General features: G+C 43.5%; 2 protein-coding genes across 3 annotated transcripts; one reads left to right on the top strand and one right to left on the bottom strand.

Moving 5' to 3' along the window:
* The first annotated feature begins 12,856 nt into the window (after positions 1-12,856).
* On the top strand, positions 12,857-17,468 carry LOC125546584 (jasmonate-induced oxygenase 1). 2 transcript variants are annotated; one of them, XR_007300655.2, is made up of 4 exons: positions 12,857-13,440; positions 13,547-13,883; positions 16,549-16,920; positions 17,069-17,204. XR_007300655.2 is itself a non-coding variant. In XM_048710795.2 (3 exons), the coding sequence occupies exons 1-3, from the start codon at positions 12,956-12,958 to the stop codon at positions 17,321-17,323; spliced, it is 1,077 nt and encodes a 358-aa protein (XP_048566752.2). In that variant the 5' UTR covers positions 12,874-12,955; the 3' UTR covers positions 17,324-17,468. The 2 variants fall into 2 exon arrangements, 1 of the variants encoding a protein (XP_048566752.2); XM_048710795.2 differs by lacking the exon at positions 16,549-16,920 and having other exon boundaries at positions 12,874-13,440; positions 17,069-17,468.
* Positions 17,469-22,615: 5,147 nt separating this feature from the next.
* On the bottom strand, positions 22,616-27,810 carry LOC125546597 (uncharacterized). Its single transcript, XM_048710797.2, has 3 exons — positions 27,513-27,810; positions 26,998-27,422; positions 22,616-23,192 (listed from the first exon to the last, which is right to left on the bottom strand). Exons 1-3 carry the CDS (start codon positions 27,669-27,671, stop codon positions 22,757-22,759), a joined length of 1,020 nt encoding a protein of 339 aa, XP_048566754.1. The 5' UTR covers positions 27,672-27,810; the 3' UTR covers positions 22,616-22,756.
* Between the last annotated feature and the right edge of the window lie 44,279 nt (positions 27,811-72,089).

Genomic DNA, 72,089 nt, shown 5'->3' on the forward strand with positions numbered 1-72,089 from the left:
CAAGGGAGTTGCCGCGCCCGGTAAGCAAGCTGCCGGGAAGAAGCCAAAGAATGGACCCAAGCCCGAGACTGAGTGTTTTTATTGCAAGGGAAGTGGTCACTGGAAGCGGAACTGCCCCAAATACTTAGCGGACAAGAAGGCCGGCAACACTAAAGGTATATGTGATATACATGTAATTGATGTGTACCTTACCAGTACTCGTAATAGCTCCTGGGTATTTGATACTGGTGCGGTTGCTCACATTTGTAACTCAAAGCAGGAGCTGCGGAATAAGCGGAGACTGGCGAAGGACGAGGTGATGATGCGCGTCGGGAATGGTTCCAAGGTCGATGTGATCGCCGTCGGCACGCTGCCTCTACATTTACCTACGGGATTAGTTTTAAACCTCAATAATTGTTATTTAGTGCTAGCTTTGAGCATGAACATTGTATCAGGATCTCGTTTAATTCGAGATGGCTACTCATTTAAATCCGAGAATAATGGTTGTTCTATTTATATGAGAGATATGTTTTATGGTCATGCTCCATTGGTGAATGGTTTATTCTTAATGAATATCGAGTGTAATGTTACACATATTCATAGTGTGAATACCAAAATATGTAAGGTTGATAATGATAGTCCCACATACTTGTGGCACTACTTCCTTGGTCACATAGGTGTCAAACGCATGAAGAAACTCCATGCAGATGGACTTTTGGAGTCTCTTGATTACGAATCATTTGACACGTGCGAACCATGCCTCATGGGTAAAATGACAAAGACTCCATTCTCAGGAACAATGGAGCGAGCAACCAACTTATTGGAAATCATACATACTGATGTGTGCGGTCCAATGAGTGTTGAGGCTCGCGGTGGCTATCGTTATGTTCTCACCCTCACTGATGACTTGAGTAGATATGGGTATGTCTACTTAATGAAACACAAGTCTGAGACCTTTGAAAAGTTCAAGGAATTTCAGAGCGAGGTTGAGAATCAACATGACAGAAAAATCAAGTTCTTGCGATCAGATCGTGGGGGAGAATACTTGAGTCACGAATTTGTCACACACTTAAGGAAATGTGGAATAGTTTCACAACTCACGCCGCCTGGAACACCTCAGCGTAATGGTGTGTCCGAACGTCGTAATCGCACTCTATTGGATATGGTGCGATCTATGATGTCTCTTACCGATTTACCGCTGTCATTTTGGGGCTATGCTTTAGAGACTGCCGCATTCACTTTAAATAGGGCTCCGTCGAAATCCATTGAGATGACACCGTATGAATTATGGTTTGGGAAGAAACCTAAGATGTCGTTTCTAAAAGTTTGGGGATGCGATGCTTATGTCAAGAAACTTCAACCTGAAAAGCTCGAACCCAAATCGGAAAAATGCGTCTTCATAGGATACCCTAAAGAAACTATCGGGTATACCTTCTACCTTAGATCCGAAGGCAAGATCTTTGTTGCCAAGAATGGGTCCTTTCTAGAGAAAGAGTTTCTCTCGAAAGAAATAAGTGGGAGGAAAGTAGAAGTTGATGAAGTATTACCTCTTGAACTGGTAAGTGGCGCAGCTCAAGAAAATGTTCCTGAGGTGCCTGCACCGACTAGAGAGGAAGTTAATGATGATGATCATGAAACTTCAGATCAAGTTGCTACTGAACTTCGTAGGTCCACGAGGACACGTTCCTCACCAGAGTGGTATGGCAACCCTGTCTTGGAAATCATATTGTTAGACAATGGTGAACCTTCGAACTATGAAGAAGGGATGGCGGGCCCGGATTCCGACAAATGGCTGGAAGCCATGAAATCCAAGATAGGATCCATGTATGAAAACGAAGTATGGACTTTGACTGACTTGCCTGATGATCGGCGAGCCATAGAAAATAAATGGATCTTTAAGAAGAAGACAGACGCAGATGGTAATGTGACCATCTATAAAGCTTGGCTTGTCGCTAAGGGTTATCGACAAGTTCAAGGGGTTGACTACGATGAGACTTTCTCACCTGTAGCGAAGCTGAAGTCCGTCCGAATCATGTTAGCAATTGCCGCATTCTATGATTATGAGATATGGCAAATGGACGTCAAAATGGCATTCCTTAATGGTTTCCTTAAGGAAGAATTGTATATGATGCAGCCGGAAGGTTTTGTCGATCCTAAGAATGCTGACAAGGTGTGCAAGCTCCAACGCTCAATTTATGGGCTGGTGCAAGCATATCGGAGTTGGAACATTCGTTTTGATGAGATGATCAAAGCGTTTGGGTTTACGCAGACTTATGGAGAAGCCTGCTTTTACAAGAAAGTGAGTGGGAGCTCTGTAGCATTTCTCATATTGTATGTGGATGACATACTGTTGATGGGAAATGATATAGAATTCTTGGAAAGCATAAAGGCCTACTTGAACAAGTGTTTTTCAATGAAGGATCTTGGAGAAGCTGCTTATATATTAGGCATCAAGATATATAGAGATAGATCGAGACGCCTCATTGGTCTTTCACAGAGTACGTACCTTGACAAGATATTGAAGAAGTTCAAAATGGATCAGTCAAAGAGGGGGTTCTTGCCTGTATTGCAAGGTACGAGATTGAGCACGGCTCAATGCCCGACCATGGCAGAAGATAGAGAAAATATGAGTGCCATCCCCTATGCCTCGGCCATAGGGTCTATCATGTATGCTATGTTGTGTACCAGACCTGATGTAAACCTTGCCGTAAGTTTGGTAGGAAGGTACCAAAGTAATCCCGGCATGGAACACTGGACATCGGTCAAGAATATCCTGAAGTACCTGAAGAGGACTAAGGATATGTTTCTCGTTTATGGAGGTGACGAAGAGCTTGTCGTAAAGGGTTACGTCGATGCTAGCTTCGACGCAGATCTGGATGACTCTAAATCACAAACCAGATATGTGTATATTTTGAATGGTGGGGCAGTAAGCTGGTGCAGTTGCAAGCAAAGCGTTGTGGCAGGATCTACATGTGAAGCGGAGTACATGGCAGCCTCGGAGGCAGCACAAGAGGCAATCTGGGTGAAGGAGTTCATTACCGACCTAGGAGTCATAACCAATGCGTCGGTCCCGATGACTCTCTTCTGTGACAACACTGGAGCTATTGCCCTTGCCAAGGAGCCCAGGTTTCACAGGAAGACCAGGCATATCAAGCGTCGCTTCAACTCCATTCGTGAAAGTGTTCAAAATGGAGGCATAGATATTTGTAAAGTACATACGGACCTGAATGTGGCAGATCCGTTGACTAAACCTCTCCCTAGAGCAAAACATGATCAACACCAGAACTGCATGGGTCTTCGATTCATCACAATGTAACTAGACTATTGACTCTAGTGCAAGTGGGAGACTGTTGGAAATATGCCCTAGAGGCAATAATAAAATGGTTATTATTATATTTCTTTGTTCATGATAATTGTCTATTGCTCATGCTATAATTGTGTTATCCGGAAATCGTAATACATGTGTGAATACATAGACCACAACACGTCCCTAGTGAGCCTCTAGTTGACTAGCTCGTTGATCAAAAGATGGTCATGGTTTCTTGACTATGGACATTGGATGTCATTGATAACAGGATCACATCATTAGAAGAATGATGTGATGGACAAGACCCAATCCTAAGCATAGCTCAAAGATCGTGTAGTTCGTTTGCTATAGCTTTTCCGAATGTCAAGTATCATTTCCTTAGACCATGAGATTGTGCAACTCCCGGATACCGTAAGAGTGCTTTGGGTGTGCCAAATGTCACAACGTAACTGGGTGACTATAAAGGTACACTACAGGTATCTCCAAAAGTGTCTGTTGGGTTGGCACGAATCGAGACTAGGATTTGTCACTCCGTATGACGGAGAGGTATCTCTGGGCCCACTCGGTAATGCATCATCATAATGAGCTCAATGTGACCAAGTGGTTGATCACGGGATCATGCATTACGGTACGAGTAAAGTGACTTGCCGGTAACGAGATTGAACGAGGTATTGGGATACCGACGATCGAGTCTCGGGCAAGTAATGTACCGATTGACAAAGGGAATTGTATACGGATTGATTGAATCCTCGACATCGTGGTTCATCCGATGAGATCATCGAGGAGCATGTGGGAGCCAACATGGTTATCCAGATCCTGATGTTGGTTATTAACCGGAGAGTCGTCTCGGTCATGTCTGCGTGTCTCCCGAACCCGTGGGGTCTAGACACTTAAGGTTCGGTGACGCTAGGGATGTTGAGATATTAGTATACGGTAACCCGAAAGTTGTTCAGAGTCCCGGATGAGATCCCGGACGTCACGAGGAGTTCCGAAATGGTCCGGAGGTGAAGATTTATATATAGGAAGTCAAGTTTCGGCCATCGGGAAAGTTTCGGGGGTAATCGGTATTGTACCGGGACCACCGGAAGGGTCCCGGGGGTCCACCGGGTGGGGCCACCTATCCCGGAGGGCCCCATGGGCTGAAGTGGGAGGGGAACCAGCCCCAGATGGGCTGGTGCACCCCCCCATGGGCCTCCCCTAGGCCTAGGGATGGAAACCCTAGGGGTGGGGGCGCCCCACTTGGCTTGGGAGGCACTCCACCCCCCTTGGCCGCCGCCTCCCTTGGAGATTCAATCTCCTAGGGCTGGCGCCCCCCTAGGGGTCCTATAAATAGTGGGGGGAGGGAGGGCAGCCGCACCCTAGCCCCTGGCCTCTCCCTCTCCCTCCCGTGACACTCCTCCCTCTCCATGTGCTTGGCGAAGCCCTGCCGAGATCACCGTTGCTTCCACCACCACGCCGTCATGCTGCTGGATCTTCATCAACCTCTCCTTCCCCCTTGCTGGATCAAGTTGGAGGAGACATCTTCCCAACCGTACGTGTGTTGAACGCGGAGGTGCCGTCCGTTCGGCGCTAGGTCATCGGTGATTTGGATCACGACGAGTACGACTCCATCAACCCCGTTCTCTTGAACGCTTCCGCGCGCGATCTACAAGGGTATGTAGATGCACTCCTCTCTCCCTCATTGCTAGATGACTCCATAGATTGATCTTGGTGATGCGTAGAAAATTTTAAAATTCTGCTACGTTCCCCAACAGTGAACACACGGTGGGAGACTGGATCATAGCACTGATAGCCCTTGGAGTTAGAGGGGTAGCCGATGAAGATGCAAGCGACAGAATGGGGTGCAAGTTTGTGAGGAGCGGTGTCGGCAGTGCTAGGATAGCAAAGACACCCGAAAATACGCAAGCCAACATAGGACGGGGGCGTACCAAAGAGAAGATGGTGAGGTTCATAGTTCCACCATGGGCGGCAGGGTTGAAGGTTAAGGAGAAGTGAAGCAGTAGCAAGTGCGTCCGGCCAGAAGCGAGGCGGCACGTTAGCATGGAACAGGAGCGTGCGAACACAGTCGTTCAGAGTGCGAAGGACGTGTTCGGCTTGATCGTTCTGCTGTGAAGTATATGGGCATGTGAGATGAAAAACTGTGCCGTGGTGCGACAGAAAAGTGCGGAAAGCAAGATTATTGAACTCTTTCCCATTATCAGTCTGAAGAGCAAGAATGGGAAGCCCAAACTCTGTGCTGACATAAGAGTAAAAGGCTGTCAAAGTGGAGAGTGCATCCGACTTTCGTCGCAAAGGAAAAGTCCACACATAGTGAGAATAATCATCAAGGATAACCAGATAATATAAACAGCCCGAATTACTAGGAACCGGAGAGGTCCACACATCGCTATGAATCAACTGAAAAGGAAAAAAGCTATGGTGGTGGAGTTATTAAACGGAAGGCGAACATGTTTGTCGACCCGACAGGCATGATAGGTGTGATCCTCTATCTTATTACATCTGAAAGTGAAACTCCTAAGAATATGACGAAGTGTGACAGGGTTGGGATGACCCAAACTAGCGTGCCAGAGATCGACTCCAGCGGAGAGGGCAACCGGTGCAGTGGTGGAAGTGGACGACGAATGCACCGGATAGAGCTCGTCGGGGTTGTCACATCGGTGAAGTACCATCCTGGTTCGAGCGTCCTTGACACAAAAACCAAGTTCGTCAAATTCAATAGTAACAGGATTTTCATGAGTTAAACAATAAACGGAAATAAGATTCTTAATAAGATGAGGTGACACAAGTATGTTAGACAAAGTTAAAGGCATGGAATTAGAAGGAAAATAAGTGTGCCCGACATGTGTGATAGGGAGTGTGGAACCGTCACCGACAATGATGCGGCGGTCGGTGGTGACGGGAGTGAAGGAGGCAAGATTACCAGGATGAGCAAACATGTGAGCCGTAGCCCCGGTGTCCATGTACCAATCACCGCATCCAGTGTAGGTGTTCGGCGTAGGCGCAGTGTGCAGCGCAGCGAGGAGCGCCGGATCCCAAGGCGCCAGCGGCAGGGCCGGCGAGGGCGGCGGTGGGGCTGCAGGGAGACCATAGCTGTCGCTCAGCTGCGGCGGTGGGTATCCTCCATACGGCTGGAGTCGTGTATTACGCTTGGTGCGCCGGCGGGCGCGGCACGGGAAAGGTCAGTGCAGGGGCCCATGGAACCGGCATGGTGTAGGCATGAACAACACCGGTCCACGGGTTGTAGTCGGAGGCCCACGGAGGGGGCACCTGGAACTATTGATGTTGTTGCTGGCGGGGCGGGCCAGTGCCCTGCGGCTGCGACGGGAGCGCGACCGGGGCAGCGGGAGGCGCCGGGGACCCGCTGCGGGTGGTGCCGGCGACGAGGGCGGTGTGGATGGCCCGAGCCTTCACCTGCTTCATCCGTCGCTCCTCCAAGCGAAGGTACACAGCGAACTTGGCAAAGGACGGGTTGGGGATGAGGCTGAGGTTCGCCATGGCGTTGCCGAAGTCCTCATTGAGTCCGGCGGTGAGCGTGCTGAGGAGGAGGTCATCATCAGTCTTCGTGCCAATATCGCGGAGCTCATCAGCGAGAGTCTTCAGGCGGCGACAATAGTCGTCGACGGAGGTGTTGTCCTAGTGACACCCAAAAACTCTTGCTGCAAAAAAACACAACGCCGGAGCTGGTTGTCGGTGAAGAGCCCATTCAGCTTGGTCCACACGGCGCAGGCATCAACACCGTCCTGCACGACCGTCTGGAAGAGGTCCGGCGAGATGGTGAGGAAGAACCAGCGGATGATCGTGGTGTCGATGGTGGACCAGTCATGGAACTCGGAGACGAGGCTGGAGTCGACGGTGCCGTCCATGTGGTCGATGAGATGATACTCTCAGAACACGAGGAAAAAAATACGCCTTCCACGTGTAGTAGGACTCCATCTGGGAGAGACGAACCGGCACCCGCTCGAAGATGTTGAGATTGCGGATGCCGTTCACGTCGGGAGGGTTGGCGTCGACGAACGGGTTGAAGTTGGTGGACACGGAGGAGGTGACAGACGACATGACGACGAGGGCGGCTCGGGGTGGCGCGTGGGTGTAGCGGGTTAGGGTTTCGGATGGGCGGCGGCGACGGGACTCGTTGGCGGGTAGTGTGGTGCGGGCGGCTCGGGTCGAAGGTGTGGCGGCGGCTGGGGGAAGTAGCAGCGGCGGGTGGAGCAGCGGCGCAACGACTAGGGCTAGGGTTGGTGGCGGCGGGTGAGGCAGCGGTGGCTGGCGCGACGTGAGGGGCGTGAGCGGCGGCGGCTAGAGGTGAGGAGCGGCGGCGGGGGCGCGATGGGAGGCGCGGGTGGCGGCGGCGGCGGAGCGGAAGCAGGGAAAGAAATCTAAAAAGTTGATATCATGTATGTTGTAGGAATTGCACGATGTATTGCTCATGTGCAAAAGCACGTATATATGATGTACAAGAGGTGGGCCATGACCTCAACTGTACAAGGAACTAGAAGATGGACCCAATACACAGATATGCATAATATATATACTCAACACACTATAGAGGTAGTAACATAGACAAGTAACATATGCATGTTACTAGTCTATGTTATTGTGGGAGTTAATTACGTCCGTAGTACATAAATTTGCCGCGCGGTAACAAAATCATACATAAACTTTAAAACCCCATAAAACAAATTTGATTGACGCCGTTTGTCGTCAGTTATTTCTACCTAGGTGGCAACGTTGGCTGGCAGCAGCCCGTGCTCTATCTCCATTTGTGTGTGTGAGACCCACCTGTCAGTCCTGTCAGTGCGACGGAGAAATACAATGGTCTGCATTGAGCGAATTCGAAACGGCGACCTTGGACCAAATAGTCTCAGCCGCGCGCGCGTACCAACTACACGAACCAACAATGCCTGACGTTTTTGAGTAAGTACATTGAGGTTTTATTAGTAGTCCCATATGAAACAAAGGTGCTAATTCTTTTTTTCTTTTCGTGTTAATGAGTGCTGATTCGAACCAAAGAGCTCTGTTTTGTTCGCACGATAGCCCCCCCCCCCCCCCCCCCCCCCCGCGGAACTTTTTGTCTAATGTAGGGATGCATTTCTTTTGCCCTTGTACCACATTACATACGTGTAATTCTTTTCTTATTTTAAAAAAAAATCTCTTTTCTTATTCAGAACTGATTTTTTGAACTTTGAAACATGAATGTATAAAAACATAACTTGTAATAGTTTGAGCAAGAAAAACTTACTGCTATGATGAGGTCAAAGTTCATCTATTGAGCTATGTAATCCAGTACAAATTACTCATCTTCTACTTTTTCCATGACGTGGATGATCATATTTTGTATGAAAAATCCATACCAATGTTTGCATTTTTTTGCTTTCGAAGTTTTTCCAATGTACTCCCTCCGTCCGGTGAAGAGTGTACATTTAGAAATTTTAAGACAAATTATAAAGTTGAGTAAAAAATGCATTGGAAAGGTGCAAGTCACCATCTCTTTCCTTTTAATTACCCAACCCCCAATGAGCTAAGTGCATGTAAAAATTAAAAAGACCATGTCTAGATTGCTATTGGTCTTGATTACTATGTGATGAGAGAAAAGTATTTCTCCCCTCTTCAAAGTGCATTGAGAAGATAGAAGTACACTCTTTTGTAAACAAATTTTGAAGCTAGATGTACACTCTTCACCAGACGGAAGGAGTATATAGTAAATGTGTATAAAAGATTCACATATGTAACAAAGGGGTAAGAACTCAAAGCAAATCCAACACGTCAACCAAAACGAAGAAGCAGTTTGTTCACTTTCGTCCGTTTGGGTCAGCTATTGGCATTTTGGCCCGTGCGTCTGACCGGTGTGCCCAACCGGCCGACCCATTTTTTATCCGTGTCCAAAAGTAGAAGTAATAAAAAAATACCAACGGCCTATAATTCATGCCAGCACCGATACCAGCGCCCCCACGTCATGTCGGCAGCCATGCCAGCCTACAAAAAACTCACAGTTTATGTTGGCGCACTTGCCAGCAGTCAGCACACTTGCTAGCAGACAAAAAAAGATGATAGTTTTGATCGATGCGTTGGAGTTGCTCTTATAACCTCATAAATCTCACATGAGAAAAAGACAATGTAAAATAAGTGCAAGGATCTGAATTATTTTATGTCCCATTTTGGTACAAATTATCCTATAGTAACTCATTTTTTGAAACTTTTTTCCATGTCATAGATGGTGATCGTTACCACATGGCCATGTGGTAAGCAATCTGAAAAAAAAGGTGATCGTTAATAGATCTTGAGTCCATTTCAGAAAAAAAAATGATGATCTTTTTTTGTCAGTCTAGTTGTTGCATGCGAGCAAACAATGGTTTCCGTATTTGAATCCCGCACCGTTTTAATCAACTGTTATTTTTGTTATCTCTAAATTACATGCAAAATTTAAGATAAAACTATCTTATTAACCATTGTACATGCCCTGATTTATGTTATCCGTTCTATTTCTTTGTTTCGGAACCAGTAACATATGGGTTATCTCAAAGCAAAGCCAGCAACGTTGGCTCCTCTGGTCAGTGCGCGTGAGTTGTTGTCGTACCTGCTTCACAGGTCGCGGGTCCGATTCCCTTCCGATGCATGCCTCTCTTTTAATTATTTCTTTATCCGTACCATTGGCACATGGGTCCCACACGCATACACAGCCGCTGCCCGCTGCCATGCTAATGTTGCCAACGTATGTAGAAAGAACGGAAAACAAGCGGGCGTCCGTCAAATTTGACGGAAATGTATTAAAATGTGTTGTTACTTAAGTTGTTGTACTAGTTTTATGGGGTTTTTCAGTTTATGTATGATTCCGTTAGAGGTAAATACACTAGAAGTCTTAGAACTTGTGTACAACGGTCAATTTGGTGCATAAACTTGTAAAATACATGTTTCTAGTCATCTAACTTGTGCGGGCGTGTAAATACGGTCAAATTTTCCGTACGCAGGTGTATTCGCTGCCTACATGGCACACCAATGGCCGGCGTTTTTTCAATAAATACCCTCATTCTTTTTACTTTTTATAAAAGCAATCCAACAATAGTTGTCCGCTGGGTCCGACCGTCAGTGTACGTTGTAAATATATTGGGCCCATTGTTAGTGGCTAGTACACGTGATGATTTTTCCGGAAACACGCTCGTTCTTTTTTACGTTTTGCAAAAGCACTCCAACAATAATTGTCCGCTGGGTGCCTGGGTCCTACGGTCAGTGTAAGTTGTAAATATATTGGGCTGGAAAAAATGGGACGAGCGAGTTCTAACCAAGGACCAATTGGAATGGAGCTAGCGACCTATCCACCGCAATTGATCGTATTTGGTATTTCATTTGGACTACTAAGGTATATCACCTCTAAAATAAAAGGTGCACATTCTGAATATATTTTCATTTCTCTAGATTTTCAAATTTAAAATTATTCGGATTGAAACAATTTTTCTGATAATTTGTTCGAAAAATAATTAGGTACATTCATTCTGCACTATATATTCTTTTGTCTAGCTATATTTCTTTTCGTTGATTTCTTTGAAAGAAATTTCCGTACATTCATTGTTAACTATGTTTCTTTTATATAGATTATTCAAATTCAAATAAAAATTAGTTGATTTGTCCCCCAAAAAATATGTACATTCATTCTGACCCATATTTTCTTTTATCTAGATTTTCAAATTTAAAATTATTTGAATTCAAACAAAATTTTGCTGATTTGCCCCAAAAAAATATGTACATTCATTGGGCACTAGATTTACTTTTATCTTATTTTCAATTTTAAATTATTTGAATTCAAACAAAAAATTAGATGATTTGTCCAAAAAAAGATGTACATTCTTCTTCACATATAATTTCTTTCAGCTAGATTTTTGAATTCATAATAAATTACGTTTATTTGTATGAAAGAAATTTACGTATATTCATTATGAACTTTATTTTATTTTATCTAGATTATTCAAATTCAATCAAAAAATGAGTTGTTTTGTCCGAAAATTTACATACATTCATTTTCACCTATGATTTCTTTAATATAGATTTTGAAATTTAAAATTATTTGAGTTAAAAAATTACATTCATTTTGCACTATATTTTGTTTTATCTACATTTTTAATTTAAAATTACTTGAATTCATACAAAATGTTTGTTGGTTTGTGCAAAAAATATGTACACTCATTCTGCACTATATTTTGTTTTATCTACATTTTTAATTTAAAATTACTCGAATTCATACAAAATGTTTGTTGGTTTGTGCAAAAAATACGTACACTCATTCTGCACTATACTTTGTTTTATCTACATTTTTAAATTAACATTACTCGAATTCATACAAAATGTTTGTTGGTTTGTCCAAAAAATATGTACACTCAGTCTGCACTATATTTCCTATCTAGATTTTTAAATTTAAAATTACTTGAATTCAAACAAAATCTAGTTGATTTGTCCAAAAAGTTTATGGAGAATATAAGTAATTTTCTTAAATAGAAAGAAATAATACATAAGAGAAATTGTGTTTATCTATTTAAATGTCAATGTGGCCAGATGGTTGGCGCTCGCACACGTGGCGAGCTTATGTGGTCATAGGTTAGAACCGGTGCTTTGCCCTTTTCTCGTTTGGTTTCTACTTTAACTCGTACGGTTTATCTTATATAAAGCTAATTGTGCTCTATAAACGTCAATAGTAAGGAGGTCAAGTGGCTATCTAAGTTAGCGGGGCGTGTATTTGAATCCTGCTGCTGCTCTAGCACTTTTCATTTTATTTGAGGATTTTGTGCATAAATAAATAAAATGCAAGGGTGCTTTAGAAAAATAACAGTGCACGCGGATTACCCATTGCCTCATCCCCTGATAGTGGGGCCCTGCCATGTTTTTTTTTTGCGTGCACATGGTACGGTAGAAAGCATCATATATGAACGGAAAGACAAGTTAGATGACCAAAAACATGTATTTTACAAGTTTATGCATCAAACTGATCGTCGCGTGCAAGTTCTATGACTTGCGGTGTATTTACCTCATTCTGTTACCGCACTGTAACTTTATGTATTACGGATGTAATTAACTCTTATTGTGGCTAGTCTAATACATAATATCATATATTAGTATCATGTAGTTCTCCCTTCGTTTCATAATATAAGAGCGTTTTACACCGTACTAGTGTAAAAAACGCTTTTATATTATAAGACGGAGGGAGTACTTTATTTATTGCTATGCACGACACGTACTAGCATGTTATTTATTATGATACGGTATCATGATATGATATTTTACTCCCTCTTTCTTCATTTAATTCTACGACATCTCATCAAAATTGCCAGTTAGAATGCATGATACTACCATCACGACCAGCCTTACTCCCCGGCTTCCACGCCGATCAGCAACACTTGCATAAACTATGTACTCCTGGTTTTTTTTTTCTTTGCGAGGTGCATAAACTATGTAACTAACCCAACGGATTAACGAACTGATTGATCTCAACTGCCATCTAACGAATTTGTAGTTGAAACATGTAAGTATACACTACCGCCCCAAGCACACACGAAGACAAACCGGAGAAAAAGGCAGAGCTGGCGACCGATCCTATATATACAAGCGAACCCGGGTGCCACGAGTACGACGAGAAGGCCGAGCGGCATTGCGGCAACGATCGAGCTTATTAGCCGGTGGCGCCCCATGGAAGCCGCAGGCTGGCCGGAGCCGGTGGTGCGGGTGCAGTCGCTGTCGGAGAGCGGCGCAGCCACCATCCCGGACCGCTACGTGAAGCCGGCGCACGACCGCCCGTCCGTCAACGACGGTACCACCAGCGGCAGCGTGAGCATCCCCGTGGTGGACCTCTCGTCGCCGGACGGGAGCGCGGCGACGGCGCGGGCGGTGTCGGAGGCTTGCCGTGAGTGGGGCTTCTTCCAGGCGGTGAACCACGGCGTGCCGCGCGACCTCCTCCGCCGCGCGCGCGCCGCGTGGCGCGGGTTCTTCCGCCTCCCCGTGGAGGCCAAGCAGCGGTACGCCAACTCGCCGGCGACGTACGAAGGGTACGGCAGCCGGCTCGGCGTGGAGAGGGGCGCCGTCCTGGACTGGGGCGACTACTACTTCCTCCACCTCCGCCCGCCCGGCAGCCTCTCCGCCGCCGACAAGTGGCCCCACCTCCCTCCCGACCTCCGGTAATCCACGCCCGTCCGTACATACATCCGTACCGTCACACTCTAGTCAGCCAAGCCCGCCGGTGCAACTGTGTGCCTAACCTCCATTATTCTGGCGGGTCGTCAGGGACGCGACGGAGGAGTACGGGAGGGAGGTGGCCTCGCTGTGCGAGCGGCTGATGGCGGCGATGTCGGCTGGTCTGGGCGTCAATCCGGGGAGGCTGCAGGAGGAGTTCGGCGGGGCGGAGGGCGCCGGGGTGTGCGTGCGGGTGAACTACTACCCGCGGTGCCCGCAGCCGGAGCTGACGCTGGGCCTCTCCTCGCACTCGGACCCCGGCGGCATGACGGTGCTCCTCGCCGACGAGCGCGTGAGGGGCCTCCAGGTGCGCGGCCGCGGCGGCGAGTGGGTCACCGTCGACCCCATCGCCGACGCCTTCATCGTCAACGTCGGGGACCAGATCCAGGTACCAACAGCTAAAAACCGAGCACGCGCGCGCGCGCGCGCACACACACATGCACAACCACCATGCATGTTGCACACATGCACGCCGCTTTTCTTTTACTTTACTTGTTTTCTCTGCCATTTTTGCGGCCGGTAGTTAGGCACGTGTGGTGGCCACGAACCTGCGGGCGCTCATCCCAGCCGGAAAAACGGACGAGCGGCCATGGGCTATACGTGACGGCACCCATCGATCGCCATTAGAGCGCTATACGTTACGACTCCAACGGCCGTGATCTGCTTTGATCTGTGCTATTCCGTTTGCTGAAACGAAGTGTGATGCCGACGTCGTGGTAGCGGCGCTGCCATCACTGTGCCCGAGCCTCTCGCTAGGCTAGCTAGGGGTAGGGGTGGTAGGTCAGGGATGCGTCACGTGTCCATTTCAAGCACGTGCCCGTTTTGCCGTTATCCTCCCATATCTATATCGCCGTGCGTGGCGAAAGGGAGATATCGTCGCCACGTACGTATACGGCAGCCCCTCGACGCCGCTGGCCGGGCTCTCCCGCTGACCCGCGGGCCCTATCACCCACCTGTCAGCCAGCGGCATGACGTGTCCCTATGTACTATTACGTACGAGAAACTAATACGTACGTACGTACCAACATGGTATTATATAGAAAGCTAACTAAAGCAGTGATGAGAGCGGCGGCGTCAGGTGTGAGAGGTATTACTTTCCGGGGTCAACTTGCCGCGTCGGTTTGCATAGCTATATGCCTATATTACACTGTGTTCTCGGACGCGAGCTTCCACGTGCTCTGCGGAGGTATGCATGACGACATACGGGACGATGCTTCGATGTCTTAAGGCATCTACAAACCTTTGTGTCTATGACATGTGGATCCAATAGATAGCTAGTCCACATATCAGTGATCCAAAGGCATATGTCTTTAAGGCACCGAAGCTGTATCCCGACGTACGTGGATTGGATCCCTCCGACGGTCACGCGCCGCACGACGTCGTACGTTAGTTAGCCGTCGGTTGGAGACTTGGAGCCATCCGACGGTCAGGCGTCACCTGCACCGGCTAGCTGTGCTATCCGGTCGGCTTATTACATAGTAATATGCACGTGGGAGCCATGCAGTAGTAGAAAGTACAGTAGTTTTTTTTTCGCGAGTGAGGAGTAGAAAGTAGTTGCAGTAATTTGGAATGAACAGTCGTGCTAAAGCGATGAAGCAGTTTTTAGGTTAATGAGTCAAGCCGTTAGGTGAGATTAGTGGAAATGACAGGGTGTGGTGCGATCGGTGGAAATGAATGCGTCGATTCCCGTCCCCCACCGATCGGGGGATTGGCTACGTAGGGTACCGATCACGAGGCGGAGTCAGCACAGTATGGGACGGGTATTCCTGATTAGGCATGCGCCAACGTGCAGCCGTGCAGTCATGTCATGTGGGCGGCAACGTGCTACGTACGTTCGCAATTATTTATCGAGTCCGTATAATATTTAGCCAGATCTTGACGTGCCGGCTCACTCACGGCTGATTCGGTTCTCCCATGCTTTCCTGCCGTAATTTCATCTTGACATGACATGAAATGACACGTCGGGGTATATCACTTTTCTCCATGTCGCCTACTTTATTTTCTTTGAAAGCCCATGCCTGATTCTCAGTTAAGAAAAAAGAGCTACCCCTAAAAAAAAGTTGAGAAAAAAGAGCTCATGCTCGATTAGCTGATACGGCGTTGCTAAAACCGGACGGATGGCCCGACCGACCGACCGGCCGGCCGTGTTGGCTGGCTGGCTGGCTGGTCCAAGGCGTGGATACAGCACGTAGTGGTACGACACATCTCGTCTGGTTGTGGTTGTGCATGTAGCACGAACACGGTCGCGTGCGTTTTTACTGGCTTGTGTTGGACGATGGTGCCGTACCCGTACCATGCACAGTCGAGCCACGCGCTACGTAGGAGTACTACCGTGGTCCATCGCTACGCGAGGAGGCATGAAACGGCACTCTCGCTCGGCGTAGAGGCAGGCATATGTAGTACTGTATTCAAGAAAACGAATCTGAAGGAACCGGGCTGGATGTGGCCGAAATCTTGCCTACACATCGAGCTCCGTGCATGCCGGTGAAACTCAGACAATCCATGCTAGTTTCATTTAAGCTCCGTGGATCTAACTTATACTCCCTCTGTTTCTAAATATATCTCTTTGTAGAGATCCCATTATAGACCACATACGGATGTATATAGATGTATTTTAGAGTGTACATTCACTTATTTTGCTCCGTATGTGGTCTATAGTGGAATCTCTCCAAAGATTTATATTTAGGAACGGAGGAAGTAGCTGTGGTGTGCTGTGTCTTGAGCTCGTCAAATAGTACAAGGTTGTGGAAATCAGAAGTTAGATATGGTCGGATCACATTCGCAGTTTGATTTGGATAAAATATAATGTTGTTTTTAGAGAAAAAATCCAGGGTATAGAAACGGTCGATATATTGCGAAAGTACTCATGTGATCCCGCATAAACAGTAAACTTCAAAAAAATACTAGGGCAAGATTATATTTTTGAATTTTACTGTTCATCCGAGGTCACCGGAGCTCGGGATCACATACTCACGTCCAAGATATATTGTCATAATAAACGAAACATCTCTCACATGGGTGAGGACCGATCGATGACATCTACTCGTATCAAGGTGGCGGCAATGAAGGCCGGGCGGATCTTGCATGGAACGATACAGCATGAGAATACTAGGGCAAAGTGATAAATGCAAAACCACGTGCCATTTGTCCCCTCAGATCTGACCTTGACCCACTGGCCACCAGCGCGCCATATGGCGGGGTCCAACCAGCCAGACAGCCTCGCTAGCTGTCCGAGGATCCCTGCAATCTGCATGCTCTGCTGGTGCAGCACACGGACGCCACCGCCCATCTGCTGCCCTCTGCTGATTTATTTTGGTCAGCAGAAGAAAGAACTGCACGTTTGGCACATGCCGCTGCCCGCTGGCTCGACCGACCAGCCAGCCCGGCCCAAGGACCACGGCGCTTACTGTTCCATTGCCAGGCCGGTACGTGCACGGATCATCATTCCCGTCTTGAAAGCTTTGAAAAGTAGGCTACGTTTTTCGGTGGTTTTTTGTCACGTCCACTGCATCTATTTATGCTTTTTTGTTGATTTATTTATGGTTTGGACGTGTGATATGCAATGCAACGCAGGTGCTGACGAACACGACGTACCGGAGCGTGGAGCACCGGGTGATGGTGAACGCGGACGCGGAGCGGCTGTCGGTGGCCATGTTCTACAACCCAAGGAGCGACCTGCCGCTGGCGCCCATGGCGGAGCTGGTGTCACCGGGGACGCCGGCGCTGTACAAGCCCATGACCTTCGACGAGTACCGCCTCTACATCCGGCGGAACGGCCCCCGCGGGAAGAGCCAGGTCGAGTCGCTCAAGGCCCATGAAGACAGATGATGATGATGGTACCTCCACCAGTTAATCGGCATCATAGAGCCTCCAATAAAAATGGCTTACTGGTGGTGAGTGTTTAATTAGAACGGTGTACATCTCCAAACGAGGAGATGCCATGTTTGTACTACTAGCAGTTTTTAAAAACGCAGACGCCGGTGGCACTTTCTCCTTTTTGAAATAAATAAATAATATAAAAAGGAGAAACAAAAAGTCCAAAAGATGATGGATAGCGACGAGGAAAAAAGTGTGGCCTGAATTTGCCAAGATAAAGGGGCGGTTTGGTTTCCAGCCACACCTAATTTTAGAAAAATTTGATCAAGTTAGGTAGGTGTTTGGTTCTAGCCATACCTAAGGCACGGATTTTTTTTATGAACAGTAAACCCCATATGTCATAGACACAAAAAGTATGGCAAGATTCATTTAGTCAAGCCAAAGTGTGGCTAACAATTTAAGCAACTTAACTAAGGCAAGTGTGACAAGTGTAGCAAAAATCATGTGGCAATATTTGGCAAAAATAGTCACAATCCAAACAGCCTCAAAGATGCATCGACCCGTCCAGTTGATTGAAGAAACAAAAATGCCCGATCTCTGTCGCATGCATGTGAACAAGATAGATCGCCCATCGCTCCGTCCCAGCGTTTGTCAAAGACATGTGTGACAGCAGTCACATCTTTTTTTCCCACTCCTTCAAATTTCATGTCTCTTGATTTTTGTTGGGGCGTAATCCACCCAGCGACGCGCCACATCGGAATCCAGGTATGGTGGCAAATGGGTAAGGGTCGGGTCGTCACCCCCTTGTGATGCGCCGTATCTTGATCTGGATACAGTGGCAAGTGAGCAAGGATCGGGTCGGCGCATCCTGAGTGTAGTGAAAATGAGTAAGGATTTTTCGCATTTGACTCGATGAGCACCAAGCGTTAAGGAAGCTAGCCGAGCCTAGGAGGATCCGCTTAGGTAGCTGGAACGTAGGGCCCTAACAGGTAAGCTTCGGGAGATAGTTGATACATCGGTGAGGAGAGGAGTTGATATCCTTTGCGTCCAAGAAACCAAATGAAGGGGACAAAAGGCGAAGGAGGTGGAGGATATCGGCTTCAAGCTGTGGTACACGGGGACATCCGCGGACAGAAATGGAGTAGGCATCTCGATCAGTAAGAGTCTCAAGTATGGAGTGGTAGACATCAAGAGACATGGGGACCGGATTATCCTGTTCAAGCTCGTAGTTGGGGACTTAGTTCTCAATGTTACCGCAAGTAGGCTACAATGAGAACACTAAGGGGGAGTTCCAAGAAGGCCTGGGGGACATGGTTAGGAGTGTCCCAGTTGGTGAGAAGCTCTTCATAGGAGGAGACCTCAATGGGCACGTGGGTACATCTAACACATGTTTTGAATGGGTGCATGGGGAATTTGGCTACGGCATCAGGAATCAAGAAGGGGAAGATGTCTTAATCTTTGCTCTAGCCTATGGCATGATCGTAGCTAACACCCTCTTTAAGAAGAGAGAATCACATCTAATGACTTTTAGTAGTGGTCAACACTCTAGTCAGATTGATTTCATCCTCTGAAGAAGAGAAGACATGCGTGCGTGCCTAGATTGTAAGGTGATACCTGGAGAGAGTATTGTCCCTCAGCATAAGTTTGTGGTGGTTGACTTTCGCTTTCGGATTCGTGTCCAGAGGGATAAGCGAGTCAAAATCGCTAGAATGAAGTGGTGGAAGCTCAAGGGGGAGGTACCTCAGGCGTTCAAAGAGAGGGTCATTAAGGATGGCCCTTGGGAGGAAGGAGGTGATCCAGACAATATGTGGACGAAGATGGCAACTTGCATTCATAAGGTAGCCTCAGAGGAGTGTGGAGTGTCCAAGAAAAGTAGAAGCAAAACTAAAGATACCTAGTGGTGGAATGATGATATCCAGAAGGCTATTAAGGAGAATAAAGATTGTTTTAGACACATATACCTAGGTAGGAGTGCAGACAACATCTAGAAGTACAAGATGCAGAAGAAGGCTGCAAAACGAGCTGCGAGTGAAGTAAGGGGTCGGACGTATAAGGACATCTACCAGCAGTTAGACACGAAGAAAGGCGAAAGGGACATCTATAAGATGGCCAAGATCCGAGAGAGCAAGACAAGGGATGTTGACCAAGCCAGATGTATCAAGGACGGAGCAAACCAGCTCCTGGTGAAGGACGATGGGATTAAGCATAGATGGTAGGAGTATTTCGATAAGTTGTTCAATGGGGAGAATGAGAGCTCTACCATTGACATGGATGACTCCTTTGATGATATCAGCAGGCGTTTTGTGCGGTGAATCCCGGAGTTTGAGGTCAAGGAGGCCTTAAAAAGAATGAAAGGAGGCAAGGTGATGAGCCCTGATTGTAGCCCCATTGAGGTGTGGAGAGGCCTCGGAGACATAGCTATAGTATGACTAGCTAAGCTTTTCAACGTCATTTTTCAGGCAAACAAGGTGCCGGAAGAATGAAGATAGAGTATATTAGTATCAATCTTCAAGGACAAGGGGGATGTTCAGAGTTGTACTAATTACCATGGAATTAAGTTGATGAGCCATACACTAAAGCTATGAGAGAGAGTCATTAAGCACTATTTAAGAAGAATGACAAGCGTGACCAAAAATCAGTTTGGTTTTATGCCTAGAAGGTCAATCATGAAAGTCATTTCTTGATACGACAACTCATGGAAAGATATAGAGAACAAAAGAAGGACCTTCATATGGTGTTCATTGACTTGAAGAAGGCCTACAAAAAGATACCACAAAATGTCATGTGGTGGGCCTTGGAGAAACACAAAGTCCCAGCAAAGTACATTACCCCTCATCAAGGACATGCACAATAATGTTGTGACAAGTGTTCGAATAAGTGGCGGTGACACTAATGACTTTCTGATGAAGAACGGACTGCACCAGGGGTCAGCTTTGAGCCCTTATATTTTTTGCTTTGGTGATTGATGAGGTCACGATAGATGTACAAGGAGATATCCAATGGTGTATACTCTTTGCGGATGATGTGGTGCTAATCGATGATAGCCGGGCGGGGGCCAATAGGAAGTTAGAGCTATGGAGACAAACCTTGGAATCGAAAGGTTTCAGACTTAATAGAACTAAAACCGAGTACATGAGGTGGGGTTTTAGTACTACTAGGCATGAGAAGGAGGAGGATGTTAGCCTTGATGGACAGATGGTGCCTCAAAATGACACCTTTTGATATTTGGGGTCAATGTTGTAGAAGAATGGTGATATTGATGAAAATGTGAACTATCGAATAAGAGCCGGATGGATGAAATAGCGCCAAACTTTAGTATTCTATGTGACAAGAGAGTGCCACAAAAAAGGTAAATTCTAGAGGACGGCGATTCGACCCGCAATGTTGCATGGCGTTGAGTGTTGGCCGACTAAAAATGACATGTTCAACAGTTATGTGTGGCGGAGATGCGCATGCTGAGGTGGATGTGTGGCCACGCAATAAAGGACCGGGTCTGAGATGATGATATACGAGATAGAGTTGGGGTAGCACCGATTGAAATAAGTTTGTCCAACATCGTCTGAGATGGTTTAGACATATTCAGCGCAGGCTCCAGAAGCGTCAGTGCATAGCGAACGATTAAAGCATGTTGATAATGTCAAGAGAGGTTGGAATAGACCGAACTTGGCATGGGAGAAGTCGGTAAAAGAGATCTGGAGGAATGAAGTATCACCAGAGAACTAGCCATGAACAAAGATACGTATAAGCTTGCTATCCATGTGGCAGAACCATGAATTGGTTGCGCGATTTCATAGACTTCACCTTTAATCTATTCTAACTTGTTTGATACTAAAAACTTTGTTATTATTGTTGTCCTCCTTCAAATCCCTTGGAACAAGATGCCGGCAATCGTCGTCCTGCTTCTTGGCCGATGCCGCAGCGCAGCTCAGCCAAACGTGTAATTTTCAGAATTAGGATGAGAAAAGAATCAGGATACATCCCAAGACGAGGAGATGCGATGGTAATGGTTGTACTACTAGCAGTTTCTGGAACGCAGACGCCGGTGCCACTTTCTCCTTTTTGAAATATAGATAAATAACATAAAAAAGAGAAAATAGAAGTCCATGAGGAAAGAATTTGCCGCGATCCGTCCAGTTGATGCAAGAAACAAAATATTCCCGGTCTCTATCGCATGCACGTGAACACCATCGCTCCTAAAGCGGCGCTTGTCAACGACATGTGCGTGCATCAATCACATCTTTTGTTGAAAAAAGACGAATGAAGGACATGTTCTACGTGTTGCCAGCTCACCCAAAAAATCCATTGGAGCCACGCACGCCGGCGATCGCCTTCCTTTTTCTTCTTGGCCGATGCGGCACCGCAGCTCAGCCAAAGGTGTACTTTTCAGAATGATTAGGATGAGAAAAGAATCGCTTGGCAGGCACAATGGGAAAGCAAAATATGCCCCCCCCCCCCCCCCCCCCCCGGTCTAAACACATGCTCTTTTCCCTCCTTAGATCTGGTGGTCCCGCTACCGATAGCAACCATCTGATTACTACGAAAGAAATTCATTTTGTTGCCAGTGTTATCTGATGGAAAAGCGCCCAGAAATCATTGTTTATCGACATGAAATCCTGCACCGACAATGATCGTCGACGCGACGAGGCCCGTGTCTATCTCTCTTGGACCAAGATCAGTGATCATCGGAAACAGCATACACCAAAACTAATGTAACAGCAAAATCAAATGATGAAAGACATCCCAGTCCATGCAGAGCGGCGGCAAAATCTAGTCAAGTTATCTTGTTGAACTGGATGAAACCTCAGGTTCAGGTTTCACCCATATACTCCCTCCGTTTCTAAATACAAGTCTTTTTATAGAGATTCCAGTGTGAACTACATACGGAGCAAAATGAGTGAATTTACACTCTAAAATACGTCTATATACATCCGTATGTAGTTCCTATTGAAATCTCTAAAAGAACTTATATTTGGAAACAGAGAGTGTAGATCAGTAAGCATTTCACTCAGAACATAGGCTGAAATAAGACCCAGTCAGTGCCTGATTCTATTGAATAAACATAGCAAAATCTTTGTGAAGGAGAAACATGGTAATTTTGAAGGGAAAAAAATAGGCCAAGAAGACTGGGACACGATAAGAGGAACTATCACATCCCGTAGCAAATGTGAAACTAAGAATCTGAATAATACCCCACAATTGTTAACTTCAGAAACATCAGATAATCTAAGAGGAAGGCAGATCCACTACTAGGCGAACAGCTGCTAGCATGTCAGCAGTTAGCATTTTAGCAATCAAGAGTCAAGCTGGAAACAGTACGGAAAGCATGCGCTTTACACTAGCATGAAATAGTGATTTTACATTCAGCAATTCTTGTAACCATGTCAACCGTCTATTCCCAACTGCTCAACAAAAGGAAAAGAACGTGGACTCACATTGTACGAACAGCTAAGACAGAAGTTGCTGGACCCCTGCCTTCTGGTCAGCTGTTAGAGCGGTGGGGAACTTGATCTGAAACTTGATCCTTAGGTTACCTTTCTTAGACGGCTCCCTTGTGATCGGCATCCCTTCACCCTGCACAACTTCTTCGTAGGTGGGACTGATGACAGACTTCACGGGAACGGTTAAACTTCGCCCATCCAGAGTTGTCAGCTGGACTGCACAGCCAGTCAAAGCATCCACGAGGGAGATCTTATGCGTGTAAACAAGGTCATTCCCATCTCTCTTGAATTTCGGGTGTGCCCGTTCTTCTATTATGAACACGAGATCTGATGGTATGACGTTACGTGTCTCGTTGCCTTTCTCGGGGAAGGTGATCTTTGTGCCCTTCTTCCATCCAGGCTTGATATCAATTGTTAGGATCTCCTCCACACTCATTGGTTTCCTGCAGAAAGGAACATCAACATATGTCTCCATAAAAAGAAAGATATGTAAATAATGAGATCCTTTTTTTGTCTGGAAATTAAAACTTTAGCAACTCTAGGGCATCATACCAACTTGACATACGAAACTAGGAAGCCTTATCCATGCAGTGTGTCGTAAATGAATACCCTAGAATCACAAATACTGTCTGCTATAATCATCAATCACAGATAGGCAAAGCTATACTGCAGATATGCATCACTTCAGAATACCTTAACAAGGGCAAACAAGCTGCATCTGTACAATTTGTTAAGTTCCAGTTTTCTATAGTACCATGTATATTTGTTTCCTTTTTCATATATATCTATATCTATATCTATACCAATATAAAAAGACCCAAAGGGGCAGATCCAACTGATCTCGGCCATCAAACTAAGTCAATCCAACAACCTAGATTGCTCCAATGGCGAGCATTCAACGTGTTTAACGTGCAATTAATATCATACCAAATATTGCACTAATCAATTAACACACAAATAATAACATACCTAATATCCGCGTGCAATTAATATATTGCCTAAATATTAACGTGCGTTGCACGTGCGCATTTACTAGTACCTTTTAGAAGAACTGGTTCACTATCAATCCCTCTGCGTCCACATCGATTAACTGGGGAGGAAGTGCAAGCAAAGCATACAGGGATAGGCAACTTCAAACAATTGCTACATACCATCCTGCTAACTAAATGTGCTAGGTAAACTGGTGCAGAGTGGACCTATATACAAGTAGCAATTCTCATGCATTGGCAGCATTTCTACTCCATGTGTGTGGTGTGTGAGTGTGTGCATCTATGTTGTAATAAACTTCCTTGAAAATAATAGGTTAGGTGATCAACATCTCATATTTGGCCTTCCTTGAAACAATTATACTTATCCAGATACTGATTGTTTTTCTGCGAGGAACCCAGAAACCAACTCGTCATACATATGTTCATTGGAGCAAAGAAAAACCCACCTACTGTCCTTCAATATGTGTCAAAAATATATATTTTACATCAAAGACATGACCTGGTCGCTTCAATTCAAAATCGTCACAGTTCATGTTCTCGGATAGGTGTGTATACGTCAAAGACTCAGTCTGCATGGCAGAAACCCACGCTTGTTTGCGGTTTGCTTAAGTGTATTGTGATGAACTTATTTTATATAATTTGCTGTGGAAAAATAGCCACGGAAGCTGAATAAAGTTGGTCAGCCAGACAGAAAAATAGGCAAAAGCTGGATTATCACAATCCACCTCGATGCCAAACACAGCATAAAAAGGGCACTGTTGTACTGAACCATTTTACACAAACACCTCAGAAAATAAACACTACACCATAATATAACTATTCTGGGTTCTGAGTTAAAACAAACCGTCTACCTCTGATGATCTTTACTAAATCACTCTCAAATGTCAGAGCCCTAACATCTGTGATATCTGTTGTACGGAGTAGGATCTGGGCTTATGACTTAACTCACTGAAGGTTGAGACCTTAGCCTATTGTTCCCTCCAGTTCATTAAAAAGTGATGTTCTGGACATATCTTAGTTCAAACATTCTTTTATTTTTTACTTGTAATACTCCCTCCGTTCACTTTTGTAAGTCATTTCAGACAACTGAAAATGGGCTGCTTTGCACGCTGTCTGAAATGTCTTCAACGCCTTATAAAAGTGAACAGAGGGAGTACCATTTTAAAATTTTGGATTATAAACTTCAAAACCATACTCATAGATTTGTTTTCTAAAAGTACTTTCCTGAGTATATAATTTTATTCTGTTTTATACATAACACTACCAGAAATAAGTGGCCGAAGTTAGTACATCCTGAAAAACCATGTAACCGTCTAAAAATTTCCTTATTTATGAACTGGAGAGCTTATTAAAGAAGCTCATTATGCCCCCACCATGCATTTTCGCTTATTAGATTCTAAAGGTAAAACCCTCCAAACTCGTTTTTTAAGAGAATCCATAATTGCAGCAATAATAAGAATGTGCTATGAACATGAAAAAATTCCATCCTCAAACAGTTTCCGTGTTGGATCTTTAGGCGGGAAGGTGGTAATGACCTTTTTATTTATGAGCAAATACATTAGGTAATGAGAAACAATATAATGGAAACAGAAAGGCACATAAGGATACGTGCAGGTACCAGTAAATGCTATAGAGCTATAACACTAACAATTGACTTATTTATAGACTAACTCGTTTCTGGCTTTCTGCCCAAGTGCCTAAAAGGAGGATTTGTTCTAAAACTGGAAAGGTTGTCAAAGTAGAATTTATGATTTTACTCAAGACAAGGTATCATATTACTAGAAGACAGAGACACCGTGTTTGGTTGCACATAGATCAGATTAATCCAGTGCTCCCTCCGTATCAAAATATAAGATGTTTTTGCCTTTCAAATTTCAATTTGAACTGCAAAAACGTCTTATATTTTGTTACAGAGGTAGTACATTGAAAAAAATAGTGATATAAGCAGTGGACAATGAATAAATTCTTCCAGACAAATTGAGAAATAAGTATGAGCCACGTAAGCATCTCAATGTCATAACAAAAGCATATTGCCCACTCCAAGGAAATCGTGTATGTCATGTGCTGCTCAAACTTAAAAGTTAATTGATAAGGTCTAAACTGCCCAACTAGAAACCACACCAATAAGAGCTAGAGCCTAGAGCTCATGCTTTTTTTCGGGCATCTAGGTCATTGTCTATAAATATACAACTACATAATAAGTAGGGGGAAGTACTGAGAGGCTACATTCACTGTTCAAAATACGGGCCAATATTCAAGTTAACTGCTACTCGGCACCTCACCAAATTAAATAACCCCTAATTGGCTCATTAAATGGTTCAACCAATTTATCGGTCTGACAGCCGATAAAAGGACGAATTATCAGGTGACCCGATTAACTGCCAGAGGAGGTACATAGCTTATCTGGCCCAAAATGTAGCCTGTTCCCCTCCCCTCTCCCAGCCGCCCCGCGATCTAGGTGTTCAGGTTCCCACTCCTTGTCCTAGAGGAGCAGCCGCCTCTGCCCCAACTAGCCGCCGGTGAAGTCAGCAAGCCCGCGCCTCCCCCCTCCTCCAGGAGCCTCCTCTCTCCTGGTAATGATGTGTATGTATGTTGTTGTGCTGCTACTAATGTGTACAATAACATATCTAGACATCTAGTACAGTGCATGTTGCTATGTAGCCTAGGATATATAGATATAGCCCTCGTTAAACCTAACCGATAAATTCAGTTAATAGGCCGATTAACCGATTAATCTCCACTCGGCCCCCAACCGAGCAGCAACCGGTTACCGATATCCTAAACACTGGCTACATTCCAACAGGAGCATCATGGACCTACCCACACTAAGGTCCGTCTATGATTTACATGACATGTCAGTTTTGAGTTGGTAGTGTTGCTCTGAATCTCCCACCCTCTCTCCTCTACTCTCATCCAACATGTCTTATCAAATTCCTCCCTTCTCAACCATTCCTTCTTAGGTCCTTAATTTTTGCTGCCCTTATTTTCTTCGATCAATTGACTATTTAGAAATAGCAGTCAGCCGGTGACAGAAAGAGCTACCGCACAAAGGCACAGACTTTCCTCTAGCCAACACAGGCATATCAAATTGCATGGAAAAGAAACATACCAAGAGGCAAGAACGTTGCTACCACTATCAGACTGAAATTAATTATCATATCACAATGCTATGCTTAAAAACTAATTACCAATGGATCCGATTAATTTAGTCTAGAAACAAGACGAGTAGAGAATGAAAGAGCAAAATAATCCATCTCACCCGACGGAGTCGAGGACATCCCTGGAGATCTTCATCTTCTTGGTGGCGCCCTTGTGCAGGTCTTCCAGACTGCACGCTAGCTGCCGCTCGATCGCCGCTCCCTTCCTCGCCGACCCTCCGGACGCCTCCCCTGACCCTGGAGAGAATCCTGCAGCGGCGGCGGCGGCAGCGTTGGCGGCGCACCCCGGGACAGACTGCGGAGCGCTGCCTCCGCTCCAGGGGCCGCGCGGCCCCTGCCCGAAGTACGAACCCCCGAACATCTCCTGGAAGATCTCGTCGGCGCTCCTCGGATGGAAGCGGAACCCGGGGCCGCCGCCGAATCCGTGCGCGTGCGCGGCGGAGGGGGAGGGCGGGGCGACGCCCGCCTTGATCCCCTCCTCGCCGTACTGGTCGTAGATGGCGCGCTTATCCGGGTCGCTGAGCACCTGCGAGGAGACAGAGAGAGAGACCGTAAGGCGACAGATTCAGAGGGTTCTTGGCGGCGGCGGCGGCAATGGAGGGAGGGAGGGACGTACGTCGTAGGCCACGGAGACCTGCTTGAAGAGGGTGTCGGCCTGCGGGGAGGGGTTCTTGTCCGGGTGGTACTTCATGACGAGGCGGCGGTAGGCCTTCTTGAGTTCGTCGTCGGTGGCGCCGCGGCCGACGCCGAGCACCTTGTAGTAGTCCGCCTCCATCGACGGCGACGGCTGATGCGGCAGGTGGTTGCGGCTCCCGACTTGGGATTGGCTTTGGCTGGTTGCGGACGACAGGGAGGGGGGAGGACGAGGGTTTTGCTTCCCCTCTGTTCGTCCTTGATGAGATGGGGTTTGTTTTGGGCTTTTCTCTTTTTGTTGTGTTATTTGTTTTGGTGAGGGACTCTTCTTGCTCTATTTGTTGTTGGAGACACATATAATTCTTGCTATATCGAATCATGTGTACATATTCTCAAACAAAGCTTAACCATCTTGCCTGTATTTAGTATGTGTGCATAAGAATATTTGAGAAAATAGTTATTATCCATAGCTATTACTAATATATTTTTACTGGCTGAAAGAGATTTTGGGTCCAGCATTATCTTCTTATCTGCTGAAATGATCTAACTTTGTATTTCTCGATCTTAATTGTAACAAGTTGTGTCAGGTGATGCCTGTAATTCGTAGAGATTTTTAGATAATAAATGTTGCTTTTATCGTCGTTTGATATATTTTTCCAGTCGGTTTCGAAACTTTATTTCTCCACCCGCCTACAATTGTGGACTGTGGACTATGACTTAATTTAACAAATCTATCAATAGTTTGACTTTGTATAGTTCCATAGAATAATGGTAACTTTTCTTTCTTAACTGCTAATTGAGAGCTGATATTCGCTCTTCATTCATATACAACCTTTTTTTCTCTCTCTTACCAGCCTTTATGGTCATCAAGTTTTCGTCTTTGTATCTTATTGCGGCCTTTTCTAGAGCTTATGCATTTTTTCCAACAATGATATTTCATGGAACGTGCATTTGTTTTTTTTTGTGAGAGAAATTTTCAATCTATTCGTCAATCATGGCAATAGAGAGAACACTAGAGGTAATAAAAATTACAACCTGATCCATGAATCACCTAGCGACGACTATAAGCACTAGAGCGAGCCGAAGACGCGCCGCTGTCATCGCCTCTCCCTCAAAGGAGTCGGGCAAATCTTGTTGTAGTAGACAGTCGGGAAGTCGTTGTGCTAAGCCCCCAAAAGACCGGTGCACTAGTGCAACACTTATAATTTTTTAAGTAGCCATCCATTAAACATGTAATTTCTCATTTTGCTCTTTTAGTTTCAATCAGCACATCTTCCCATTAGGCACATAACATACGCATGACACACATGGTATTGTAGCACCTTCATGTAAGTATCCCAATAGTAATTGTCCCAACAAAAAGTGGAGGAGGGTATTTATGAGTGGTGTTTCAGTCACTGATATGTTTCCATCATATCTACTTTTTCAAATACTTTTGCTCTTGTTTTGCCACCTAATTTGCATGATTCGAGTGAAACTAATCCGGGCTGACGCAATTTTTAGTAGAACTACCTTGGTGTTGTTTTTTGTGCAAAAAAAGTTCTCAAAATTGGAAGAAACTTCATGGAGAATTATTTTGGAATAAATAAAAATACTAGAGCAAATTGTTACCAGAGGGAAGCCACCCAGGGCCAACAAGCCCAGGGGCACGACCACCCCCAAGCAGCACCATCCAGGCTTGTGGGGCCACTGGGCTTCTGTCTGACCTAATTCCAACACTATATATTCCATCTTCATGAGAAAAAAACAAAGAAAAAGTTTCATCGCTTTTTATGATATGGAGCCACCGCCACCTCATGTTCTTCGTCGGGAACCCTGATCTGAAGTCCGTTTGTGGCTCCGGGGAGAGGGATCTTGTTAGTGCAATGTTTTGCCCCCTTGTATTTTGAAGATTGTTGCCAGAAACATGCATAGACTGATTTGTTTGCTAGTGCACACGAAGAGAAATAGCCCATGCAAGCCCGAGGAGAATGATGTATTCGTTCACCGAAGAATATCTGCGCTCCAAAGAAGGATGGGCTACATCTTGTGAAGACATGTATGCGAGAAGATTCTACCGAAGGAGTTGACCCCTTAAAAATTATTGCTGACGTGAAGCATTATCTGTTCGGAGTGTCCGAGGAAAAATGGACTGCTATCGAGGAGATTGAAGGCGAAGTGAGGATGTAGCATTTATTTCGCTATTCTTTTGTCTTTCTCTTTTGAGTCGTAGGACCTTCGTGCTATTAAGAGGGGTATAGGTTCTCTAATCTTAGGTCCACTATGACGCTTAGCCGAAACCTATGGAAGACTGAGAGAAATCTCTTTATGCTTCTAATGATTACCTATCAAAAGAAGACATTGTTCTTCGGTGTTGCAGGAGATATCTTTCAGACTGAGGAGATAGCATTTCTTGCTCGGTAAGGAATGCTATCGTTGTGCCCAGAATTCGACCGTTGGAAATGTGTCGTTCGACCATTGACTGATCTACATGTCCAATTTGGTCATTTCCCATCAGGGAAGGCTGCGGCTATAAATAGTCACCCCGCTCCAACATTGCCCGTTGGCTGCTCCACTTAAGATTTCTAAGAAGATTGATTGAGCATCCCCTCTTTGAGATATTTGAGTTTAAAATCCACCGAGAGAAAATCAAGAGCCGAAACTTAGACAGTGGTTGAGCATCACAGTTGATCCGAGTCAGGGTCCTTGTACCTATTACTCTTGAGAGCTGCGCACTCTCTAGATGGATAAGTGACAGCTTGAGTGACGAAGAGTAATTGTCTTCACCAAGCAAATTCTTCAGCAACCAAGAGTAGTTATGGTTCACTAAGAAGTCTGTCGAAGGTTTGGAGATCGCCGACAAGTACCATGAGTGAAATCAATTGGAGTCTGATCAGCTCCGAGTTGAAGGAGAATAGGACGGAGAGAGGTTTGCTCGTGTATTCAATCACAAGCCCCTCCAACCAGACTACTCCTTTGGTAGAAGGGTGAACTGGTCCAAATCTCTCTGTCGCCATCGAGCACCAGTGGTCCACTCTACTTTATTGCTTTTCATTCGGCAGTTTACTTTCGTGCTCGGTACCGATAGAATTATCTGGTCTACCAGTTATTAGTGTGTGTGTTTATTTCATTCTTTGTTCGCTTCGTTTCAGTTAGTTCTCGTTCATTTCAGTACTTGGTTGCTTTGCTCGCTCTTTTATCAGTTCCATAGTTGTAGTTTGTATTGATCTCATGTTACTTCATCTGTTAGCTTACATCATTACCATTGTGATAGTTAAACATGTGATCTTCTATGCACGAACAATTATAGCATCTTTCCTCGAAAGATTTGCTCCACTCTGATTTACCTGTTTACCTCTTGCTCTACCGAACTTACTCTGTTGCTTTGATTGGGTTTGATTCAACTTTTGCAAGAATTTTTGAATCTCCCATTCACCCCCTCTGGTGGATATACTCTTGGCCCAAATGATGACCCACAAGTATAGGGGATCAATCTTTGTCCTTTCAATAAGTAAGAGTGTCGAACCCAATGAGGAGCAGAAGGAAATTACAAGTGGTTTTTAGCAAGGTAATTTCTGCAAGCACTGAAATTGTCGGTAACAGGTAGTTTGATAGAAACGTAATTTGTAGCAACTAACAAGTAACAATAGTAACAATAAGTTCAGCAAGGTAGCCCAATCCTTTTTGTAGAAAAGGACATGCTGGAACGATCTCAGATAATAAGTAAAATGTTCTTGAGGGCAGACGGGAATTTCATTTAGTCACTTTCATCATGTTGGTTTGATTTGTGTTCGCTACTTTGATAATTTGATATGTTGTTGGACAGGTGCTTGGGTGTTGTTCTTACTTAAACAAGCCTCCCACTTATGATTAACCCTCTCACAAGCATCTGCAACTACGAAAGAAGTATTAAGATAAAATCTAACCATAGCATTAAACATATGGATTCAAATTAAATCAACCCCTTATGAAAATAGCGCATAAACTAGGGTTTAATCTTCTGTCACTCTAGCAACCCATCATCTAATAACTACTCCAAAATGCATTCCCTTAGGCTCAAAGATGGTGAAATGTCATGTAGTCGACGTTCACATAACACCACTAAGGGAATCACAACATACATATCATCAAAATATCGAACACATATCAAATTCACATTATTACTTGCAACATGCACTACTGCAGGATGCTGCTAACGTGACACTATGATCAGAGACCCTTCGACGAAATTGTGTGCGATGCAATAATCGCAAATGGTGGTGTAAAAAATCATCGAAAAAGGTGCAAAATGTTTGCGATGATGGATGCATCAAGCACGGTTCAGATTTTAGTTGCGTGCGCGATGCAGGGCATACGGTTCAGTTCAATTAACTATTTATGATGAGGAGGAACAAAAGAAACGGGCAGCCAGATGAAGGTGTGTGTGATATACATAATACGGTTCACTCGGATGAATTGTTTGTGATGAGGAGCAACAACAGAAACGACAGCTAGATAAAGGTGTGTGCGATTGAGGGCATATGCTTCAGAAGGATTAACTGTTTGCGATTAGGCAACAGAACAGAAATGGTCAGTCAGATCAAAGTGTCTGCAATTGATGGCATACACTTCACACGGATGAACTGTTTGCGGTTAGCCACAACAAACAGAAACAATTAGACAGATCAACATGTGCGCGCTAGACAGGCACACATTCTAATTAAAAGAAGCGTGCGCGATGGTAATAACGACCGCGCATGGTTGTTGGAACAAGACGTGTGCTGACATTGCCTATTGCGATGCATCCTATGGTGCAAACGCCACGTAAGCGACCGAGAAAGTTACGCCTTCCAGGAAAAGTGCCGCACTTAGAACCGTCAGTAAATTTTGAGCCTGCATCCTGTCACATTCCAAATTACTACCACGCTATATTTACTTGCAAACCTGTTCACACCGATCAAAACCTAAACGGTTTCCCACTTAGGAGCGTATTAGTACTTCGTTATAAATACTACGACTCCAAGATGACTGCACATTCCTCATCAACTCCTCATCCACAAAAACAAACAAGTCATTCATCATCGTTCCCTTGCGCCTGCCATGGCCAGCGTGAGTTCTGGGTCGAGAGATTGCCACCAGGGAGAGGCGAGCATGGAAGCGGAAGCACGAGAGATCTCCCGCCTCGCCGCGAAAGCAGCCGGCATGTCCCCCGCGCGGCCCTAGCAGCACAGAGGTCCCACCGCGCCGCCGAACAGCACGGAGGTCCCGCCGTGCCGTCGATGCAGCAGACTAGTCCGGTCGTGCCGCGGAAGCAAAAGAGATGTCCCACCGCGCCGCGAATGCAGCAGAGATGTCCTCCCGCGTCGTGGCGGCCTGGGAAAATATCTCGTGGGCAGGCGAGGACTCTTACAGGCGCATGCATGCGATCGTCCATAGCCAGATGGATCAGATCTCTGGCTGGGCGAGGGTGCATGACGACATGAAAGCCTCGCTTGAACAAGCTACCGGCGTCATCCGGCAACTAAATGAGAGCAATGCGAAGCTCCGGGCCGAGCGCGACCTGCTGAGGGCGAAGATCGTCGGAAGTGCGGAGCAGCAGGAGGAGACCATTGCCTTGTTGAAGAGGACCGGCGTCATCGTCGAGAAACTTATGGACGAGAATGACATGCTGTGCATCAAGGACAGAAGGCTGGTGGAGGAATCCGTGGATGCTCTCAAGCAACATATTGAGGACAAGAAAGAGCTCATCGCCGCTCGCTGCAGAGACTAGTCCCTGCGGCCTGCAGCAACACATCAAGAAAGTAGACATCAGCGAGCCAGATCGTTGTCTTCCTTCTTCTTTTGCCCTTGTATATTTTGGGCGTTGCCGCATGTGGCTTTTTTAATTATGTTCCTAAATATGTAAGACAATTATTATGTACTGTCATCGTCCTGATATTCATCAGTCTTGCTATAAGTCGCATTCGATGCTATATAGGTCCGTCAGATCTTACATCAAGATCCGTGAAAAACTTTCTTTTCAGATTTCCTTTTTCTCTCTTAAATCTCAGTCCAGTGAGACATAGCCACGCCGTGAAACGGGGGCTCGGGCACCATTAATGGAGCCGTTGGGAGGGAGGTGTGCAGAGGATAGAGGTCAAAGGGCTCTCCTCCCGATGAGCACACGCAGGGGTATGATCGCACGCCTCCCGTACTCAAATAGCTACCCTGCACAGCACCTCCTAGACAATAAAAAAGGGGACACATGGCATCGCATAAATGGTAAGTAGAACGCCCACGGTTTCAATAATACTTGTGTTTCCAATTTGTAACGTGACATCACTTGTTCCAAAATGACTTTGTTGTTAATGTGTGCGCCTTCACAAATCGGAGAGAAAAATTACCACAACATGTTGGTGCCATGTCATGACGCCATGCCAAGTTTCATGATTTTCAGGCATGTTTTGGATTTACAAGAATTAAAAAACCAAGTTTCTCAATATTTCCAGCCGAGCCACGACGCCCAGATGTTTGAATTTCATTCTCATTTCTTGCATGGGACCTAGAAATTCACCCAAGGACACACCTGCAATTTTTCAACCAACTTTGGTGCACTGGAGCATGTGCTTGTAGTTCAAATTTAAATTATGCACGTTAAATGCCCAGAAATTCAATTAATGTATAAAAAAGGCCAAACGAACCCGGAATAATTCCAAAATTTAGCACAATACTTCTATTTGGTCTAATCTACCTGTGTAAAAAAAATTAAGGTGAAAGAAGGCAGTGTATGTTGTTTCGCACACGGAGGTGACATGTTCCCTCTCGGAACCACGAGCCTTCTCGAGAGAAGCTCCGGTTTGCAAGAAGCTTATACCAAAGCTTGTCCCAATTTGGTCAAAAAAATTACCACAGCATGTTGGTGCCATGTCATGACACCATGCCAAGTTTCATGATTTTCAAGCGTGTTTTGGATTTACAGGAATTAAAAAAAATCAAGTTTCTCAATCTTTCCGGTTGAGTAACGATGCCCAGATGTTTGAATTTCATTCCCATTTCTTGCATGGGACCTAGAAATTCACCCAAGGACACACATGTGATTTTTCAACCAACTTTGGTGCACTGGAGCATGTGCTTGTAGTTCAAATTTGAATTATGCACATTAAATGACCAGAAATTCGATTAATGTATAAAAAAGACCAAACGAACCCGGAATAATTCCAAAATTTAGCACGATACTTCTATTTGGTCTAATCTACCTGTGTAAAAGAATTAAGGCGGGAGAAGGCAGTGTATGTCGTTTCGCACACGGAGGTGACATGTTCCCTCTCGGAATCAAGGACACACATGTGACATGGAGGTAACGCCCAGATGTTTGAATTTCATTCTCATTTCTTGCATGGGACCTAGAAATTCACTCAAGGACACACATGTGATTTTTTAACCAACTTTGGTGCACTGCAGCATGTGCTTGTAGTTCAAATTTGAATTATGCACATTAAATGCCCAGAAATTTGATTATTGTATAAAAAAGGCCAAACGAACCCGGAATAATTCCAAATTTTAGCACGATACTTCTATTTGGTCTAATCTACCTATGTAAAAAAATTAAGGCAGGAGAAGGCAGTGTATGTCGTTTCGCACACGGAGGTGACATGTTCCCTCTCGGAATCACGAGCCTTCTTGAGAGAAGCTCTAGTTTGCAAGAAGCTTATAGGAAACCTTGTCCCAATTCGGCCAAAAAATTTACCACACCATGTTGGTAGCATGTCATGACACCATGCCAAGTTTCATGATTTTCAGGCGTGTTTTGGATTTACAGGAATTAAAAAACCAAGTTTCTTAATCTTTCCGGCCAAGCAACGACGCCCAGATGTTTGAATTTCATTCTCATTTCTTGCATGAGACCTAGAAAAACACCCAAAGAGAAAATAAAAAGGAATAGAGAAGAATACTTACTCTTGCATAAAAAGTAAATACATAAAAGTAAAAGATATGCCCTTCACAGAGGGAAGCAGAGGTTGTCATGCCCTTTTTGGTTTTGTATGCACAATCTCTTAATGCAAAAGAACGTCACATTATATTGCCCCTTATGATAGCAACCTTTATTATGCAGCCCGTCGCTTTTATTACTTTGCCATCATAAGTTCGTACAATGCTTATTTTCCCTTACACTAAAAGATCAAACACATTTAGCAGCAATTTGTATTGCCTTTTTGAACCGATGGCAACTTACTTGAAGGATCTTACTCAATCCATGGGTAGGTATGGTGGACTCCCAAAACATGAATTTGGGTTAAGGGTTTTGGATGCACATGTAGTATCTCTACTTAGTGCAAAATTTTGGCTAGCAAAGATATTGAGCAAGCACCACATGTTGAAGTATCTATGACAAAATAACTTCTATGTGAATATGAACAAACATAAATCATTATGTTGTCTTCCTTGTCCAACGTCAACAATTTGGCATAAGATATTTAATGGGGCTCACAATCATAAAAGATGTCCAAGCTAGTATATTTGCATGCGAATCTTCTCTTCCCTTATTAATTCTTTCATGAATTGCATCATTGACCAATGCTATGTTTGTCAACTTTCATGAATTTGCATGCTATTTTCCTTATGTGATGTCATTACTTACATAAGATTAGCATATGATATTTTTCATTATTTCCCTTTATTTTGCTTGGAACATAAAAGTAAAGAAGCAAAAACTCAAACTAAACTTTATTATATAACTCTCACTCGATTACATAGATAGATAGATCACAAAACTAGCACTCGAAAATGGATCATACTAAACTTTTATTCAACTAAATCACGAAATAAGTAGGGATCGAACTAGTAAAGGTAATAAAAGTGATGGTGATACGATACCGGAGCACCTCCCCCAAGCTTGGCACAAGCCAAGGGGAGTGCCCATACCAGTGTGCTTAAGTCTCCTTGTTTGGTGATGAAGATGATGGTGGTGGTGATGGAGTGGAGGCAAACTTGTCCTCCGGCTTCCATGGTAGCGGTTCACCATCATAAGAGGAAGCACGAGTCTCCTGAGTCCTGCAACTAGCAGCTAAACTCATACCTTTAAATCTTGCTTCATACTCAAAAACTTGATTTTGAAGATCATAGATTTGGCTTTGTAGAAAATTGATTTGCTCGTTGAAGGTGAAGACAATGTCCTTCATAGACCGGCCATCCACCTTGTGATCACGGGTGAATTCCGTGATCATGAGGTGATTGGCACTGAGTCCACGCTCCACCATCCCTTGGCACCTGAAGATCTCCTAGCCTCCACGCTTCCCGTCTTCTTGGGCCCTTGAACATCCCGGATGTGGAGCACCCGTTAACGCATCTCAATGGCTTGAGGGTGTTTCATCACCTCCGACAAGTAGGGATTGATTACCCTCTCAAAGAACTTGTCCTTGGAAGAGCTTGGTGGGGCCATGGCGATTTAGATCTGTTAGAAAAACAACTCGAAACAAGAACAGAGGATATTTCTGAGATACGGTGGTCAAATCGTCCGGGGGAGTATATAAATAATTTTTATCTTGGGAAACAAGTATACTATAGGAAAATGGAATCGGGAAGGTGCCCTCGTGGCCCATAAGCCACCAGGGCACGCCAGGTGGGGCAGGCGCGCCCTGGTGCCTTGTGGGCACCTGGGTTTCCTTCCCGGTTGTTTCTTATTATTTTTTATTTTTTTCTAATATTCCATAACTGGCAAAAAATAATTTTGTGGAATTTTTGGAGTCCGTTTACTTACCGTATCACGTACCTCTTCATTTTCAGTGTTTTGGAGTGTTCTGGAAGGTTTCTTTTATATGTTCCTCTGATACATCTCCGTCGTATCTATAATTTCTGATTGTTCCATGCCAATATTATTCAACTTTCATATACTTTTTGGCAACTTTTTATATTATTTTTGGGACTAACATATTGATCCAGTGCCCAGTGCCAGTTCCTGTCTGTTGCATGTTTCTGGTTTCGCAGAATATCCATATCAAACGGAGTCCAAACGGGATAAAAACGGACGGAGCTTATTTTTGGAAAATATGGAAAATTTGGAAGGAAAATCAACGCGAACCAGTGCCCGAGGTGGTCACGAGGCAGGGGGGCGCACCCCCCCTTAGGGCGCGCCCCCTACCCTCGTGAGCCCACCGTAAGGCGGTTGACGCTCTTCTTTTGCCGCAAGAAAGCTAATATTCGGAAAAAAATCACGGCGAAGGTTTCAGGCCAATCGGAGTTACGAATCTCAATATATGCATGAAACGGTGAAACAGAGCCAGAACAGAACGTAGAACCAGAGAGAGAGACAGAGAGATAGATCCAATCTCGGAGGGGCTCTCGCCCCTCCCACGCCATGGGAGCCAATGACCAGAGGGGAAACCCTTCTCCCATCTAGGGAGGAGGTCAAGGAAGAAGAAGAAGAAGAAGGGGGCCCTCTCCCCCTTGCTTCCGGTGGCGCCGGAGCGCTGCCGAGGCCATCATCATCACCGTCATCTTCACCAACAACTTCACCTCCATAATCACCAACTCTTCCCCCCTCTATGTGTTGGGGAACGTTGTAGAAAACAAAATTTTCCTACGGTTTCACCAAGATCCATCTAGGAGTTCATCTAGCAACGAGTGATCGGATTGTATCTACATACCTTTGTAGATCACGCGCGGAAGCGTTCAAAGAACGGGGATGAGGAAGGCGTACTCGACGTGATCCAAATCACCGGAGATCCTAGCGCCGAACGGACGGCACCTCCGCGTTCAACACACGTACGGTCAGCGTAATGTCTCCTTCTTCTTGATCCAGCAAGGGGGAAGGAGAGGTTGAGGAAGATGGCTCCAACAGCAGCACGATGGCGTGGTGGTGGTGGAGCTGCAGCACTCCGGCAGGGCTTCGCCAAGCACTATGGAGGAGGAGGATGTGTTGGAGAGGGAGAGGGAGGCACCAAAGGCGTGGATTGAGAGGCCCTCCTTCCCCCACTATATATAGGGAGCCTAGGGGGGGCTCCGGCCCTAGGAGATCCAATCTCCTAGGGGGGCGGCGGCCAAGGGAGGAATCCCTCCTCCCCAAGGCACCTAGGAGGTGCCTTCCCCTTCCGGGACTCTTCCCTTCCTTATCTCTTGGCGCATGGGCCTCTTGGGGCTGGTGCCCTTGGCCCCATATGGGCCAAGGCGCACCCCCTACAGCCCATGTGCCCCCCCGGGGCAGGTGGCCCCACCCGGTGGACCCCCGGGACCCTTCCGGTGGTCCCGGTACAATACCGGTGACCCCGAATCTTGTCCCGATGGCCGAAATAGCACTTCCTATATATAATTCTTTACCTCCGGACCATTCCGAAACTCCTCGTGACGTCCGGGATCTCATCCGGGACTCCGAACAACATTCGGGTTACTGCATATACATATCCCTACAACCCTAGTGTCACCGAACCTTAAGTGTGTAGACCCTACGGGTTCGGGAGACATGTAGACATGACCGAGATCGCTTTCCGGTCAATAACCAACAGCGGGATCTGGATACCCATGTTGGCTCCCACATGCTCCTCGATGATCTCATCGGATGAACCACGATGTCGAGGATTCAAGCAACACCGTATACAATTCCCTTTGTTAATCGGTATGTTACTTGCCCGAGATCTGATCGTCGGTATCCCAATACCTCGTTCAATCTCGTTACCGGCAAGTCAATTTACTCGTACCGTAATGCATGATCCCGTGACCAGACACTTGGTCACTTTGAGCTCATTATGATGATGCATTACCGAGTGGGCCCAGTGATACCTCTCCGTCATACGGAGTGACAAATCCCAATCTTGATCCGTGTCAACCCAACAGACACTTTCAGAGATACCCGTAGTATACCTTTATAGTCACCCAGTTACGTTGTGACGTTTGGTACACCCAAAGCACTCCTACGGTATCCGGGAGTTACACGATCTCATGGTCTAAGGAAAAGATACTTGACATTGGAAAACTCTAGCAAACGAACTATATGATCTTATGCTATGTTTAGGATTGGGTCTTGTCCATCACATCATTCTCCTAATGATGTGATCCCGTTATCAATGACATCCAATGTCCATAGTCAGGAAACCATGACTATCTGTTGATCAACGAGCTAGTCAACTAGAGGCTTACTAGGGACATGGTGTTGTCTATGTATCCACATATGTATCTGAGTTTCCTATCAATACAATTATAGCATGGATAATAAACGATTATCATGAACAAGGAAATATAATAATAACTAATTTATTATTGCCTCTAGGGCATATTTCCAACAGTCTCCCACTTGCACTAGAGTCAATAATCCAGTTCACATCGCTATGTGACTAACACTCAAGGTCACATCCCCATGTGACTAACACCCAAAGAGTTTACTAGAGTCAATAATCTAGTTCACATTACCATGTGATTAACACTCGATGAGTTCTGGGTTTGATCATGTTATGCTTGTGAGAGATGTTATAGTCAACGGGTCTGAATCTTTCAGATCCGTATGTACTTCGCAAATTTCTTATGTCATCTTGTAGATGCAACTACTACGCTACATTTGGAGCTATTCCAAATAACTGTTCTACTATACGAATCCAGTTTACTACTCAGAATAATCTGCATTAGTGTCAAAGTTTGCATCGGCGTAACCCTTTACGACGAACTCTTTTACCACCTCCATAATCGAGAAAATTCCTTAGTCCACTAGTTACTAAGGATAACTTTGACCGCTGTCCTATGATCCATTCTTAGATCACTCTTGTACCCCTTGACTGACTCATGGCAAGGCACATTTCAGGTGCGGTACACAGCATAGCATACTGTAGAGATTATGTCTTAAGCATAGGGGACGACCTTCGTCCTTTCTCTCTATTCTGCCGTGGTCGAGCTTTAAGTCTTAACTTCATACCTTACAACTCAGGCAAGAACTCCTTTATCGACTGATCCATCTTGAACACCTTCAAGATCATGTCAAGGTATGTGCTCATTTGAAAGCACCATTAAGCGTTTTGATCTATCCTTATAGATCTTGATGCTCAATGTTCAAGTAGCTTAATCCAGGCTTTCCATTGAAAAACACTTTCCAAATAACCCTATATGCTTTCCAGAAATTCTACGTCATTTCTGATCAACAATATGTCAACAACATATACTCATCAGAAATTCTATAGTGCTCCCACTCACTTCTTTGGAAATACAAGTTTCTCATAAACTTTGTATACACCCAAAATCTTTGATCATCTCATCAAAGCATACATTCCAACTCCGAGATGCTTACTCCAGTCCTTAGAAGGATTGCTGGAGCTTTGCATACTTATTAGCATCTTTCAGGATTGAAAAAAACCTTCCGGTTGTATCACATACAACCTTTCCTCAAGAAAATCGTCGAGGAAACAATGTTTTGACATCCTATCTGCAAGATTTCATAAATAATGCAGTAATCGCTAATATAATTCCAACAGACTCTTAGCATCGCTACGAGTGAGAAAGTCTCATCGTAGTCAACTCCTTGAACTTGTCGGAAACTTCTTAACGACAATTCGAGCTTTCTTAATGGTGACATTTACCATCATTGTCCGTCTTAAAATCCATCTGCACTCAACAGCCTTATGACCATCGAGCTGTTCTGTCTACACTTTGTTTTCATACATGGATCCTCTCTCGGATTTTATGGCCTCGAGCCATTTATCGGAATCCGGGCCCACCATCGCTTCTCCATAGCTCGTAGGTTCATTGTTGTCTAGCAACATGACTTCCAAGACAGGATTACGTACCACTCTGAAGTAGTACGCATCCTTGTCATCCCACGAGGTTTGGTAGTGACTTGATCTGAAGTTTCATGATCACTATCATAAGCTTTCACTTCAATTGGTGTAGGTGCCACAGGAAAAACTTCCTGTGCCCTGCCACACACTAGTTGAAGAGACGGTTCAATAACCTCATCAAGTCTCCACCATCCTCCCACTCAATTCTTTCGAGAGAAACTTTTCCTCGAGAAAGGACCCGATTCTAGAAACAATCCCTTATTGCTTTCGGATCTGAGACAGAAGGTATACCCAACTGTTTTGGGTGTCCTATGAAGATGCATTTATCCGCTTTGGGTTCGAGCTTATCAGCCTGAAACTTTTTCACATAAGCGTCGCACCCCCAAACCTTTAAGAAATGACAGCTTAGGTTTCTCTAAACCATAGTTCATACGGTGTCATCTCATCGGAATTACGTGGTGCCCTATTTAAAGTGAATGTGGTTGTCTCTAATGCCTAACCCATAAAATATCGTGGTAATTCGATAAGAGACATCATGGTATGCATCATATCCAATAGGGTGCAGTTATGATGTTCGGACACACCATCACACTATGGTGTTCCAGGCTGTATTAGTTGTGAAACAATTTCCACAATGTCTTAATTCTGTGCCAAACTCGTAATTCAGATATTCATCTCTATGATAGATATTCTTGCCATGACGATCTTTCAACTTCACCCTGAAATTACTTGAACCTTTCAATAATTCAGACTCGTGATTCATCAAGTAAATATACTCAACATCTACTCAAATTATCTGTGAAGTAAGAACATAACGATATCCACTACACGCCTCAGCACTCATTGGACTGCACACATCAAAATGTATTACTTCCAACAAGTTGCTTTCTAGTTCCATTTTACTGAAAACGAGGCTTTCAGTCATCTTGCCCATGTGGTATGATTTGCATGTCTCAAGTGATTCAAAATCAAGTGAGTCCAAACGATCCATCTGTATAGAGTTTCTTCATGCATATCTACCAACAAACATGGTTCGCATGTCTCAATCCTTTCAAAAATGAGTGAGTCCAAAGATCCATCAACATGGAGCTTCTTCATGCGTTTTATACCGATATGACTTAAGTGGCAGTGCCACAAGTAGGTGGTACTATCATTACTATCTTATATCTTTTGGCATGAACATGTGTATCACTATGATCGAGATTCAATGAACCATTCATTTTAGGTGCAAGACCATTGAAGGTATTATTCAAACAAACAGAGTAACTGTTCTTCTCCTTAAATGAATAACCGTATTGCGATAGGCATAATCCAATCATGTCTATGCTCAACGCAAACACCAATCTCGATGGTAGAGGGAGCGTGCGATGCTTGATCATATCAACCTTGGAAACACTTCCAACACATATCGTCAGCTCACCTTTAGCTAGTCTCCATTTATTCCGTAGCTTTTATTTCGAGTTACTAACACTTAGCAACCGAACCGGTATCTAATATCCTGGTGCTACTAGGAGTACTAGTAACGTACACATTAACATAATGTATATCCAATATACTTCTATCGACAGTCTTCTCATCTACCAAGTATCTAGGGTAATTCTGCTCCAGTGGCTGTTCCCCTTTATTATAGAAGCACTTAGTCTCGGGCTTGGGTTCAACTTTGGGTTTCTTCACTTGAGCAGCAACTGACTTGTCGTTTCATGATGTATCCCTTTCTTGCCCTTGCCCTTCTTGAAACTAGTGGTTTCACCAACCATCAACAATTGATGCTCCTTCTTGATTTCTACTTTTGTGGTGTCAAACATCGCGAATATCTCAAGGATCATCATATATGTCCCTGATATATTATAGTTCATCACGAAGCTCTAGCAGCTTGGTGGTAATGACTTCGGAGAAACATCACTATCTCATCTGGAAGATCAACTCCCACTCGATTCAAATGATTGTTGTACTCAGACAATCTGAGCACAAGCTCAACAATTGAGCTTTTCTCCCTTAGTTTGCAGGCTAAGAAAATCGTCGGAGGTCTTATACCTCTTGACGTGGGCACGAGCCTGAAATCCCAATTTTAGTCCTCAAAACATCTCATATGTTTCGCGACGTTTCAAAAACGTTTTCGGTGCCTCAATTCTAAACCGTTTAACTGAACTATCACGTAGTTATCAAAATGTGTATGTCAGATGTTCGCAACATCCACAGACAACGTTCGAGGTTCAGCACACTGAGCGGTGCATTAAGGACATAAGCCTTCTATGAAGCAATGAGGACAATCCTCAGTTTACGGACCTAGTCCGCATAATTGCTACTATCAACTTTCAACTAAATTTTCTCTAGGAACATAACTAAACAGTAGAACTGAAGCGCGAGCTACGACATAATTTGCGAAGACCTTTTGACTATGTTCATGATAATTAAGTTCATCTTATGAACTCCCACTCAGATAGACATCCCTCTAGTCATCTAAGTGATTACATGATCCGAGTCAACTAGGCCGTGTCCGATCATCACGTGAGACGGACTAGTCAACATCGGTGAACATCTTCATGTTGATCGTATCTTCTATACGACTCATGCTCGACCTTTCGGTCTCTTGTGTTTCGAGGCCATGTCTGTACATGCTAGGCTCGTCAACACCCGTTGTATTCGAACGTAAGAATCTATCACACCCGATCATCACGTGGTGCTTCGAAACGATGAACTTTCGCAACGGTGCACAGTTAGGGGGAACACTTTCTTGAAATTTTAGTGAGGGATCATCTTATTTACTACCGTCGTTCTAAGCAAATAAGACGTATAAACATGATAAACATCACATGCAATCAAATAGTGACATGATATGGCCATCATCACTTTGCTCCTTTTGATCTCCATCTTCGGGGCTCCATGATCATCATCGTCACCGGCATGACACCATGATCTCCATCATCGTGTCTTCATGAAGTTGTCTCGCCAACTATTACTTCTACTACTACAGCTAATGGTTAGCAATAAAGTAAAGTAATTACATGGCGTTGTTCAATGACACGCAGGTCATATAATAAATAAAGACAACTCCTATGGCTCCTGCCGGTTGTCATACTCATCGACATGCAAGTCGTGATTCCTATTACAAGAACATGATCAATCTCATACATCACATATCATTCATCACATTCTTCTTGGCCATATCACATCACATAGCATACCCTGCAAAAACAAGTTAGACGTCCTCTAATTGTTGTTTGCATGTTTTACGTGGCCGCTATGGGTTTCTAGCAAGAACGTTTCTTACCTACGCAAAAACCACAACGTGATATGCCAATTGCTATTTACCCTTCATAAGGACCCTTTTCATCGAATCCGATCCGACTAAAGTGGGAGAGACAGACACCCGCTAGCCACCTTATGCAACTAGTGCATGTCAGTCGGTGGAACCAGTCTCACGTAAGAGTACGTGTAAGGTCGGTCCGGGCCGCTTCATCCCACAATGACGTCGAATCAAGATTGGACTAGTAACGGTAAGCATATTGAACAAAATCAACGCCCACAACTACTTTGTGTTCTACTCATGCATAGTAACTACGCATAGACCTAGCTCATGATGCCACTGTTGGGGAACGTTGTAGAAAACAAAATTTTCCTACGGTTTCACCAAGATCCATCTAGGAGTTCATCTAGCAACGAGTGATCGGATTGTATCTACATACCTTTGTAGATCACGCGCGGAAGCGTTCAAAGAACGGGGATGAGGAAGGCGTACTCGACATGATCCAAATCACCGGAGATCCTAGCGCCGAACGGACGGCACCTCCGTGTTCAACACACGTACGGTCAGCGTAACGTCTCCTTCTTCTTGATCTAGCAAGGGGGAAGGAGAGGTTGAGGAAGATGGCTCCAACAGCAGCACGATGGCGTGGTGGTGGTGGAGCTGCAGCACTCCGGCAGGGCTTCGCCAAGCACTATGGAGGAGGAGGATGTGTTGGAGAGGGAGAGGGAGGCACCAAAGGCGTGGATTGAGAGGCCCTCCTTCCCCCACTATATATAGGGAGCCTAGGGGGGGCGCCGGCCCTAGGAGATCCAATCTCCTAGGGGGGGGGCCAAGGGAGGAATCCCTCCCCCCCAAGGCACCTAGGAGGTGCCTTCCCCTTCTGGGACTCTTCCCTTCCTTATCTCTTGGCGCATGGGCCTCTTGGGGCTGGTGCCCTTGGCCCCATATGGGCCAAGGCGCACCCCCTACAGCCCATGTGCCCCCCCGGGGCAGGTGGCCCCACCCGGTGGACCCCCGGGACCCTTCCGGTGGTCCCGGTACAATACCGGTGACCCTAAAACTTGTCCCGATGGCCGAAATAGCACTTCCTATATATAATTCTTTACCTCCAGACCATTCCAGAACTCCCCGTGACGTCCGAGATCTCATCCGGGACTCCGAACAACATTCGGGTTACTGCATATACATATCCCTACAACCCTAGCATCACCGAACCTTAAGTGTGTAGACCCTACGGGTTCGGGAGACATGTAGACATGACCGAGATCGCTTTCCGGTCAATAACCAACAGCGGGATCTGGATACCCATGTTGGCTCCCACATGCTCCTCGATGATCTCATCGGATGAACCACGATGTCGAGGATTCAAGCAACCCCGTATACAATTCCCTTTGTCAACCGGTATGTTACTTGCCCGAGATCTGATCATCGGTATCCCAATACCTCGTTCAATCTCGTTACCGGCAAGTCACTTTACTCGTACCGTAATGCATGATCCCGTGACCAGACACTTGGTCACTTTGAGCTCATTATGATGATGCATTACCAAGTGGGCCCAGTGATACCTCTCCGTCATACGGAGTGACAAATCCCAGTCTTGATCCGTGTCAACCCAACAGACACTTTCGGAGATACCCGTAGTATACCTTTATAGTCACCCAGTTACGTTGTGACGTTTGGTACACCCAAAGCACTCCTACGGTATCCGGGAGTTACACGATCTCATGGTCTAAGGAAAAGATACTTGACATTGGAAAACTCTAGCAAACGAACTATACGATCTTATGCTATGTTTAGGATTGGGTCTTGTCCATCACATCATTCTCCTAATGATGTGATCCCGTTATCAATGACATCCAATGTCCATAGTCAGGAAACCATGACTATCTGTTGATCAACAAGCTAGTCAACTAGAGGCTTACTAGGGACATGGTGTTGTCTATGTATCCACACATGTATCTGAGTTTCCTATCAATACAATTATAGCATGGATAATAAACGATTATCATGAACAAGGAAATATAATAATAAAAAATTTATTATTGCCTCTAGGGCATATTTCCAACACTATGCAGCGGTGTAACCTCTCTCTTACCCGCTGTAATCTCTACTTAAACATGGTTCTCAACGCTATATATTATTTCCCAATGATGTATGGCTATCCTATGATATTTGAGTAGATCTGTTTTGTCCTAATGGCTATTTGATGATCGTGATTGGTTTGAGTTGTATGTTTTATTATTGGTGCTGTCCTATGGTGCTCTACGTGTCGTGCAAGCATGAGGGATTCCCGCTGTAGGGTTTGCAATATGCTTATGATTTGCTTATGGTGGGTGGCGTGAGTGACAGAAACACAGACCCGAGTAAGTAGGTTGTTTGCGTATGGGATAAAGGGGACTTGATACTTTAATGCTATGGTTGGGTTTTACCTTAATGAATCTTTAGTAGTTGCGGATGCTTGCTAGAGAAAGTATGTTAGCTTATGCCTCTCCCTCAAATAAAATTGCAATAATGATTACCGGTCTAGTTATCGAATGCCTACGGACAAATAACTTTCTTGTAACAACAAGCTCTCTACTAAAACTAATTTAGTTGTGTCTTTACCTAAACAGCCCCTAGTCTTTATTTACGTGCTCTTTACTTTCTTGCAAGCTTACCCAAAAACACCTACAAAGTACTTCTAGTTTTATTCTTGTTCTAGGTAAAGCGAACGTCAAGCGTGCATAGAGTTGTATCGGTGGTCGATAGAAATTGAGGGAATATTTGTTCTACCTTTAGCTCCTCGTTGGGTTTGACACTCTTACTTATGGAAAGAGGCTACAATTGATCCCCTATACTTGTGGGTTATCAAGACCTTTTTCTGGCGCCGTTACCGGGGAGCAATAGCGTGGGGTGAATATTCTCGTGTGTGCTTGTTTGCTTTATCACTAAGTAATTTTTATTTGCTGTTCTTAGTTGTTCTCTATCTTTAGTTATGGATATGGAACACGAAATACCAAAAAAATAGGTGTACTTTCTGCTCATGGAGATGGGGAACCTCCTAAAACCCTTGATGCTGGTTATGTGAAAGATATTATGTACTACTTTAATAATCCTGAGGAAACCCCATTCAATTATGCAATGGGAGTAACGTTGGATCAACGTGAATACTTTAGGGATTACCGCTTGACACAAAAAGGGAAACTATTATGGGATCAAATTCATATATTGAAGTGGTATGCTAGTCAACTATGCTTGAGATATGATTATACTTGTTGCTCTAAGGTGAAGGCTCCACACCTTCCTTTTTCATGTGAATTTAATGATAATGAAACCTTAGCTTCTTATGCTAATGGTATATATTATTACTATGATGTGGAACAAATAGAAGAATTTGTTGCTTTTAAGGGTGCTTATGAAATTGAATCTATGTTTAAAGAGTTTGAAGATTTTGATGATGCTGTTTATAGACCTGAAAATCTAGCTATCCTGAAATATTGTTATGAGAATTATGAATACAATTACGAAATTAATGCGCTTATTAAGAAAGCCTTCGCTGTCCAAGAAGAGACTAATATTTTGCAGGAATCTATGGAAGAAGAAGTTGACAAAATTGTGAGCTCATTGGATGAAAAAGATGAGGAGGAGAGCGAAGAACAAAAGGAGGAAGAGCGGATTAGCTACCCGTGCCCACCTTCTAATGAGAGTAACTCTTCAACTCATACATTGTTTAATTTCCCTTCGTGCTTACCGGAGGATGATTGCTATGGTGATTGTTATGATCCCGTTGATTCTTTTGAAATATCTCTTTTTGATGATGCTTGCTATGCTTGTGGCCAAGATGCCAATATGAATTATGCTTATGGAGATGAACTTGCTATAGCTCCTTATGTTAAACATGAAATTTTTGCTATTGCACCCACACATGATAGTCCTATTATCTTTTTGAATTCTCTCGACTACACTATATCGGAGAAGTTTGCACTTATTAAGGATTATATTAATGGGTTGCCTTTTACCGTTGCACATGATGATTTTGATAGATATAATATGCATGTGCTTGCTGCTCCTACTTGCAATTATTATGAGAGAGGAACAATATATCCACCTCTCTATGTTTCCAATACGATAAAATTGCAAGAAACTGTTTATACTATGTATTGGCCTTTACTTTGTGTGCATGAATTGTTCTTTTATGACATGCCGATGCATAGGAAGAGAGTTAGACTTCGTCATTGCTTGATATATGTTACTTTGTGGTTACTACTAAATTACAAATCATTGTTGATTCAAATTGGCTTTGATATACCTTGGGATCCGGGTGGATTCATTACTTGAGCACTATATGCCTAGCTTAACGGCTTTAAAGAAAGCGATGCCAGGGAGACAACCCGGAAGTTTTAGAGAGTCATTTATTTCTGTTGATCTCTTTCATATAGTTTAAAAACAACAAAAATAAAGAGGGGAACCCAAAACTTTTTCAAAAAGAAAAGTGAAAGTGAGAGAGACGAGCATTGTGAAAATGGTGGACGTCCTTGAACTTTGTTCATGCCCATGGGAACTTTGTGAATCTTAATTACAGAAACTTTTCAACAAAAATAATTATCCCCTTGTACAATTCCATTGTATTATAAAAATAATGTGCCAAGGTTTGCCTTTAGGATGTTTACATTTGCTTGATGGTTTGTACGGTGCAGGACAGAAACTTTGGCTGTAGTGCGCGATTTTACATTTTTAGCTGGAACGTCAAATGGTTCTGATTCTTTTTGCACTGTCTTTATGTACAAATTGTTTATTTTTCCTAATTTTTGCAGAATTTTTCAAGTATCATAAGTATGGTGAATGTTCAGATTGCTACAGACTGTTCTGTTTTAGACAGATTCTGTTTTTGATGCATAGTTTGCTTGTTTTGATGAACCTATCAATTTATATCAGTGGATTAAGCCATGAAAAAGTTATACTACAGTAGACACAATGCAAAAAATATGAATTGGTTTGCAACAGTACTTAGAGTAGTTATTTGCTTTATTATACTAACGGATCTTACCGAGTTTTCTGTTGAAGTTTTGTGTGGATGAAGTGTTCGATGATCGAGAAGGTCTCGATGTGAGAAGAAGGAAGAGAGGCAAGAGCTCAAGCTTGGGGATGCCCGAGGCACCCCAAGTAAATATTCAAGGAGACTCAAGCGTCTAAGCTTGGGGATGCTGGGAAGGCATCCCCTCTTTCTTCAACAAGTATCGGTATGTTTTTGGATTCGTTTCGTTCATGCGATATGTGCAATATTGGAGCGTCTTTTGCATTTAGTTTTCATTTTTCTTTTATGCACCATGCTGGTATGATATAGTCCTTGGTTGATTTATAGAATGCTCTTTGCACTTCACTTATATCTTTTGAGTATGGCTTTATAGAATGCTTCATGTGCTTCACTTATATCATTTGAAGTTTGGATTGCCTGTTTCTCTTCACTTAGACAACCGCCATTTGCAGAATGCTCTTTTGCTTCACTTATATTTGTTAGAGCACGGGCATATCTTTTGTAGAAAGAATTAAACTCTCTTGCTTCACTTATATCTATTTAGAGAGATGACAGGAACTGGTCATTCACATGGTTAGTCATAAAATCCTACATAAACTTGTAGATCGCTGAATATGATATGTTTGATTCCTTGCAATAGTTTTGCGATATAAAGATGGTGATATTAGAGTCGTGCTAGTTGAGTAATTGTGAAATTGAGAAATACTTTTGTTGAGGTTTGCAAGTCCCGTAGCATGCACGTATGGTGAATCGTTATGTAACGAAGTCGGAGCATGAGGTGTTTATTGATTGTCTTCCTTATGAGTGGTGGTCAGGGATGAGCGATGGTCTTTTCCTACCAATCTATCCCCCTAGGAGCATGCGCGTAGTACTTTGCTTCGATGACTATAGATTTTTGCAATAAGTATGTGAGTTCTTTATGACTAATGTTGAGTCCATGGATTATACGCACTCTCACCCTTCCATCATTGCTAGCCTCTCTAGTACCGCGCAACTTTCGCCGGTGCCATAAACCCCCATAACCTTCCTCAAAACAGCCACCATACCTACCTATCATGGCATTTCCATAGCCATTCCGAGATATATTGCCATGCAACTTTCGTCGTCATCATATACATGACTTGAGCATTCATTGTCATATTGCTTTGCATGATCGTAAGATAGCTAGCATGATGTTTTCATGGCTTGTCCATTTTTTGATGTCATTGCTACGCTAGATCATTGCACATCCCGGTACACCGCCGGAGGCATTCATATAGAGTCATATCTTCGTTCTAGATATCGAGTTGTAATATTGAGTTGTAAGTAAATAAAAGTGTGATGATCATCATTATTAGAGCATTGCCCAAAAAAGAGAGGCCAAAGAAGCCTAAATAAAAAAAGGGGGCCAAAGAAGCCCAGAAAAAAAAAAGAAAAAAAGGAAAAAGGGGCAATGTTACTATCCTTTTACCACATTGTGCTCCAAAGTAGCACCATGTTCTTCATATAGAGAGTCTCTTGAGTTATCACTTTCATATACTTGTGGGAATTTTCATTATAGAACTTGGCTTGTATATTCCAACGATGGGCTTCCTCAAATGCCCTAGGTCTTCATGAGCAAGCAAGTTGGATGCACACCCACTTAGTTTTAGTTTGAGCTTTCATATACTTATAGCTCTAGTGCATCCGTTGCATGGCAATCCCTACTCCTCACATTGATATCTATTAATGGGCATCTCCATAGCCCGTTGATACGCCTAGTTGATGTGAGACTTTCTCCTTTTTTGTCTTCTCCACATAACCCCCACCATCATATTCTATTCCACCTATAGTGCTATGTCCATGGCTCAGGCTCATGTATTGCATGAAAGTTGAAAAGGTTTGAGAACGTCAAAAGTATGAAACAATTGCTTGGCTTGTCATCGGGGTTGTGCATGATGTGAATGCTTTGTGTGGTGAAGATGGAGCATAGCCAGACTATATGATTTTGTAGGGATGAGCTTTCTTTGGCTATGTTATTTCAATAAGACATAATTGCTTGGTTGGTATGCTTGAAGTATTATTATTTTTATGTCAAAGGATAGGCTATTGCTTTGAATCACTCGTGTCTTAATATTCATGCCATGATTAGACATATGATCAAGATTATGCTAGGTAGCATTCCACATCAAAAATTATTTTTTTATCATTTACCTACTCGAGGACGAGCATGAATTAAGCTTGGGGATGCTGATACGTCTCCATCGTATCTATAATTTTTGATTGTTCCATGCCAATATTATTCAACTTTCATGTACTTTTTGGCAACTTTTTATATTATTTTTGGGACTAACATATTGATCCAGTGCCCGGTGCCAGTTCCTGTCTGTTGCATGTTTTTGGTTTCGTAGAATATCCATATCAAACGGAGTCCAAACGGGATAAAAACGGACGGAGCTTATTTTTGGAAAATATGGAAAATTTGGAAGGAAAATCAACGCGAACCAGTGCCCGAGGTGGTCACGAGGCAGGGGCGCCCCCCCTTAGGGCGCGCCCCTACCCTCATGAGCCCACCGTAAGGCGGTTGACGCTCTTCTTTTGCCGCAAGAAAGCTAATATTCGGAAAAAAATCACGGCGAAGGTTTCAGGCAAATCGGAGTTACGGATCTCCATATATACACGAAACGGTGAAACAGAGCCAGAACAGAATGCAGAACCAGAGAGAGACAGAGAGATAGATCCAATCTCGGAGGGGCTCTCGCCCCTCCCACGCCATGGGAGCCAAGGACCAGAGGGGAAACCCTTCTCCCATCTAGGGAGGAGGTCAAGGAAGAAGAAGAAGAAGGGGGCCCTCTCCCCCTTGCTTCCGGTGGCGCCGGAGCGCTGCCGGGGCCATCATCATCACCGTCATCTTCACCAACAACTTCACCACCATCATCACCAACTCTTCCCCCCTCTATGCAGCGGTGTAACCTCTCTCTTACCCGCTGTAATCTCTACTTAAACATGGTTCTCAACGCTATATATTATTTCCCAATGATGTATGGCTATCCTATGATGTTTGAGTAGATTTGTTTTGTCCTAATGGCTATTTGATGATCGTGATTGGTTTGAATTGTATGTTTTATTATTGGTGCTGTCCTATGGTGCTCTCCATGTCGCGCAAGCGTGAGGGATTCCCGTTGTAGTGTTTGCAATATGCTTATGATTTGCTTATGGTGGGTGGCGTGAGTGAAAGAAGCACAGACCCGAGTAAGTAGGTTGTTTGCGTATGGGATAAAGGGGACTTGATACTTTAATGCTATGGTTGGGTTTTACCTTAATGAATCTTTAGTAGTTGCGGATGCTTGCTAGAGTTCCAATCATAAGTGCATATGATCCAAGTAGAGAAAGTATGTTAGCTTATGCCTCTCCCTCAAATAAAATTGCAATAATGATTACCGGTCTAGTTATCGATTGCCTACGGACAAATAACTTTCTTGTAACAACAAGCTCTCTACTAAAACTAATTTAGTTGTGTCTTTACCTAAACAGCCCCTAGTCTTTATTTACGTGCTCTTTACTTTCTTGCAAGCTTACCCAAAAACACCTACAAAGTACTTCTAGTTTTATTCTTGTTCTAGGTAAAGCGAACGTCAAGCGTGCGTAGAGTTGTATCGGTGGTCGATAGAACTTGAGGGAATATTTGTTCTACCTTTAGCTCCTCGTTGGGTTCGACACTCTTACTTATCGAAAGAGGCTACAATTGATCCCCTATACTTGTGGGTTATCATCCTCCGATGTCATGGTTTGAATAATATTAGTTTCAACATTAATAGGCGTACCTAAAATATAGTGCTTAATTCTTTGCCCATTGACCACCTTCAGATTAGTGCCTTCGGCATTATTGATCTTATTAATAGCTCTAGAGCGATAAACTTCTTTGATAATATATGGCCCTTCCCATTTAGAGAGAAGTTTTCCTGCAAAAAATCTGAAATGAGAATTATACAATAGAACATATTCACCAACTTCGAATTCCTGCTTTTGGATTCTTTTGCCATGCCATCTTTTAACATTTTCTTTGAATAGTTTGGCATTTTCATAAGCTTGGGTTCTCCATTCATCTAGTGAGCTAATATCAAATAACCTCTTTTCATCGGTAAGTTTGAAGTCATAATTGAGTTCTTTAATTGCCCAATATGCTTTATGTTCTAACTCAAGAGGCAAATGACAAGCTTTCCCATAAACCATTTTGTATGGAGACATACCCATAGGATTTTTATAAGCTATTCTATAGGCCCAAAGTGCATCATCAAGTTTCTTAGACCAATTCTTTCGGGACATATTGATAGTTTTTTGTAAAATTAATTTTATTTCTCTATTGCTAAGTTCAACTTGACCACTAGATTGAAGATGATAGGGTGATGCAATTCTATGGTTGACATCATATAGCAAGCATTTTATGGAAAGCACCATGAATAAAATGTGAACCACCATGAGTCATTAAATATCTAGGGACTCCAAACCTTGAGAAGATAATTTCTTTAGGCATTTTAATGGAGGTGTTATGATCAACACTGCCAGTTGGAACTACCCACTTAGTGACATAATCAACAACAACCAAAATATGTGTATACCCATTAGAGGAAGGAAAAGGTCCATATAATCAAAGCCCCAAACATCAAATGGTTGAACAACAAGTGAATAATTCATAGGCATTTCCTGATGCTTACCAATATTATGAATTCTTTAACATGAAGGAAATATGCCCTAGAGGCAATAATAAAGTTATTATTTATTTCCTTTTATCATGATAAATGTTTATTATTCATGCTAGAATTGTATTAACCGGAAACATAATACATGTGTGAATACATAGACAAACAGTATGTCACTAGTATGCCTCTACTTGACTAGCTCATTGATCAAAGATGGTTATGTTTCCTAACCATAGACATGAGTTGTCATTTGATTAACGGGATCACATCATTAGGAGAATGATGTGATTGACTTGACCCATTCCGTTAGCTTAGCACTTGATCGTTTAGTTTGTTGCTATTGCTTTCTTCATGACTTATACATGTTCCTATGACTATGAGATTATGCAACTCCCTTTACCGGACGAACACTTTGTGTGCTACCAAACGTCACAACGTAACTGGGTGATTATAAAGGTGCTCTACAGGTGTCTCCAAAGGTACTTGTTGGGTTGGCGTATTTCGAGATTAGGATTTGTCACTCCGATTGTCGGAGAGGTATTCTGGGCCCTCTCGGTAATGCACATCACTTAAGCCTTGCAAGCATTGCAACTAATGAGTTAGTTACAGGATGATGTATTGCGGAACGAGTAAAGAGACTTGCCGGTAACGAGATTGAACTAGGTATTGAGATGCCGACGATCGAATCTCGGGCAAGTAACATACCGATGACAAAAGGAACAACGTATGTTGTTATGCGGTCTGACCGATAAAGATCTTCGTAGAATATGTGGGAGCCAATATGAGCATCCAGGTTTTGCTATTGGTTATTGACCGAAGACGTGTCTCGGTCATGTCTACATTATTCTCGAACCCGTAGGGTCTGCACGCTTAAGGTTTCGATGACAGTTATATTATGAGTTTATATGTTTTGATGTACCGAAGGAGTTCGGAGTCCCGGATGAGATCGGGGACATGACGAGGAGTCTCGAAATGGTCGAGACGTAAAGATCGATATATTGGACGACTATATTCGGACATCGGAAAGGTTCCGAGTGATTCGGGTATTTTTCGGAGTACCGGAGAGTTACGGGAATTCGCCGGGGAGTATATGGGCCTTATTGGGCTTTAGGGGAAAGAGAGAAGAGAGGTTGGGCGCCCCCCAAGGCCTAGTCCGAATTGGACTAGGGGGAGGGTTGCGCCCCCTCCTTCCTTCTCTTCTCCCTTCCCTTCCCTTGCCTTGACTCCTACTCCTACTACTTGGAAGGGGGGGGGGGAATCCTACTCCCGGTGGGAGTAGGACTCCTCCAGGGCGCACCATAGGGGCCGGCCCTCTCCCCCCTCCTCCACTCCTTTATATACAGGGGCAGGGGGGCACCTCTAGACACACAAGTTGATCTTCATGATCGTTCTCTTAGCCGTGTGCGGTGCCCCCCTCCACCATAATCCTCGATAATATTGTAGCGGTGCTTAGGCGAAGCCCTGCGACGGTAGAACATCAAGATCATCACCACGCCGTCGTGCTGACGGAACTCTTCCCCGACACTTTGCTGGATCGGAGTCCGGGCATCGTCATCGAGCTGAACGTGTGCTAGAACTCGGAGGTGCCGTAGTTTCGGTGCTTGATCGATCGGGCCGTGAAGACGTACGACTACATCAACCGCGTTGTGCTAACGCTTCCGCTTTCGGTCTACGAGGGTACGTAGAAAACACTCTCCCCTCTTGTTGCTATGCATCACCATGATCTTGCGTGTGCGTAGGGAAATTTTTGAAATTACTACGTTCCCCAACAGTGGCATCCGAGCCTAGGTTTTATGCGTTGATGTCATGCACGAGTAGAACACAAGTGAGTTGTGGGCGATATAAGTCATACTGCTTACCAGCATGTCATACTTTGGTTCGGCGGTATTGTTGGATGAAGCGGCCCGGACCGACATTACGCGTACGCTTACGCAAGACTGGTTCTACCGACGTGCTTTGCACACAGGTGGCTGGCGGGTGTCAGTTTCTCCAACTTTAGTTGAACCAAGTGTGGCTACGCCCGGTCCTTGCGAATGTTAAAACAGCACCAACTTGACAAACTATCGTTGTGGTTTTGATGCGTAGGTAAGAACGGTTCTTGCTCAGCCCGTAGCAGCCACGTAAAACTTGCAACTACAAAGTAGAGGACGTCTAACTTGTTTTTGCAGGGCATGTTGTGATGTGATATGGTCAAGACGTGATGAGATATAAGTTGTTGTATGAGATGATCATGTTTTGTTGAAGTTATCGGCAACTGGCAAAAGCCTTATGGTTATCTCTCTATTGCAGAAGATGCAAGCGCCAAATAATTGCTTTACTTTATCGCTATGCAATAGCAATAGTTGCAAGAGCAATTGTTGGCGAGACAACCATGTGACGACACATTGATATAGATCAAGATGATGGAGATCATGGTGTCATGCCGGTGACAATGGAGATCATGACGATGCTTTGGAGATGGAGATCAAAGGCACAAGATGATGATGGCCATATCATGTCACATATTTTGATTGCATGTGATGTTTATCTTTTATACATCTTATTTTGCTTAGTTCGACGGTAGATTTATAAGATGACCTCTCACTAATTATCAAGGTACAAGTGTTCTCCCTGAGTATGCACCGTTGCGAAAGTTCTTCGTGCTGAGACACCACATGATGATCAGGTGTGATAGGCTCTACGTTCAAATACAACGGGTGCAAAACAGTTGCACACGAGGAATACTCAGGTTAAACTTGACGAGCCTAGCATATAACAGATATGGCCTCGGAACACGGAGACCGAAAGGTTGAGCGTGAATCATATAGTAGATATGATCAACATAGTGATGTTCACCATTGAAACTACTCCATCTCACGTGATGATCGGACATGGTTTAGTTGATTTGGATCACGTGATCACTTAGAGGATTAGAGAGATGTCTATCTAAGTGGGAGTTCTTAAGTAATATTATTAATTGAACTTTAATTTATCATGAACTTAGTCCTGGTAGTATTAGCATATCTATGTTGTAGATCAATAGCTCGCGTTTAGCTCCCCTGTTTTATTTTTGATATGTTCCTAGAGAAAACTAAGTTGAAAGATGTTAGTAGCAATGATGCGGATTAGATCTGTGATCTGAGGTTTATCCTCATTGCTGCACAGAAGAATTATGTCTTTGATGCACCGCTAGGTGACAAACCTATTGCAGGAGCAGATGCAGATGTTATGAACATTTGGCTAGCTCAATATGATGACTACTTGATAGTTTAGTGCACCATGCTTAAATGGCTTAGAATCGGGACTTCAAAGACGTTTTGAACGTCATGGACCATATGAGATGTTCTAGGAGTTGAAGTTAATATTTCAAGCAAATACCCGAGTTGAGAGATATGAAGTCTCCAACAAGTTCTATAGCTAAAAGATGGAGGAGAATAGCTCAAGCAGTGAGCATGTGCTCAGATTGTCTGGGTACTACAATCGCTTGAATCAAGTGGGAGTTAATCTTCCAGATAAAATAGTGATTGACAGAATTCTCTAGTCACCATCACCAAGTTAGTAGAACTTCGTGATGAACTATGATATGCAAGGGATAACGGAAACGATTCCCAAGCTCTTCATAATGCTGAAATCGACGAAGGTAGAAATCAAGAAAAATATCAAGTGTTGATGGTAGACAAGACCACTAGTTTCAAGAAAAGGGCAAAGGGAAGAAGGGGAACTTCAAGAAGAACGGCAAGCAAGTTGCTGCTCAAGTGAGAAGCCCAAGTCTGGTCCTAAGCCTGAGACTAAGTGCTTCTACTACAAAGGGACTGGTCACTGGAAGCGAAACTGCCCCAAGTATTTGGCGGATAATAAGGATGGCAAAGTGAACAAAGGTATATTTGATATACAGATTATTGATGTGTATTTTACTAGTGTTCGTAGCAACCCCTTGGTATTTGATACTGGTTCAGTTGCTAAGAGTAGTAACTCGAAACAGGAGTTGTAGAATGAACATTGACTAGTTAAGGGTGAAGTGACGATGTGTGTTGGAAGTGGTTCCAAGATTGATATGATCATCATCGCACACTCCCTATACTTTCAGGATTAGTGTTGAACCTAAATAAGTGTTATTTGGTGTTTGCATTGAGCATGAATATGATTTGATCATGTTTATTGCAATACGGTTATTCATTCAAGTAAGAGAATAAATTGTTGTTCTGTTTACATATATGGTTACACACCCAATGAAAATGGTTCGTTGGATCTCGATCGTAGTGATACACATATTCATAATATTGAAACCAAAAGATGCAAAGTTAATAATGATAGTGCAACTTATTTGTGGCACTGCCGTTTAGGTCATATTGGTGTAAAGCGCATGAAGAAACTCCATGCTGATGGACTTTTGGAATCACTTGATTATGAATCAGTTGATGCTTGCGAACCATGCCTCATGGGAAAGATGACTAAGACTCCGTTCTCCGGAACAATGCAGCAAGCAACAAATTTTTTGGAAATCATGCATACTGATGTATGTGGTCCGATGAATATTGAAGCTCGCAGCAGATATCATTATTTTCTGATCTTCACAGATGATTTGAGCAGATATGAGTATATCTACTTGATGAAACACAAGTCTGAAACATTTGAAAAGTTCAAAGAATTTCAGAGTGAAGTGGAAAATCATCGTAACAAAATAAAAGTTTCTACGATATGATCGCAGAAGTAAAATATTTGAGTCAAGAGTTTGGCCTTCAGTTAAAAACAATGTGAAATAGTTTCACTACTCACGCCACCTGGAACACCACAGTGTAATGGTGTGTCCGAACGCCGTAACCGTACTTTATTAGATATGGTGCGATCTATGATGTCTCTTACTGATTTACCGCTATCATTTTGGGGTTATGCATTAGAGACAGCTACATTCACGTTAAATAGGGCACCATCTAAATCCGTGGAGATGACACCGTATGAACTGTGGTTTGGCCAGAAACCTAAGTTGTCGTTTCTTAAAATTTGAGGTTGCAATGCTTATGTGAAAAAGTTTCAACCTGATAAGCTCAAACCCAAATCGGAGAAGTGCATCTTCATAGGATACCCAAAAGAAAATGTTGGGTACACCTTCTATCACAGATCCAAAGGCAAGATATTCATTGCTGAGAATGGATCCTTTCTAGAGAAGGAGTTTCTCTCGAAAGAAGTGAGTGGGAGGAAAGTAGAACTTGATGAGGTAACTGTACCTGCTCCCTTATTGGAAAGTAGTTCATCACAGAAATCTGTTCCTGTGACTACTACACCAATTAGTGAGGAAGCTAATGATGATGATCATGTAACTTTAGATCAAGTTACTACCGAACCTCGTAGGTAAACCAGAGTGACATCCGCACCAGAGTGGTACGGTAATCCTGTTCTAGAGGTCATGTTACTTGACCATGACGAGCCTACGAACTACGAGGAAGCGATGATGAGCCCAGATTCCATGAAATGGCTTGAGGCCATGAAATCTGAGATGAAATCCATGTATGAGAACAAAGTATGGACTTTGATTGACTTGCCCATTGATCGGCAAGCCATTGAGATTAAATGGATCTTCAAGAGGAAGACGGACGCTGATAGTAGTGTTACTATCTACAAAGCTAGAATTGTCGCAAAAAGGTTTTCGACAAGTTCAAGGTGTTGACTATGATGACAGTTTCTCACTCGTATCGATGCTTAAGTCTGTCCGAATCATGTTAGCAATTGCCACATTTTATGAAATCTGGCAAATGGATAAACAAAACTACATTCCTTAATGGATTTATTAAAGAAGAGTTGTATATGATGCAACAAGAAAGTTTTGTCAATCCTAAAGGTGCTAACAAAATATGCAAGCTCCAGCGATCCATCTATGGACTGGTGCAAGCATCTCGGAGTTGGAATATATGCTTTGATAAGTTGATCAAAGCATATAGTTTTATACAGACTTGTGGTGAAGCCTGTATTTACAAGAAAGTGAGTGGGAGCACTACAACATTTCTGATAAGTATATGTGAATGACATATTGTTGATCGGAGATAATGTAGAATTATTCTGCAAAGCATAAAGGAGTGTTTGAAAGGAGTTTTTCAAAGAAAGACCTCGGTGAATCTGCTTACATATTGAGCATCAAGATCTATAGAGATAGATCAAGACACTTGATAAGTTTTTCAATGAGTACATATCTTGACAAGATTTTGAAGTAGTTCAAAATGGAACAGTCAAAGAAAGAGTTCTTGCCTGTGTTCCAAGGTGTGAAGTTGAGTAAGACTCAAAACCCGACCACGACAGAGGATAGAGAGAGAATGAAAGTCATTCCCTATGCCTCAGCCATAGGTTCTATAAAATATGCCATGCTATGTACCAGATCTATTGTATACCCTACACTGTTTTTGGCAAGGGGTACAATAGTGATCTAGGAGTAGATCACTGGACAGCGGTCAACATTATCCTTAGTGGAATAAGGATATGTTTCTCGATTATGGAGGTGACAAAAGGTTCGTCGTAAAGGGTTACGTCGATGCAAATTTTGACACTGATCCAGATGACTCTAAATCTCAATCTGGATACATATTGAAAGTGGGAGCAATTAGCTAGAGTAGCTCCGTGCAGAGCATTGTTAACATAGAAATTTGCAAAATACTTAAGGATCTGAATGTGGAGACCCGTTGACTAAACTTCTCTCACAAGCAAAACATGATCACACCTTAGTACTCTTTGGGTGTTAATCACATAGCGATGTGAACTAGATTATTGACTCTAGTAAACCCTTTGGGTGTTGGTCACATGTCGATGTGAACTATGGGTGTTAATCACATGGTGATGTGAACTATTGGTATTAAATCACATGGCGATGTGAACTAGATTATTGACTCTAGTGCAAGTGGGAGACTGAAGGAAATATGCCCTAGAGGCAATAATAAAGTTATTATTTATTTCCTTATATCATGATAAATGTTTATTATTCATGCTAGAATTGTATTAACCGGAAACATAATACATTTGTGAATACATAGACAAACAGTATGTCACTAGTACGCCTCTACTTGACTAGCTCATTGATCAAAGATGGTTATGTTTCCTAACCATAGACATGAGTTGTCATTTGATTAACGGGATCACATCATTAGGAGAATGATGTGATTGACTTGACCCATTCCGTTAGCTTAGCACTTGATCGTTTAGTTTGTTGCTATTGCTTTCTTCATGACTTATACATGTTCCTATGACTATGAGATTATGCAACTCCTGTTTACCGGATGAACACTTTGTGTGCTACCAAACGTCACAACGTAACTGGGTGATTATAAAGGTTCTCTACAGGTGTCTCCAAAGGTACTTGTTGGGTTGGCGTATTTCGAGATTAGGATTTGTCACTCCGATTGTCGGAGAGGTATCTCTGGGCCCTCTCGGTAATGCACATCACTTAAGCCTTGCAAGCATTGAAACTAATGAGTTAGTTACAGGATGATGTATTACGGAACGAGTAAAGAGACTTGCCGGTAACGAGATTGAACTAGGTATTGAGATACCGACGATCGAATCTCGGGCAAGTAACATACCGATGACAAAAGGAACAACGTATGTTGTTATGCGGTCTGACCGATAAAGATCTTCGTAGAATATGTGGGAGCCAATATGAGAATCCAAGTTCCGCTATTGGTTATTGACCGGAGACATGTCTCGGTCATGTCTACATTGTTCTCGAACCCGTAGGGTCCGCACGCTTAAGGTTTCGATGACAGTTATATTATGAGTTTATATGTTTTGATGTACCGAAGGAGTTCGGAGTCCCGGATGAGATCGGGGACATGACGAGGAGTCTCGAAATGGTCGAGACGTAAAGATCGATATATTGGACGACTATATTCGGACATCGAAAAGGTTCCGAGTGATTCGGGTATTTTTCGGAGTACCGGAGAGTTACGGGAATTCGCCGGGGAGTATATGGGCCTTATTGGGCTCTAGGGGAAAGAGAGAAGAGAGGTTGGGCGCCCCCCAAGGCCTAGTCCGAATTGGACTAGGGGGAGGGGCTGCGCCCCCTCCTTCCTTCTCTTCTCCCTTCCCTTGCCTTAACTCCTACTCCTACTAGTTGGAAGGGGGGGGGGGAATCCTACTCCCGGTGGGAGTAGGACTCCTCCAGGGCGCGCCATAGGGGCCGGCCCTCTCCCCCCTCCTCCACTCCTTTATATACAGGGGCAGGGGGGCACCTCTAGACACACAAGTTGATCTTCGTGACCGTTCTCTTAGCCGTGTGCGGTGCCCCCCTCCACCATAATCCTCGATAATATTGTAGGGGTGTTTAGGCGAAGCCCTGCGACGGTAGAACATCAAGATCGTCACCACGCCGTCGTGCTGACGGAAGTCTTCCCCGACACTTTGCTGGATCGAAGTCCGGGGATCGTCATCGAGCTGAATGTGTGCTAGAACTCGGAGGTGCCATAGTTTCGGTGCTTGATCGGTCGGGCCGTGAAGACGTACGACTACATCAACCGCGTTGTGCTAACGCTTCCGCTTCCGGTCTACGAGGGTACGTAGACAACACTCTCCCCTCTCATTGCTATGCATCACCATGATCTTGCGTGTGCGTAGGGAAATTTTTGAAATTACTACGTTCCCCAACATAACATTCATCACAAGAGAAGACAAACTTACGGGCATCTTTGAAAAGAGTAGGCCAATAAAAACCAGATTGCAATACCTTGTTCGCAGTTCTATCTCCCGCATGATGCCCTCCATAAGCTTCAGAATGCCATTTCCATAGGATTTGTTCCTGTTCATGCTCAGGTATACAACATCTAATAATACCATCTACTCCTTGTTTATAAAGATGTGGGTCATCCCAAAAGTAATGTCTTAAGTCATAGAAGATTTTTTTCTTTTGTTGGTAAGTGAAACTATGTGGTATTAATTTAGCAACGATATAATTTGTTGGGGAACGTTGCATGGGAAAACAATTCTACGCAAACGCAAGATCTATCCATGATGATGCATAGCTACAAGAGGGGAGAGCATTTACATACCTTTGTAGATCGCTAAGCGGAAGCGTTTATCAATGCAGTTGATGTAATCGTACACCTTCATGATCCGTCCCAATCAAGTACCGAACGTACGACACCTCCGCGCTCAGCACATGTTCAACTCGATGACATCCTTGCCTTCTTGATCCAGCAAGAGAGACGAAGTGTTGACGGTGGTGGTGAAAGTTTGCTGCACTTTATTTTATTTGGCGTTCGATCTTTCAATATTTACTACTCTCTCACGTCCGTTTGCCAATTTCTGGCGCCGCTACCCGAAAGGGATTGACAACCCCTTTTACACATCGGGTTGCGAGTATTTGTTATTTGTGTGCAGGTGTTGTTTACGTAGTGTTGCTTGGTTCTCCTACTGGTTCGATAACCTTGGTATCATCACTGAGGGAAATACCTACCATCGCTGTGCTGCATCATCCCTTCCTCTTTGGGGAAATACCGACATAGCTTCAAGCCGCATCAGGGTGCCATGATTTTAGATATGAACCGTTTGTGTTATCACAATTATATCCATGTTCTAGATCTGATCTTGCAAGTTATAGTCACCTACTACGTGTTATGATCCGGCAACCCCAGAGTGACAATAGTCAGGACCACTCCCGGTGATGACCGTAGTTTGAGGAGTTCATGTATTCACCGTGTGTTAATGCTTTGTTCCGGTTCTTTATTAAAAGGAGGCCTTAATATCCCTTACTTTCCAATTGGACCCCGCTGCCACGGGAGGGTAGGACAAAAGATTTCATGCAAGTTCTTTCCATAAGCATGTATGACTATTTACGGAATACATGCCTACATTATATTTATGAACTGGAGCTAGTGCCGTATCTCCCTAGGTTATGACTGTCACATGATGAATATCATCCAACAAATTACTGATCCAATGCCTACGAATTTATCTTCTATTGTTCTTGCTAAGTTAGTACTGCTATCATTACCGCTGCACTTGTTATCACTGTTACCGTTACTATTGCTGCTGCTACTATTATCAAAACTATCATATTACTTTGCTACTGATCACTTTGCTGCAGATAATTAATCTCCGGGTGTGGTTGAATTGACAACTCAACTGCTAATACTTGCAAATATTCTTTGGCTCCCCTTGTGTCGAATTTATAAATTTGGGTTGAATACTCTACCCTCCAAAACTGTTGCGATCCCCTATACTTGTGGGTAATAGACGACAACATGTCGATTATCCTGGTTAGACCCTTTTTGAATATGACAGGGGCTGTTATTGATTGCAATAAAAGCAAGGTCACCTTTCATATCAATGGTAATGAGCATACAGTGCACTTTCCGAAGAAACAATTCCAAGTGAATGGTATTAATGTTATTGAAAAATATCCGACAATCACTATTGGAAGTTTCCAACTACCTCTACCTAATGTTAAAAAGAAATATGAAATGCTTATGTTGGGGACATTCATATCCCCGTTGAGGTAACTTAGTGATTTACGAAAGTTCTTCGGTTTCATGCTAATCGAAAGTGGTTGTTAATAAGACTTGATCAACCTTATTAATGGATCATTTTGTAGAGGTATGAAGTTGATGAATTTAGTAAGCACTACCTTCTGTCCCTACCTTTTTTTTTTCTGTTTTTATTAGTTAAATAAAATAAAATGCTATGTTTTGTCTGTTTTCTGAATTTTCTATGCAATAAAAAAATGACCCAAAAATACAAGTTCTCAGAATGCTCAAAAAATTTAATATGATTTTTTTCGAATATATAATTTTTTGGGTGCAAATAACATCTGAGGGAGGTGCACCAGGTGGGCACAAGCCACCTGGGCGCGCTAGGACCCCAAGGCGCACCCTGGTGGGTTGTGGTCCCCACGTGCCCCCTTACTTATCTCTTCATCCCACATCATAACCTACCTCCAGAAAAAATCACCATTGCTCTCTCTCTCTCTCTCTCTCTCGTATTCTTGCTCTCAAACCCATGGATTTTTGATCTCTTTGCTCGAAGCTCCATTTCTGAAACTGTTTCAGGGGATTGTTGCTTGGTATGTGACTCCTCCATTGGTCCAATTAGTTTTTGCTTTAGTGGTTTATATTTTGAATAATTAGTTACTCTTGGTACGGTGCTGCTGTAGATGAGCTTGCATGTTGAATTCTTAGAGTTCTAAGTAGTTTGAATGCTTGCTATTGCCTCTATGCATACCTATGAGTAGTTGCTATCAATTTTGTAAAGTTTTGTTGAGAAAATTTTGTGGACTAAAAATTTCTAAATTTTGTTCATAGGAAAAAGATGAGTATCTTTATGAAGTTTGCTTCCAAGAAGAACTCCAAGGGAGTTATTGGGGAGTCATTTGACAGTCCACACCCAAAGAATGGCGGGGGTACGGCTGTGCAAATGGCCGCACAACCCGTTCATGGAAGGGGCCGTAATCCTTCAGGAGTTTGCACAATATGCTGCTAATGCCAGCCTCACCGACTTCATCGCAGCTGAATGTGAACAGTATCATCTCCTCACAAATTCCTTTGTGCAAAGTTTTCATTTCTTAAGTAGGAATAATCCCCCTGAGGTGCAGTTTAATTTATATGCTGAGACCCATCAGATCCCTGATAACCCATAAGTATAGGGGATCGCAATAGTTTTCGAGGGTAGAGTATTCAATCCAAATTTATAGATTCGACACAAGGGGAGCCAAAGAATATTTGAAGGTATTAGCAGCCGAGTTGTCAATTCAACCACACCTGGAGATTAATTATCTGCAGCAACGTGATCAGTAGAAAATTAATATGATAGTTTTGATAATAGTACCAGTAGCAATGGGAATGATAACAGTGATAGCAGTAGTTTCGTAACAAGTGCAACAGTAACGATAGCAGTAGCAACTTAGCAAGAACAATATAGGATAAATTCGTAGGCATTGGAATGGTGACTTGTTGCATCATATTCATCATGAGACAATTATAACCTAGGGCGATACGACACTAGCTCCAGTTCATCAATATAATGTAGGCATGCATTCCATAAATAGTCATACGTGCTTATGGAAAGAACTTGCATGACATATTTTGTCCTACCCTCCCGTGGCAGCGGGGTCCATATTGGAAACTAAGGGATATTAAGGCCTCCTTTTAATAAAGAATCGGACCAAAGCATTAACACATAGTGAATACATGAACTCCTCAAACTGCGGTCATCACCAGGAGTGGTCCCGACTATTGTCACTCCGGGGTTGCCGGATCATAACACGTAGTAGGTGACTATAACTTGCAAGATCGGATCTAGAACATGGATATAATGGTGATAACATAAATGGTTCAGATCTGAAATCATGGCACCCGGGCCCAAAGTGACAAGCATTAAGCATGGCAAAGTCATAGCAACATAAATGTTAGAACATAGTGGATACTAGGGATCAAGCCTAACAAAACTAACTCGATTACATGATGAATCTCATCCAACTCCTCACCGACCAGCGAGCCTACGAAGGAATTACTCACTCCCGGTGGGGATCATCATGGAATTGGCGATGGAGAACGGTTGGTGATGACAAAGAATGAAGATCCCCCTCTCCGGAGCCCCAAACGAACTCCAGATCTGTCCTCCCAATGAAGAACAGGAGGTGACGGTGGCTCCGTCTCATGGATCTTCTTTCTCCATGATTTTTTTCTGAAAAAATAGGATTTTATAGCGTCGGTTTTAGGGTCTGCGGGGCTACCAGGTGGGGACAACCCACCTGGGCGCGCCAGGAGGGGGGCACCCTGGTGGGTTGTGCCCACCCAGGTGCCCCCTCCGGTGGTTCTTGGTTCCAGAAATTCTTGTTTATTGTATAAAAAATCCTCGCAAAGTTTCGTTCCATTCCGAGAACTTTTATTTTTGCACAAAAACAATAGCACGGTAGTTTTGCTGAAAACAACGTCAGTCCGCGGTTAGTTTCATTCAAATCATGCAAATTAGAGTCCAAAACAAGAGGAAAAGCGTTAGCAAAAGTTGATACGTTGGAGACGTATCATTCTCACTCACTGAATTTTGTGACATATGCATGATCGCTTCTGACGGGAATTTAGTAGAGCCTATGCCTGCAGAGTTTGATGGTTTTTACCGCACTTTGACTCTGGGGGATCACCGCCACTAGCATACACTTTCCTTATGTGCATTATTTTTCTCTATTCATTACGAAGTGCTTGCTTGCTAGAGAGAAGGTAGGTGCACTCACTGCCCCAGACTTCACTATTTTACGCCATGCACTTTACAGCGACAACACTTATAGCTTGGGGGTTATTGTGGCACGTCGCCTCCATATTAACTGATCCAAGGACAAAATGCATGGTGGTATTTATGCTACTCGTTTAGCGAGCCACTTTAACATTCAGATACGCCAACATGATTATCCTTTACCTAAGGTTTATTTAGATCGTTAGGCCATGGAACACCACCAGTTTATTGCTGGTGATAACACTAACATTCCGGTTCCTTATAACTTGGTTTTAAGTGTGGACACTCATGATATTATTCCATTACCCGCACCTGCTTTGTTTGATCCTACTACCAGGGGCGGATACAGGATTTTTCCTGAGGACATTGTCGCCTACCGGAACAATCTAGTTGCGGCAGAGGAGGAGCCTCAGGAGTGGGACCCTCAGGTGCCTGCTCCCCAACACTTCAACATAGGACCCCATGGTTTCTTCAAGTGGTGATTACCAAGTTAGTCCAAAAGCCTAAGCTTGGGGAGGGTACGTATTTCCACCGACATTACAGTCATGCTCACACATTTCATTCCAGTTGTCGGTGTCCACACTTTTTCATTGTATCATCCATGTTAAATTTATTTTCTCGTTTTCTTATTGTGTGTTTGAAAAACTTTGAGAAAATCCAAAAATATATTTCCTGCTTCTTTTCGGTCTTTTCTTCCTAGTTTAGATTATTGTAGTACTAAAAAGAAAACCCAAAAATATTTCCTTGTTCTTCTTTTGCTTGTTGGGAGCTTTCCCGTGTAAATAGTTTTTCTCGTTTTTTGTTTTCTTTCTTTAAGTTGCTTTCTTTCAGAAAAAACAAAAAATCCAAAAACATTTTAGTGTATTTATCTGAATTCCTTTTCCCTTTTTATTGAGTCATACCGAGGAGAAGACCATGATGAAAATGCTGAGTGGCTTGCATATGCATTATTGTTGGTCTAACAAATTAAGAGCCCATATTACTTTGTCTTCTCCTAATGAATAAAATGTTTACAGAATCCATCTTAGTCCACGACACTCTTGCACTATTATTTTTTTTATTTTCAAATCATTCGGTCGTGCAAGTGAAAGGCAATAATGATGATATTTGATGAACTGGTTGTGGCAGAGAGAAACGTGTATGAACTCAACTTGTTCCGTTTTTGTAAACATGTTTAAACTAGTATCCATGATTCAACCTATTATGATCAAACATGTTTGCAATGAAAATTAGAGATTATAGTTTCTCATGCCATGCTTAAGTAGCTAGGAGTGGATAATGATTTATCTTGGATGTCAGCATTGCGTTAAAATGATTGTGATGTAGTATGATGATATGGTATCCTCCTCTGAATGTTTGAGTGGCTTGACTTGGCACATGTTCGTGCATGTAGTTGAATCAAAACCAACATAGCCTCTATGATATTTATGTTCATGGTGTTCATATCCTACTCATGCTAGTATCTGCTACGTCTTGAGCTTGCGTTGGCTTTCCCCGAAGAGGAAGGGATGATGCAGCAGAGTAGCGCAAGTATTTCCCTTAGTTTTTGAGAACCAAGGTATCAATCCAGTAGGAGGCCACGCTCAAGTCCCTCGCACCTGCACAAAACGATAGCTACTCGCAACCAACGCGATTAGGGGTTGTCAATCCCTTCACGGTCACTTACGAGAGTGAGATCTGATAGATATAATATTTTTGGTATTTTTGGTATAAAGATGCAAAGTAAAAAGTAAAAGCAAAGTAAAAAAGCAAAGCAAGATTAAAGTAATGGAGGTTGATATGATGAGAATAGACCCGGGGGCCATAGGTTTCACTAGTGGCTTCTCTCAAGAGCATAAGTATTCTACAGTGGCTGAACAAATTATTGTTGAGCAATTGACAGAATTGAGCATAGTTATGAGAATATCTAGGCTTGATCATGTATATAGGCATCACGTCCGTGACAAGTAGATCGAAACAATTCTGCATCTACTACTATTACTCCACTCATCGACCGCTATCCAGCATGCATCTAGAGTATTAAGTTAAAAACAGAGTAACGCCTTAAGCAAGATGACATGATGTAGAGAGATAAATTCATGCAATATGAAATAAACCCCATCTTGTTATCCTCGATGGAAACGATGCAATACGTGCCTTGCTGCCCCTTCTGTCACTGGGAAAGGACACCACAAGATCGAAACCAAAGCTAAGCACTTCTCCCATGGAAAGAACTACCAATCTAGTTGGCCAAACAAAACGGATAATTTGAAGAGACTTGCAAAGATAACCAATCATACATAAAAGAATTCAGAGAAGATTGAAATGTTATTCATAGATAGACTTGATCATAAACCCACAATTCATCGATCTCAACAAACACACCGCAAAAAGAAGATTACATCGAATAGATCTCCACAAGAGAGGGGGAGAACTTTGTATTGAGATTCAAAGAGAGAGAAGAAGCCATCTAGCTACTAACTATGGACCCGAAGGTCTGAGGTAAACTACTCACACTTCATCGGAGAGGCTAGGATGATGTAGAAGCCCTCCGTGATGACGACCCTCTTCTGACGGAGCTCCGGAACAGGCCCCAAGATGGGATCTCGTGGATACAGAAAGTTGCGGCGGTGGAATTAGGTTTTTGGCTCCTGTTCTGATCGTTTGGGGGTACGTGTGTATATATAGGAGGAAGGAGTACGCTGGAGGAGCACCGAGGGGCCCACGAGGCAGGGGGCGCGCCCTAGGGGGCGGTCCCACCCTCGTGACCGCCTCTTTTGTTCCTTGGAGCAGGGTCCAAGTCTCCTGGATCACGTTCGGTGAGAAAATCACGTTCCCGAAGATTTTATTCCGTTTGGACTCCGTTTGATATTCCGTTTCTTCGAAACACTGAAATAGGCAAAAAACAGCAATTCTGGGCTGGGCCTCCGGTTAATAGGTTAGTCCCAAAAATAATATAAAAGTGGAAAATAAAGCCCAATATAGTCCAAAACAGTAGATAATATAACATGGAGCAATCAAAAATTATAGATACGTTGGAGACGTATCAGGCATCCCCAAGCTTAATTCCTGCTCGTCCTTGAGTAGGTAAATGATAAAAAGAGAATTTTTGATGCGGAGTGCTACTTGGCATAATTTCAATGCAAATCTTCTTAATTGTGGTATGAATATTCAGATTCGAAAGATTCAAGACAAAAGTTTATATTGACATAAAAATAATAATACTTCAAGCATACTAATAAAGCAATTATGTCTTCTCAAAATAACATGGCCAAAGAAAGTTATCCCTACAAAATCATATAGTCTAGCTATGCTCTATTTTCACCACACAAAGTATTTAAATCATGCACAACCCCAATGACAAGCCAAGCACTTGTTTCATACTCTAACTTTTTCAAAACTTTTTCAATCTTCACGCAATACATGAGCGTGAGCCATGGATATAGCAGTATAGGTGGAATAGAATGGTGGTTGTGGAGAAGACAAAAAGGAGAAGATAGTCTCACATCAACTAGGCGTATCAACGGGCTATGAAGATGCCCATCAATAGATATCAATGTGAGTGAGTTGGGATTGCCATGCAACGGATGCACTAGAGCTATAAGTATATGAAAGCTCAAAAAGAAACTAAGTGGGTGTGCATCCAACTTGCTTGCTCATGAAGACCTAGGGAAATTTGAGGAAGCCCATCATTGGAATATACAAGCCAAGTTCTATAATGTAAAATTCCCACTAGTATATGAAAGTGATAACATGAGAGACTCTCTACTATGAAGATCATGGTGCTACTTTGAGGCACAAGTGTGGTAAAAGGATAGTAACATTGTCCCTTCTCTCTTTTTCTCTCATTTTTTTTATTTTATTTTTTTATTTGGGCCTTTTCTCTTTTTTTATGGCCTCTTTTTATTTGGGCTTCTTTGGCCTCTTTTATTTATTTTTCGTCTGGAGTCTCATCCCGAATTATTGGGGAATCATAGTCTCCATCATCCTTTCCTCACTTGGGACAATGCTCTAATAATGATGATCATCACACTTTTATTTTTCTTACAACTCAACAATTACAACTCTATACTTAGAACAAAATATGACTCTATGTGAATGCATCCTGCGGTGTATCGGGATATGCAATATGACAATGATGAATGTGTCATGATGAACTAGATGGTGGAAAGTTGCATGGCAATATATCTCGGAATGGCTATGGAAATGCCATGATAGGTAGGTATGGTGGCTGTTTTGAGGAAGGTATATGGTAGGTGTATGATACCGGCGAAAAGTGCACGGTATTAGAGAGACTAGCAAAGGTGGAAGGGTGAGAGTGCGTATGATCCATGGACTCAACATTAGTCATAAAGAACTCATATACTTATTGCAAAAATCTAGAAGTTATCAAAGCAAAGTATTATGCGCATGCTCCTAGGGGGATAGATTGGTAGGAAAAGACCATCGCTCGTCCCGACCGCCACTCATAAGGAAGACAATCAATAAATAAATCATGCTCCGACTTCATCACATAACGGTTCACCATACGTGCATGCTACAGGAATCACAAACTTTAACACAAGTATTCTTTAAATTCACAACTACTCAACTAGCATGACTTTTAATATTATCATCTCCATATCTCAAAACAATTATCATGCTTCAATCTTTTCTTAGTATTCAACACACTCAAAAGAAAGTTTCACAAATCTTGAATACCAAGCATATTATTATTAAGCAAATTACCATGCTATTAAGAGACTCTCAAAATAATTTAAGTGAAGCATGAGAGATCAATAGTTTCTTTAAAACA

Source organism: Triticum urartu, chromosome 1A (assembly GCF_056163025.1).
Source record: "Triticum urartu cultivar PI428250 chromosome 1A, HENAU_Tu73, whole genome shotgun sequence".
Classification (NCBI taxonomy): domain Eukaryota; kingdom Viridiplantae; phylum Streptophyta; class Magnoliopsida; order Poales; family Poaceae; genus Triticum; species Triticum urartu.

Excerpts from the sequence above, each read along its gene's own strand:
- LOC125546584 (XM_048710795.2), top strand. The coding sequence starts at position 12,956 with ATGGAAGCCGCAGGCTGGCCGGAGCCGGTGGTGCGGGTGCAGTCGCTG. Across the intron at positions 13,441-13,546 it reads CACCTCCCTCCCGACCTCCG|GGACGCGACGGAGGAGTACG; the intron begins GTAATCCACGCC and ends GCGGGTCGTCAG. Across the intron at positions 13,884-17,068 it reads ACGTCGGGGACCAGATCCAG|GTGCTGACGAACACGACGTA; the intron begins GTACCAACAGCT and ends AATGCAACGCAG.
- LOC125546597 (XM_048710797.2), bottom strand. The coding sequence starts at position 27,671 with ATGGAGGCGGACTACTACAAGGTGCTCGGCGTCGGCCGCGGCGCCACC. Across the intron at positions 27,423-27,512 it reads AGGTCTCCGTGGCCTACGAC|GTGCTCAGCGACCCGGATAA; the intron begins GTACGTCCCTCC and ends GTCTCCTCGCAG. Across the intron at positions 23,193-26,997 it reads GATGTCCTCGACTCCGTCGG|GAAACCAATGAGTGTGGAGG; the intron begins GTGAGATGGATT and ends TCCTTTCTGCAG.